Source organism: Pseudophryne corroboree, chromosome 6 (genome assembly GCF_028390025.1).
Source record: "Pseudophryne corroboree isolate aPseCor3 chromosome 6, aPseCor3.hap2, whole genome shotgun sequence".
NCBI classification, from domain to species: domain Eukaryota; kingdom Metazoa; phylum Chordata; class Amphibia; order Anura; family Myobatrachidae; genus Pseudophryne; species Pseudophryne corroboree.
The window spans coordinates 178,833,418-178,905,506 of record NC_086449.1 but is presented as its reverse complement, the minus strand read 5'-3'; positions in this window follow the sequence as shown (position 1 = coordinate 178,905,506).

The following is a 72,089-nucleotide window of genomic DNA, read 5'->3' as shown; positions in this document are numbered from 1 at the left end:
AGCGTGCTTTTAAGGTTTAACAACTGCACCCCTGAATTTTTATAGCATACAGGGCCAGTGTAATGTCATTTGAACAGCAACCCTCCTATACTTTACAGCATACAGCAGTGTGCTTTTAAGGTTTAACAACTGCACCCCTGAATTTTTACAATGTACATGGCCATCAGCACCCCTATATTTTACAGCATACAGGAGCAGGCTGCGTTTAATTAACAACTGCACCTCTGAATATTTATAGCATACAGGGCCAATGTAATGATATTTGAACAGCAACACCCCAATATTTTACAGCATACAGGAGCAGTATGCTTTAAATTTTTTGACAATGGCACCTCTGAATTTTTACATCATACAGGGCAAGCAGCACCCCTATATTTTAAAGCATACAGGAGCAGTGTGCTTTTAATTTTTAACAACTGCACCCCATAATTTGTACAACATACAGGGCCAGCAGCACCCCTATATTTTCCAGCATACAGGAGGACAGTGCCCCTGCACCCTGTACAACACAGTGACAGCCAGGACAGCAACACACATGTACAGCTGCAGCACCCAGCCGTAACAGCACATGAAACACCAGTGATAGCCAGGACAGCCAGGACAGCACCCCTAACACAGCACAGGTACACCACAGTGACTACAAGCAGCACCCCTACAGAGCACACATTAACCCCACCCGACACCACCACCCACAGAGAGAGACAAAGGTCTGTCTCCCTCACTCTCCAAGTCCAGGGTGAAAATGGCGGCAATGCACGGCTGTTTATATGGGATCCAAAACCCGCGAGAATCCGACAATGGGACGTTTTGCCTCGTTCTGGTTTCCGGTTCTGGCGGGAAGTCCAGAGCTGGCCTTGGAAACCAGTTTGAGCGTGAAGTTCGAGGGGGGTTCGGTTCTCAGGGAACCGAACTCGCTCATCTCTAATCTGTATATTTCCTACTTTGCTTACATTGTTTACAATGTTCTTAGGGGTATATTTAAGAAATTTATTTTGCATGAAAATTAAAAGTTTCAGCGGATACCACAAAATCTGATCATGCCTAGGATCATTGGTGTTTCTATAGTGGGTGCAATGTGTGCAATGCACATGGGACCCTGGGCCCAGGGGTGCCCACACTGCACCCATTTTTAAATACTTACCATTCCGGAGTCCCGCTTTGGGCCCTGCAGCCACGTAAAAGTTGCACCCAAAATGGCCGCTGCACATGCGCAGTAGCAAAATTAGTCTCCAGAACAAGGTGGGCACCATGTTTCTGGAGACCTGCACATGTGCAATAGACTCCAGCATACTGCTGAGAGGAGGGGGCCCACCCGAGTCTTCACACGGGTCTGCTGCAATTCCCTCAATTTTGATTACAATAGCAGCCCTCATAGGTTTCTATGTGGACTGCTACTGTATATTGTGTGATTTACCAAGCTGCAGAATGCAAATATTCTGAAGCATGGCCCTGGCATGTTGTTAGCCATTGCAGCCTAAAGGCTACAGATCACACATTTTACCAGGATATAGATATGTAGGACCCTTCCGCTGTAATTGCAGCTTGCACATTCACAGTCCAATGACTATGTATGTGCAGTATCATTCTGGGGGTCACATGATCATTTAACGTTACCCTGTCCCTGGATGTGTTTCTTAATACAGTATGTCTAGGTGGACCATAATTTCACAATGTCATGAATAGCATGTAATATACAGTAATTGTCATGTTTAATACTAGGGATGTGTGCTGACCCCCGTGTTCGGTTTTGGTGTTGGATCTGTATCTCCCTTGTGTTTTGGATCTGTGTTTGGTTTTGCCAAAACTGGCCTTGTGTGTTTTAGTTTTGGATCTGTATTTTTGTTAAAACCCCCCCCATAAAAACAGCTACAATTACAGGATTTGGGCCTGTTTTTGTTCCTACAGTATTATAAACCTCAGTAACATTAATTTCCAGTCATTTACAGTCAATTTCAACCACTTCACAGCTCACAATATTGTTTTCATCCATTTTAGGCAAAAGGCTACTGCAAGCCAGCTGGTTACTAACTGACACAGCAGCAGCACAAACACACTGCAGTTTATAACACATCTATGAAACATTGCCACACAGCAGTGCAGAAATGTAAAATGGTGCAAGATAGAATGGCCCTCCCTCCCAACCTTATGTTGGCTATTAAACATGACATGCACAGTTTAACAAACCAAGCACTTCAGTGACAGGGACTGACTATTTTGTGGCTGAAGTGCTTGCTTTGTTTGGGCCCCCACTAACCAATTTTTGGGATTTAATCACTAATGATGAGGTTGATGAGGGTGTTAATTACATTATAATCTTGTACAATAAATTTCATGAACTTGTCGCATATGACATAACATGGAGTTACCTAGTTGGCTAACGTCCCTACCTCTACTAACTTTGGCCTCACAAATGGAGCTGATGACTTAACAAACATTGTCATGATTTGGGTAGAAATAATTCCACACCCAAGAGGTGGCTTTTTTGATCACAATGGCTTTCTTTTTATCACGGGTAAGAACTGAAGCCACCGGTGGCTGATTTACACAAACAACAACATCATCAACATTCTCAGTGTCAGATAGCAGTACAAACATACCCCCCTCATCCTGTTCCACTTCAACACACATGAATCCTCAATTTCTGTTATGCCCTCATTATCATGATCTTTACTTGAACTGCTCCCCACATGTGCAGTTTGTACAGAAGTAGTGGAAGGAGGTGAAAGAGGCTTCTATATGAGGACAGTGTGAGAAATGTCAAGCTCACACATAGCTGACGTGGACATCCCTAAACATTCCTCATCAATGTGTGGCAGTTCTGAACACACAGTTTGTTCTAGTGCCTTAGTAGTTTTTATATATTTTTTTTTTTCATCATTAAGTTTTTATTATTTTTTTTCAACAACAAAGAAGAGGGTAGGGTACAAAAAGAAAGAGGGGGGGGGAGTAATAAACATTTATAAACAATTAGGAGGGAGGGAAACATCTATGATAACAGATTCATTTTGTATCAAATTAGAACATGGCATCTGCATATAAATACACAAGCATATACAAGCACAGAGAGATCGGAGTGTTTATGGACTAAGGCCAGGGGAATCATTCGGTTCGTTTAAAGGGAACGAGCTGGAGTTAGAACTGGAGATAGTCGGTAAGGGTTGTGGCCGGTCTCTTCTTGATTCATATTCCCGCCATAATGACCAATCTGGTAGTTTCGCAGGGGGATGGTGTGACATTGCCACAAACTGTGTTTCCATCTCACAATGGAAATCAATTTTTTGAATAACCTTTGAAATATGAGGCAATGTAGCCTGTTTCCAGTTTTGCGCCAGAGCTGCTCTTGCCGCTATAAGGATATGACCCAATACATATTTGTGACGGGGGGACAGGGTATTCGGCATCAGATGAAGCAACGCCATACCTGGGGAGGGGTTTAGGGACGTATGAAGAACATTATTAATTAAGTCAAATACAGCCGCCCAGAAGGGGACCAGTAAGGGACAAGTCCAAAAAATGTGGAAAATATCACCTACCTCCCCACATTGCCGCCAACAGAATTTTGAACATGAGGGCCAAAACACATGGAGTCTATCTGGGGTGAAATAAAGTCTGTTCAACAACTTTGTGTGCATCTCAGTGTGGTTAAGGCACTTAGACATAGTGTGTGTAGATGAATAGATGGTGCTCCATTGGAGGTCGGACAATCCGAAGCCCAAATCCCTCTCCCACTTAATCTGCGCTTTGACTTTAGGGTTGTGCAATAGTGCCACAAGAACGTTGTACCAAAAGGATATGTCTCCCTTAGAATCTGTCACATTTAGTCTAGCGTAAACTCGTTGAGTATATGGATGAACATCTCTGGCGGCCACCGGGAGCGAGCTCCACCAATGACTAATTTGGTAATAGTTCAGTCGTGAGGAATCAGGTAGGGAAAATTTAGATTGCAAGACAGGGAAAGGAAGCATTACTGAACCGTCTAATAAATCACTCAGTGTAGAGATGCCACATAAATACCATCAAGAGATATTCAAATTTGGGACTAGTTTCATCAGGGCACGGAGAGAAATAGATGTAAAGGTAGGTGGTGTAGCAGTCAGTTTCGCCACTAATTTGTCCCATGTTTGCAGTGAGGTACGAGTGGAGGGAAGTGTTGGTAAAGGAGATGGGCGAAGACTCTTAGGGGTATGTAGAATGTCCCCCAACGGGTAAGCCGTACAGGCTTCTCTCTCCAGGCTAGCCCATCCCAAGTCTAATCCAGCTGTTCCAAACATCCTTATATGTGCTAATGTGCACGCCTCATGATAAAGTGTAAGATCTGGCATCGCCAGTCCTCCCAAAGTCTTGGGTAGGACCATCCGTGTGCGAGCTATTTTAGGGGCCCGGGCTGCCCATATATACTTTACCATAATGGCCGTAAATTTATCAATGTATCGGCTAGGAAAAGAGTAAGGTATCGTACGGAAAAGGTACATCAACTTGGGAAGGAGGGACATTTTGAACGCAGCTAAGCGTCCAAGCCAAGAGATATCATATAGCGCCCAGGATCTGGTTAAAAGTGTGAGTGAGGCTAGGAGGGGTTTGAGATTTTCCTCCAATACTGTCTCTATTTTAGGGGATATGGCGACACCTAAGTAGGTGAGGGACGAAGTTTGCCAGTTATAGGGATATTTTGATTGAAGGGTAGCAAGAGAATCTGAGAGGTTAATTGGCAGAGCATCCGTTTTTGCAGTATTGAGCTTATAATAAGAGGCTCTACTATAATCATCTAGCAGAGAATGTAAGTGGGGGAGGGACTCTATGGGGTCAGTTACAAATAACAAAACATCATCAGCGAAGAGGCACAGTTTATGCGACTGGGACCCAAGGAAAACACCTGGGAACATGGGACTGAGGCGGATTTTCGCTGCCAAAGGTTCTATAGCGAGCGCAAATATTAGCGGGGACAGGGGGCAGCCCTGTCTCGTGCCGTTAGTAATGGGGAATGCATCTGATAAAAAGCCATTACTAAACACCCGAGCCGAGGGGCAGTGGTATAATGCAAGCATGCCGGAAAGAATACGACCGCTGAAGCCAAATTTAGATAGGACTGATTTCATATATGGCCAACCCAAACGATCAAATGCCTTCTCCGCATCCAAGGATAACAGGAGAAGACCCCGATCAGATGGCAAAGAATCGAGTACATTAAAGACTCTGCGGGTGTTATCCGACGCCTGCCTTCCCGGTACAAACCCCACTTGGTCCTGATGAATCAAGGTAGGCAAGAAGAGTTTCACTCGGGTGGCAATAAGCTTGGCAAATAGTTTGATGTCTCCATTCAATAATGCTATGGGGCGGTAATTCTGGCATGAAGAGAGGTCTTTCCCTGGTTTAGGCAACGTCACCACCTGTGCCTCTAGCATTTCCCTGGGGGGTGAGCCCGTCTCAGTTATGTCATTAAAAACGTTGGTTAATGTAGGTGTTAGTAGTTCTTGGCATACTTTATAGAAATCGTTTATGAAACCGTCTGGTCCCGGAGCTTTACCTGAGGGTAACGACCTAATTGCCTCAACGACTTCTTCCGAGGTCCAGGGAGCATTCAAGAGCTCTACCTGGTCCTCCGACAAAGAAGGAAGGCGCAGGGAACTTAAAAAGCTATCAATAGACGATGCTGTAGGTTGTTGGGTGTTGGGGTCCGACGAGAGATTATACAGTCGGGCATAGTAATGGGCAAATTGGTTTGAGATATCCAGTGGGTTGGATATTTTTAAACCGGAGGGGGACATCAGGAATTTAATTTTATTCCGAGCTTGTTGGGATCGTAATCTTCGGGCCAGTAACCTGCCCGGTCTATTACCCGCTATATAGAATCTCTTGCGCAATCTATTCAGAGCTTGCTGTGTTCGGGCCATTAAAAGTTTCTGCAATTGGCCCCGTACAACGGCAAGCTCCTTTCGGATGGACAGAGACGGGGTCTGTTTGTTTTGGTCTTCCAAACATTTCAAGTTAGCTTCCAAGTCGCTTTGCAATTGAGCTGATTGCCGCTTTAGTAATGCACCTGCTTGGATAGCCGTTCCCCTAACTACAGCTTTTAAGGCACACCAGTGATTACATGTGGACGTGTCAGAGGGGGCATTAGACAATAGATAACCTGATATACTATCCTCAATCATCTTTTTAGATACCTGATTGGAGAGCAGGTGAGGGGATAGTCGCCAAGGGTGGGGGGGCAGGTACTGTCTATCAAGATCCCACCGGCAAAGTATCGGGGCATGATCTGACCATGTTATGGGAAGGATGTCCACTGAGCGAATGTGCTGTAGAGTCCATTTGTCACAGAAAGTGATATCAATGCGTGAGTATGTGTTATGTACCGGTGAATAAAAGGTGTAATCCCTTGCTGAAGGATTCTGGACTCTCCAAATGTCGTACAGATCAAATTCGTTCACCAATGTCCTAAACCCGGTGGAAGCTGGAGAAGGGGGGGGCGAGCGCAACGGAACACCTCTCGGGGATCTATCTAACGTTGGGTCCAATACCAGGTTAAAATCTCCCAGAACCATCAAGGAACCTTTACGAAGTGCTTGAATTTTAGCAAATAATTTACGCAAAAAGGGGAGCTGGTTGGCATTAGGAGCATACACCGATACTATAGTCACCAGTTTGTCAGCTAAGAGGCCTTGCACAATCAGGTATCTGCCATTCTTATCAGACGCTTGTGCTTGTAACACAAAGGGTGTCTTCGCACCAATTAGAATCGCCACCCCATTACGCTTAAACGGACCATTTGCAAAATAACGCTGGGGATATCTCTGGTCTCCAAAGACCGGAGGTTTCAAGGATGAGAAGTGGGTTTCTTGTACCGCAGCAATATCCACCTTCTGTTTAAAGAAGTATGTAAGGGCCAATCTCCTCTTATTAGGGGAGTTTAACCCCTTAACATTTAGCGACAGAATCCGGACCATGTCTTATGTAAATGAAATGCATGTCAGCAGAGTCCACCAGCCGCACAGTGAACCACCAGCTTAACGCAGTACCAAATATTAGATGTTTCCCAGAAAAAAATAACTGACAAAACAGAAAAAGGGGGAGAAAGTTACATGGGTATAAATTAAATTTGGGCATAGAAAAAAGGGGGATAAACCAAGAAGGCCCTGTACATCGGGCCTGCATAGCTACTGCAAGGGGGAGAACAGGTGCAGTAGAGTAACAGGAGGAAGGGGGTGATGTGGCCTAACGCCACCACTCATGCTGCTCATCTATAAACTATCCGACCAGTTCCGATTTAGCACACTCGGGACAATTAATCAACCTAGGCACCTAAGATTAATAAGTAACATAACCCAAACAGCAATGTAACAAAACATTTAGGCAGAGAGAGAACATAAAAACTCAACACATAAATCACAGTGGCATTCAAAAAAATTACTGTGTGCACGTTTGGGTCTTCATATAACTCACAGAGTCCCAGGAGATAGTCCCAATCAGAAGGTAGAGACCTAAACTGGAAACAACTAATAACCCAGTGTAATCAAGATATTGTAGCCATCAGAAGGGACCTAGAGATTCAATGAGCAGACCACTCGGCTCGTATTCCAGGTCGACTGCCAAGGCCCTGGGGCTGTTTAACGGAGATGTCCCAGTCCGACAGCAGCTTGATCCCGGCTTCCAGAGAGGTAACGACATATGAGGATCCATCGCAAGTGATGATCAGCTTCACCGGAAAACCCCATCTGTAGGGTATGTCGTTAGCACGGAGGGCCGTTGTTATCGGAGCTAGGTTCCTTCTTTTTGCCATTGTCACAGCTGAGAAGTCTTGGAAGATTTGGAGCCCTCCCAGGACATCGGGATCTCCTACATTCCTTGCCGCTTTGAGAATCTTTTCCTTAGTAGAGAAAAAATGGACGCGTAGAAGAGTGTCCCTGGGAAGGTCATTAGAGACCGTACGCGGGCGGGGCAAACGGTGTATACGGTCAATAAGTAAATCACGGGTGTCAGCGTCTGGCAACAGCTTGCGAAAGACGGTCATGGTGTAGCCTTCCAATTCCGAGTTAGCCACCGAGTCCGGAATTCCTCTTATCTTAACGTTATTCATTCGTGAACGGTCCTCCATATCCGCCATTTTATCTCGTAGCGTGTCCAGATCGGCCCTCTGCTGATCATGTGCAGTGATGAGATCGTTGTGGGACGACACAAGTTCCTCCATCTTCTGCTCCAAATGATCCGTACGGTTTCCAACCTCAGTCAGGTCTGTCTTGACTTCTCTAATAGCTGCTGTGAGGTCGGCAGCTAAATCAGATTTAAACGCCACCAGGATCTGACATAGGGATTTCACCGTCAAGGGCGCCTCAGAGTCCACATCTATGCCAGCAATCGACATGGTGCCCAGTGAGTTGCTTGATTTCAGAGGGGTCGAGGCAGTAGCCGGGCGTTCCCCCCGAGGGGATGATGAGGTCAGAGGTGATTTCTGTTTAGGAAAAGACACTTTAGGTGGCAGTGCTCCTTTTACCTTTTTAGGGGCCATGATAAAGGAGCTCGGAGGTAGTTGTAAAGGACCAGGACAGGCGTAGCGGTAGGTAAATTTATTCACAGAGATGCGGAACACGGAGGACCGTCAGGTGTCGGACACATTAAACATGAGTGGTGGAGGGAGGTGAGAAAGGGTCACATCAGAGGTTCACTGCAGCATCCCACTAAGCTGCCTGTAACAGAACCAGGGTGTATCAATTGGTGATAAAATATGCACTCACCCTGCACCTGAACCCAGGGATGTTGGAGATGCAGGAGATATCAGCTCCAGAAGAAGCACAGATTTTCCAAGATGGCCGCCGAGGCCTCTAAGTGCCAGATCTGCTGCTGATGTTGGAGCTCCTTGTGTGGGTCACTCAGGGCAGACTTCCACCCCCAGCTCCGTGCCCTGGGGTCCGGAGGTGTTTGCAGGCACTGCAGGAGGCTGGGGAGGCGTTCGCGGCCGCTTACTTCCGGTGCGCGACTCGCGCGTCCTCTGGAGCTCAATTCCCGGGTGCGGCGCATACTCGAGCCCCCGGCTTCCGGACCCGACTAGGCCGCAACCTGCAGGGACTTGCAGGAACGTCCCCCGGCTCCGCGGCTCCTCGAATCAGGTACAGGGGGGCCCCAGGGGGGATAGTAGGGAACTGTGAAGTTTGTATAAGGGGCTAGGGCAGGTATAAATGTGGCAATTAGCCCTCTGAAGTGGGAGCCCAGTGTAAGGACGTCTGGTCACCACGTAGGCCACGCCCCCTCCCCCAGTAGTTTTTATATTTTGACAACTCTTCTAGACTCAGGGTGAAAAGTTTTTACATTGTCATGAGATGCAGAACATGATGCCTCAGTGACATATGCAGAACTGCCACTTAAAGGCCAAGGCCTGAGTCTTTCTTTCCCACTTTCTCTGCAGTTAACTTTCCTTTTGATGTTTTTTTTTCTTTACCACTGTAAAATAAAATTTCTTCTTTGATTTTACATGCCTTGACTTAAGCCCTCTATGCCCCTGGGCATCAGGCTTAGTAGATGATGTTGACAGACTTGTATCATGATGACTGGTGGCAGCACCTGCAGCACTAGTATGTGCTTTCTGCTCTCCTCTCAATTCTTTGTCCTCCATATCTACAGTATAAACAAACACAAACCAAGTGAAGTACAGCACACACCACGATTTTCCAAAAATTTTCTACCTACAGTGTCACACAATATGTGAAAGAGTCAGAATATATATTACACCATGGATTAATTTTAGCTATGGTATTACACAATACATGTATGAGTCAGAAATAATAACACTGTGTTTATCTTTCACCTACAGTGTCACACAATACGTGTATGAGTCAGAAATAGTAATCTAACACTGCTGTTTAATTTTACCTACAGTGTCACATAATACATCTATGAGTCAGAAATAATAATGCTGCAGTTCACTTTCACCTGCAGTGTCACACAATACGTGTATGAGACAGAAATAGTAATCGAACATGGTTTAATTTCACCTACAGTGCCACAGTATGTCTATGATTATACACTGCAGTGTGAACATAGTATAGTACACTGAGGTTTAGCAACCCCCGAAAAAGAAAATTATATATATACATGTGTATATATATATATATATATATATATATATATTAGAGATGTGCACCGGAAATTTTTCGGGTTTTGTGTTTTGGTTTTGGATTCGGTTCCGCGGCCGTGTTTTGGATTCGGACACGTTTTGGCAAAACCTCCCTGAAATTTTTTTGTCGGATTCGGGTGTGTTTTGGATTCGGGTGTTTTTTTTCAAAAACCCCTCAAAAACAGCTTAAATCATAGAATTTGGGGTGTAATTTTGATCCTATAGTATTATTAACCTCAATAACCACAATTTCCACTCATTTCCAGTCTATTCTGAACACCTCACAATACTATTTTTAGTCCTAAAATTTGCACCGAGGTCGCTGGATGACTAAGCAAAGCGACCCAAGAGGGCGGAACAAACACCTGGCCCATCTAGGAGTGGCACTGCAGTGTCTGACAGGATGGCACTTCAAAAAATTGGCCCCAAACAGCACATGATGTAAAGAAAAGAGAAAAAGAGGTGCACTGTGGTCACTGGACGGCTAAGCTAAGCGACACAAATACCTCAATATCACAGGAATTATTCATTCTAATCAATGGTATTATTGGTCCAAATCACTGGAAGAAAATGACAAAATCACAGGACTTATTCGTTCTAATCAATGGTATTATTGGTCCAAATCACTGGAAGAAAATGACAAAATCACTGGAATTAAATGGCAGTAATGTCGGGAAGTATATCAAATGGCAGTACCACTGGACATATACGGAAGTGTCAGACAGGATGGCACTTAAAAAAATTGGCCCCAAACAGCACATGATGCAAAGAAAAGAGAAAAAGAGGTGCACTGTGGTCGCTGGACGGCTAAGCTAAGCAACACAAACCGCTCAATATCACTGGAATTATTTGTTCTAATCAATGGTATTATTGGTCCAAATCACTGGAAGAAAATGACAAAATCACTGGAATTATTCGGTCTAATCAATGGTATTTTTGGTCCAAATCACTGGAAGAAAATGACAAAATCACTGGAATTATTCGTAAACATTTGTAGAAAGTCGCTACTTTCTGATTACAGAAATGCTCAGATATTCCTGCGAATCCACAATCCCTTCCCAGAGGAAAAAGAAATTGAGAAACTGTTGTTTGAGAATGTTTGTTCTCTTTCTCTTACAAAGGAACAAACCACTTTCCAAGAAGACTGACGTTTTTGGGATTATGGAGACATAGGGGTATATGCAATTGCGGTCGAATTCCCGAAAATGTCGAAAAACTGGACTTTTTCGCCCCCCAAAAAAATTCGACAATGCAATACAGTACTTTTCGTAAAAAAACGGACTTTTCAAATTCGACTTTTTGAAATTCGACATTTGACAAATTCGACATTTCTGCAATTGTACAAATGCGGCTTTTCGACAAAAGTATATTCAATTGAAGAATGTAAATTCGACAACAGTGCTTTTTGACAGCAAATTCGTCATTTTCAATCCGCCTCACTTTGCTGGCAGAATGTAATAAAAAAATTTAAAAACATGTTTTTTTTTGTGTTTTTTTTATTGCTAATAGCATATCTATTTATATTAGAAGGGATTAGGTACTTGGTTTGTCTATTTAGGAGGCACAAGTATTATTTATATTTTTTTAAAATATATATATATTTTTTTATGGAATGGGTAAAAAAAAAAAATTGCGCGGGGTCCCCCCTCCTAAGCATAACCAACCTCGGGCTCTTTGAGCCAGTCCTGGTTGCAAAAATACGGGGGGGAAAAATCGGGTATGCGTTTTTGTTTTTTTTGCCAAGTACGTGGATTACAAATATTACAGGACACTGGATTTAGGTGAGTATATCATTTTATTTTCAGGTACCCCGGATTCTTCGACATTGGAAACGTGGCAGTCGGCGTGTCAACATAGGTAAGTATGTATGTGTCGGCATGTGTGAAACAAAGTTGTATTTTCACGGTGTGCGTGTCCTGTTTTTATTTGGGTATTTTTTTTGCAGAAGAACTACAGGTACCAGCGGGCCCATTTCCCCCCGCATGCTGGTACTTGTGGTTCTCCAAGTACCAGCTTGCGGAGGAGGCTTGCTGGGACTTGTAGTTCTTCTGCAAAAAAACAATATTCTTTCATTTTAAACAAGGCTATCAGCCCCCATCCGCAGCCCTTGGATGGGGGGGACAGCCTCGGGCTTCACCCCTGGCCCTTGGGTGGCTGGGGGGGACCCCTTGATTTAAGGGGTTCCCACTCCTACAGGGTACCCCGGCCAGGGGTGACTAGTTGGGTATTTAATGCCACGGCCGCAGGGAGCGGTATAAAAGTGTCCCCCGGCTGTGGCATTATCTGTCCAGCTAGTGGAGTCCGGTGCTGGTACAAAAAATACGGGGGACCCCTACTCTTTTTGTCCCCCGTATTTTTTGCACCAGGACCAGGCGCAGAGCCCGGTGCTGGTTGCTAAAATACGGGGGATACCCTGTAATTTTTTTTCCCGTATTTTTGCTACCAGGACCGGCTCAAAGAGCCCGAGGCTGGTTATGCTTAGGAGGGGGGACCCCACGCAATTTTTTTCCGTGTTTTTTACCGTTTTTTGTACCATCTGAAAAGTCATTTAAAAATCCGTCAATTGGTCAGTTTTTCGACAGCGGGACTGTCAAATCCGTTTTTTATTGAATATGTCGAATTCCGGCACCCGCCGGCCGGAATTCGAAGGTCGAATTGTGTCGAATTTAAAAACGGGCAAAAATTGCCGCAATTCGCCCGGAATTGCATATACCCCATAATGTTTTTGAATATAAATCCTAAAGCAGGTGGTGTATTAGAGTAAAAAAGATGCAAGAGACCAGCCATGCAGTTTCTTAAATATTATGACAAAATGTTACTGTATTTCATAAGCACTCATTCCTAACTCTGCTAAGTACTGTTTGGTATACTATATCTGGCTTCCATGAGGTAGTTGTCCATTATTTCAGCTTCCATTGACCTTTTTGAAAGCGGTAGAAGTTATCGATTCTTTTTTTATTTTTATTTTCCCCTATTTTTTAATTTTCTCCTGCATAGCCCAGTAAAATGTTGCAATGTTAAGTACTGACTTGTGCCTTCTGGGGGTCCACTTCTTCACCAAACCCAGCCAAATCTCATCCTAACCCTCTGTTCCATGTTCTCTATGTACCCCATCTGTGTCACCCATGTCTGTCTACCCCTCCCCTTTAGATTGTAAGCTCTCACGAGCAGGGCCCTCTTCCCTCATGTGCTTATCCTTTGTCTTACTTTAATAGTCTTCAACTGTACCACATCCAGCAGTCTTCTGCCACCTGATACTTATTCCAGTGTCATCTGCTGATGTATCTATGTGTATTTACCCTGTACTTGTCCTATACTGTCATCAACTGTAAGTTGCTGTTTTCCTGTTTGATTATTTAAGTACTCTGTAACTGTGCGCTGCAGAACCCTTGTGGCGCCATATAAAAAAAGGAAAATAATAATAATAATAATAATATAGGGTGTATAATCCCCAGGTGTATCTCACACATCGCTCAGTTCAGATTACAGGATGTATAATCACCAGGTGTATAACACACATCGCACAGTACAGTATACATACTGGTCACAACAATGCAGCAGATATTGAGCACTGATCAGGATACTAGAAGTGACACAGAGCTGCAAGATACAGCAATGGCCTACTGTACTGTACTACATATGTATACTGCTGGTCACCAAAATGCTGCACTGTCCTACTATATACTGCTCACAAAAATGCAGCACAGATATTGAATGGATACTTGCAGTGACACAGAGCTGCAAGATACAGCAAAAGCCTACTGTACACAACTATATACTGTTGGGTCACAAAAATGCTGCACTGTAATACTATATATACTGCTCACAAAAATGCAGCACAGATATGGAATGGATACTTGCAGTGACACAGAGCTGTAAGATACAGCAATGGCCTACTGTACACAACTATATACTGTTGGGTCACCAAAATGCTGCACTGTAATACTATATATACTGCTCACAAAAATGCAGCACAGATATGGAATGGATACTTGCAGTGACACAGAGCTGTCAAGATACAGCAATGGCCTACTGTACACAACTATATACTATTGGGTCACCAAAATGCTGCACTGTAATACTATATATACTGCTCACAAAAATGCTGCACAAATATGGAATGGATACTTGCAGTGACACAGAGCTGCAAGATACAGCAATGGCCTACTGTACTGTACTGTACTACTTAGTGATGAGCGCCTGAAATTTTTCGGGTTTTGTGTTTTGGTTTTGGGTTCGGTTCCGCGGCCGTGTTTTGGGTTCGACCGCGTTTTGGCAAAACCTCACCGAATTTTTTTTGTCGGATTCGGGTGTGTTTTGGATTCGGGTGTTTTTTTCAAAAAACCCTAAAAAACAGCTTAAATCATAGAATTTGGGGGTCATTTTGATCCCAAAGTATTATTAACCTCAAAAACCATAATTTCCACTCATTTTCAGTCTATTCTGAATACCTCACACCTCACAATATTATTTTTAGTCCTAAAATTTGCACCGAGGTCGCTGTGTGAGTAAGATAAGCGACCCTAGTGGCCGACACAAACACCGGGCCCATCTAGGAGTGGCACTGCAGTGTCACGCAGGATGTCCCTTCCAAAAAACCCTCCCCAAACAGCACATGACGCAAAGAAAAAAAGAGGCGCAATGAGGTAGCTGTGTGAGTAAGATTAGCGACCCTAGTGGCCGACACAAACACCGGGCCCATCTAGGAGTGGCACTGCAGTGTCACGCAGGATGTCCCTTCCAAAAAACCCTCCCCAAACAGCACATGACGCAAAGAAAAAAAGAGGCGCAATGAGGTAGCTGACTGTGTGAGTAAGATAAGCGACCCTAGTGGCCGACACAAACACCGGGCCCATCTAGGAGTGGCACTGCAGTGTCACGCAGGATGTCCCTTCCAAAAAACCCTCCCCAAACAGCACATGACGCAAAGAAAAAAAGAGGCGCAATGAGGTAGCTGTGTGAGTAAGATTAGCGACCCTAGTGGCCGACACAAACACCGGGCCCATCTAGGAGTGGCACTGCAGTGTCACGCAGGATGTCCCTTCCAAAAAACCCTCCGCAAACAGCACATGACGCAAAGAAAAAAAGAGGCGCAATGAGGTAGCTGACTGTGTGAGTAAGATAAGCGACCCTAGTGGCCGACACAAACACCGGGCCCATCTAGGAGTGGCACTGCAGTGTCACGCAGGATGGCCCTTCCAAAAAACCCTCCCCAAACAGCACATGACGCAAAGAAAAAAAGAGGCGCAATGAGGTAGCTGACTGTGTGAGTAAGATAAGCGACCCTAGTGGCCGACACAAACACCGGGCCCATCTAGGAGTGGCACTGCAGTGTCACGTAGGATGGCCCTTCCAAAAAACCCTCCCCAAACAGCACATGACGCAAAGAAAAAGAAAAGAAAAAAGAGGTGCAAGATGGAATTGTCCTTGGGCCCTCCCACCCACCCTTATGTTGTATAAACAAAACAGGACATGCACACTTTAACCAACCCATCATTTCAGTGACAGGGTCTGCCACACGACTGTGACTGATATGACGGGTTGGTTTGGACCCCCCCAAAAAAAGAAGCAATTAATCTCTCCTTGCACAAACTGGCTCTACAGAGGCAAGATGTCCACCTCATCATCATCCTCCGATATATCACCGTGTACATCCCCCTCCTCACAGATTATCAATTCGTCCCCACTGGAATCCACCATCTCAGCTCCCTGTGTACTTTGTGGAGGCAATTGCTGCTGGTCAATGTCTCCGCGGAGGAATTGATTATAATTCATTTTAATGAACATCATCTTCTCCACATTTTCTGGATGTAACCTCGTACGCCGATTGCTGACAAGGTGAGCGGCGGCACTAAACACTCTTTCGGAGTACACACTTGTGGGAGGGCAACTTAGGTAGAATAAAGCCAGTTTGTGCAAGGGCCTCCAAATTGCCTCTTTTTCCTGCCAGTATAAGTACGGACTGTGTGACGTGCCTACTTGGATGCGGTCACTCATATAATCCTCCACCATTCTTTCAATGGGGAGAGAATCATATGCAGTGACAGTAGACGACATGTCCGTAATCGTTGTCAGGTCCTTCAGTCCGGACCAGATGTCAGCATCAGCAGTCGCTCCAGATTGCCCTGCATCACCGCCAGCGGGTGGGCTCGGAATTCTGAGCCTTTTCCTCGCACCCCCAGTTGCGGGAGAATGTGAAGGAGGAGATGTTGACAGGTCGCGTTCCGCTTGACTTGACAATTTTCTCACCAGCAGGTCTTTCAACCCCAGCAGACTTGTGTCTGCCGGAAAGAGAGATCCAAGGTAGGCTTTAAATCTAGGATCGAGCATGGTGGCCAAAATGTAGTGCTCTGATTTCAACAGATTGACCACCCGTGAATCCTTGTTAAGCGAATTAAGGGCTCCATCCACAAGTCCCACATGCCTAGCGGAATCGCTCCGTGTTAGCTCCTCCTTCAATGTCTCCAGCTTCTTCTGCAAAAGCCTGATGAGGGGAATGACCTGACTCAGGCTGGCAGTGTCTGAACTGACTTCACGTGTGGCAAGTTCAAAGGGCATCAGAACCTTGCACAACGTTGAAATCATTCTCCACTGCGCTTGAGACAGGTGCATTCCACCTCCTATATCGTGCTCAATTGTATAGGCTTGAATGGCCTTTTGCTGCTCCTCCAACCTCTGAAGCATATAGAGGGTTGAATTCCACCTCGTTACCACTTCTTGCTTCAGATGATGGCAGGGCAGGTTCAGTAGTTTTTGGTGGTGCTCCAGTCTTCTGTACGTGGTGCCTGTACGCCGAAAGTGTCCCGCAATTCTTCTGGCCACCGACAGCATCTCTTGCACGCCCCTGTCGTTTTTTAAATAATTCTGCACCACCAAATTCAAGGTATGTGCAAAACATGGGACGTGCTGGAATTTGCCCATATTTAATGCACACACAATATTGCTGGCGTTGTCCGATGCCACAAATCCACAGGAGAGTCCAATTGGGGTAAGCCATTCCGCGATGATCTTCCTCAGTTGCCGTAAGAGGTTTTCAGCTGTGTGCGTATTCTGGAAACCGGTGATACAAAGCGTAGCCTGCCTAGGAAAGAGTTGGCGTTTGCGAGATGCTGCTACTGGTGCCGCCGCTGCTGTTCTTGCGGCGGGAGTCCATACATCTACCCAGTGGGCTGTCACAGTCATATAGTCCTGACCCTGCCCTGCTCCACTTGTCCACATGTCCGTGGTTAAGTGGACATTGGGTACAGCTGCATTTTTTAGGACACTGGTGACTCTTTTTCTGAGGTCTGTGTACATTTTCGGTATCGCCTGCCTAGAGAAATGGAACCTAGATGGTATTTGGTACCGGGGACACAGTACCTCCAACAAGTCTCTAGTTGGCTCTGCAGTAATGATGGATACCGGAACCACGTTTCTCACCACCCAGGATGCCAAGGCCTCAGTTATCCGCTTTGCAGTAGGATGACTGCTGTGATATTTCATCTTCCTCGCAAAGGACTGTTGGCCAGTCAATTGCTTGGTGGAAGTAGTAAAAGTGGTCTTACGACTTCCCCTCTGGGATGACCATCGACTCCCAGCAGCAACAACAGCAGCGCCAGCAGCAGTAGGCGTTACACGCATGGATGCATCGGAGGAATCCCAGGCAGGAGAGGAATCGTCAGAATTGCCAGTGACATGGCCTGCAGGACTATTGGCATTCCTGGGGAAGGAGGAAATTGACACTGAGGGAGTTGGTGGGGTGGTTTGCGTGAGCTTGGTTACAAGAGGAAGGGATTTACTGGTCAGTGGACTGCTTCCGCTGTCACCCAAAGTTTTTGAACTTGTCACTGACTTATTATGAATGCGCTGCAGGTGACGTATAAGGGAGGATGTTCCGAGGTGGTTAACGTCCTTACCCCTACTTATTATAGCTTGACAAAGGGAACACACGGCTTGACACCTGTTGTCCGCATTTCTGTTGAAATAGTTCCACACCGAAGAGCTGATTTTTTTGGTATTTTCACCAGGCATGTCAACGGCCATATTCCTCCCACGGACAACAGGTGTCTCCCCGGGTGCCTGACTTAAACAAACCACCTCACCATCAGAATCCTCCTGGTCAATTTCCTCCCCAGCGCCAGCAACACCCATATCCTCCTCATCCTGGTGTACTTCAACACTGACATCTTCAATCTGACTATCAGGAACTGGACTGCCTGCGGGTGCTCCTTCCAGCACTTGCAGGGGGCGTGCAAATGGTGGAAGGCGCATGCTCTTCACGTCCAGTGTTGGGAAGGTCAGGCATCGCAACCGACACAATTGGACTCTCCTTGTGGATTTGGGATTTCGAAGAACGCACAGTTCTTTGCGGTGCTACTGCTTTTGCCAGCTTGAGTCTTTTCATTTTTCTAGCGAGAGGCTGAGTGCCTCCATCCTCATGTGAAGCTGAACCACTAGCCATGAACATAGGCCAGGGCCTCATCCGTTCCTTGCCACTCCGTGTGGTAAATGGCATATTGGCAAGTTTACGCTTCTCCTCCGACAATTTTATTTTAGGTTTTGGAGTCCTTTTTTTACTGATATTTGGTGTTTTGGATGTGACATGCTCTGTACTATGACATTGGGCATCGGCCTTGGCAGACGACGTTGCTGGCATTTCATCGTCTCGGCCATGACTAGTGGCAGCAGCTTCAGCACGAGGTGGAAGTGGATCTTGATCTTTCCCTAATTTTGGAACCTCAACATTTTTGTTCTCCATATTTTAATAGGCACAAATAAAAGGCACCTCAGGTAAACAATGGAGATGGATGGATACTAGTATACAATTATGGACGGACTGCCGAGTGCCGACACAGAGGTAGCTACAGCCGTGGACTACCGTACTGTGTCTGCTGCTAATATAGACTGGTTGATAAAGAGATGTAGTATGTATGTAGAAAGAAAAAAAAACCACGGGTAGGTGGTATACAATTATGGACGGACTGCCGAGTGCCGACACAGAGGTAGCTACAGCCGTGGACTACCGTACTGTACTGTGTCTGCTGCTAATATAGACTGGATGATAATGAGATGTAGTATGTATAAAGAAGAAAGAAAAAAAAACCACGGGTAGGTGGTATACAATTATGGATGGACTGCCGAGTGCCGACACAGAGGTAGCTACAGCCGTGGACTACCGTACTGTACTGTGTCTGCTGCTAATATAGACTGGTTGATAATGAGATGTAGTATGTATGTATAAAGAAGAAAGAAAAAAAAACCACGGGTAGGTGGTATACAATTATGGACGGACTGCCGAGTGCCGACACAGAGGTAGCTACAGCCGTGGACTACCGTACTGTACTGTGTCTGCTGCTAATATAGACTGGATGATAATGAGATGTAGTATGTATAAAGAAGAAAGAAAAAAAAAACCACGGGTAGGTGGTATACAATTATGGATGGACTGCCGAGTGCCGACACAGAGGTAGCTACAGCCGTGGACTACCGTACTGTGTCTGCTGCTAATATAAACTGGTTGATAAAGAGATGTAGTATGTATGTATAAAGAAGAAAGAAAAAAAAACCACGGGTAGGTGGTATACAATTATGGATGGACTGCCGAGTGCCGACACAGAGGTAGCTACAGACGTGGACTACTGTACTGTGTCTGCTGCTAATATAGACTGGTTGATAAAGAGATGTAGTATGTATGTATAAAGAAGAAAGAAAAAAAAAACCACGGATAGGTGGTATACAATTATGGATGGACTGCCGAGTGCCGACACAGAGGTAGCTACAGCCGTGGACTACCGTACTGTACTGTGTCTGCTGCTAATATAGACTGGTTGATAAAGAGATGTAGTATGTATGTATAAAGAAGAAAGAAAAAAAAACCACGGGTAGGTGGTATACAATTATGGATGGACTGCCGAGTGCCGACACAGAGGTAGCTACAGCCGTGGACTACCGTACTGTACTGTGTCTGCTGCTAATATAGACTGGATGATAATGAGATGTAGTATGTATAAAGAAGAAAGAAAAAAAAAACACGGGTAGGTGGTATACAATTATGGATGGACTGCCGAGTGCCGACACAGAGGTAGCTACAGCCGTGGACTACCGTACTGTACTGTGTCTGCTGCTAATATAGACTGGTTGATAATGAGATGTAGTATGTATGTATAAAGAAGAAAGAAAAAAAACCACGGGTAGGTGGTATACAATTATGGACGGACTGCCGAGTGCCGACACAGAGGTAGCTACAGCCGTGGACTACCGTACTGTACTGTGTCTGCTGCTAATATAGACTGGTTGATAATGAGATGTAGTATGTATGTATAAAGAAGAAAGAAAAAAAAACCACGGGTAGGTGGTATACAATTATGGACGGACTGCCGAGTGCCGACACAGAGGTAGCTACAGCCGTGGACTACCGTACTGTACTGTGTCTGCTGCTAATATAGACTGGATGATAATGAGATGTAGTATGTATAAAGAAGAAAGAAAAAAAAACCACGGGTAGGTGGTATACAATTATGGATGGACTGCCGAGTGCCGACACAGAGGTAGCTACAGCCGTGAACTACCGTACTGTGTCTGCTGCGACTGGATGATAAATAATGATATAAAAAATATATATATATCACTACTGCAGCCGGACAGGTATATATTATATAATGACGGACCTGCTGGACACTGTCTGTCAGCAGAATGAGTTTTTTATAGAATAAAAAAAAAAACACCACACAAGTCACACGACGAGTGTTTACCTTTTTCAGGCAATCACAATATAGTATACTACTAACTATACTGGTGGTCAGTGTGGTCAGGTCACTGGTCAGTCACACTGGCAGTGGCACTCCTGCAGCAAAAGTGTGCACTGTTTAATTTTAATAATATGTACTCCTGGCTCCTGCTATAACCTATAACTGGCACTGCTCCCCAGTCTCCCCCACAATTATAAGCTGTGTGAGCACAGTCAGATATATACATAGATGATGCAGCACACTGGGCTGAGCAGTGCACACAGATATGGTATGTGACTGAGTCACTGTGTATCGTTTTTTTCAGGCAGAGAACGGATTATATTAAATAAAACTGCACTGTCTGGTGGTCACTGTGGTCAGTCACTAGTAAACTCTGCACTCTCTACAGTACTCCTAAGCTCCAGTAAATCAAGTGTCTCTGTCTCAAATCAATCTCACTCTCTCTCTTCTAATCTAAATGGAGAGGACGCCAGCCACGTCCTCTCCCTATCAATCTCAATGCACGTGTGAAAATGGCGGCGATGCGCGGCTCCTTATATAGAATCCGAGTCTCGCGATAGAATCCGAGCCTCGCGAGAATCCGACAGCGTCATGATGACGTTCGGGCGCGCTCGGGTTAACCGAGCAAGGCGGGAAGATCCGAGTCGCTCGGACCCGTGAGAAAAAACATGAAGTTCGGGCGGGTTCGGATTCAGAGGAACCGAACCCGCTCATCTCTAGTACTACTATAAGTATAATTATATACTGGTGGTCCCCAGTCCCCACAATAAAGCACACTGAGCACAGATATTTGCAGCACACTGAACACAGATATGGAGCGTTTTCAAGCAGAGAACGTAGATATTTTCAGCACACTGAGCATAGATATTTGCAGCACACTTTGCACAGATATTTGCAGCACACTGAGCACAGATTACTGAGCTTTTCAGGGAGAGAACTCAGCCACATCCTCTCCGTTCAGTCTCCAATGCACGAGTGAAAATGGCGGCGAGGCAGGGCTCTTTATATAGAATACGAATCTCGCGAGAATCCGACAGCGGGATGATAACGTTCGGGCGCGTTCGGGTTAACCAAGCAAGGCGGAAGGATCCGAGGCTGCCTCGGAACCGTGTAAAATGGGTGAAGTTCAGGGGGGTTCGGATCTCAACGAACCGAACCCGCTCATCTCTAATATATATATATATATATATATATATATGTATATATATGAAAGGAAGGGGGGATGAGGGATATATAGCGACTATAGTGTTATTACAATATACAGTTGCCACTTCTAAAAAATATATATTTATTAGTGTAAACGTAAAAGAATCATATATAAAAAAGGCATACATAAAAAGGCATATATAAAAATGGGACAACAACACATACACAGCTGGACTAAAAACACTAAAAATGAAACTTTAAAATCGTAATAAGATCAAGTAAAATGGAAATTTCCTTATCTTAGGTGAGGTAAGTGCAGGATTTCTCCAACGCGTTTCGTCTCAAAAGACTTCTTCAAAGGGTAGGGACATAATAATCTGCAAGTCTATTTATAGCACAATTACTAAATGGGAGGGTTGTGACATCACATGGTACAATTACATGATACATGTTATTTAACTATTTTCTACTGTGATACATTATATACATTTATATATATATAAAAAATAAACAGCAGCACTCTGAGATCTTTATGAGTTGAAAAATGTATTAAATAATCATCAAATGTGACACCGTTTCAGCGCCGCAGTGCCCCTTTGTCAAGGTTTCTTCACCTTGACAAAGAGGCGCTGCGGCCTGAAACGTTGGTGTCACATTTGATGCTTATTTAATACATTTTTCAACTCATTAAGATCTCCGAGTGCCACTGTTTATTTTCTATATGTAGCCATTCAGTCCAGAAGGCACCGGAGCAATGTATTTAGTATGAGGAAGTGCCGGTCCTACAACTCTCGTGTATATATATATATATATATATATATATATGTATATATATATATATATTTTTTTATCATATATTTAGCTTTTAGAACTGCCACAGAGCACCCCTAGTTTGGTATAGGATGGACCCCTTTATGTACAACAGAGCATGGACCATCTACAGTGTCACTCACAATGGATGGAAAGAATACCCCTAGAGGACAAGATAGCCCCAGCCCCTTGATTGAACACAGAACCCCTGGAGAACACAGGAACCCCTTTAGCAGCCCTAACACCTTGATGGACAAAACTGGACAACAGGGCACCCCTGGAGCACCCTGGGATGAAAAACGCACAGACACATCCATTCAATACAAGCTCCACAGCTGTAGTAAAATGGCGCGATCACCGGAGGCCTTATATAGAAACCAAAACCTGTGGGAATCCGACAGTGGGAGGATGATGTTTTGCCTCGATTTGGATCCGAGTGAGGCGTAAATACCCCAGCCATGCTCAGATCCCGCCTCGGACCAAAATGTTCAGGTGGGTCCAGTTCTCTGAGAACCAGACCTGCTCATCTCTATCTAAGACCCAATAACTAATACATTTGCCCCTTAGTGCTAAGGTGTTCCTGGATTTTGGTTTCAACTATAAGCAGGAAATTACAGCAACAGTATGTCCACATTTCCATATATACAGTATGATAAGCTAAGGTATTTGTGCGTGCAGCAGGAAACTATCTCTAATTAATCAAGACAAATGTGTTGATCCTGAAATCAGACTGTCACACCAAAATTGGGACAGGTTGGGAGATACTGGCTTTATGTAAATGTGAGTCCTTGTGCTAAATGAATCTACTTTTCCTTTACTGCTGACACCAGTGACACCTAATCACAGCTGAAGGTTTGTAATGTTTTATAAACCAACAGAAAATTGAAACACAGAATAAAAAGGGCAGCTTGTCATGACATACCTGTCCATTCTTCTGTAACATTGCCTTTGGTCTATGCATTCTGTATCTTACATTAGGTACCATAGAAATGGAACTTTATTGCAGAACAGTTGCCTCTGGTGAGAAGGAGACGTGGAGAAAAATATTCAAACTTCTTAATTTCATGTCAATGTTAAGCCCTTTGGGGATTGTCAATAGAAGCAGTTAGAGTGAGTTAAATAACTTGCATATTATAATTGGATATATCATATTCTGGTGTTGTGCATTATTTTCCTCCAGCATTAAAACCCCAGCAGGTCTGAAGTGGCTTAAACCTGCCTGTGTAATAATCTGTATCCTGTGAAATGAATTTGATTAATAAGTTTGTTGTCATTTATGCAGCTGTAGGCAGATTATGTTTATTGCCTAAGCAAACCTCTTTGTCTTTATATAAAGTGCCTGGTGGTTTAATTGCTGTGATACCTGTCACTGGTAGAGCAGAGAAGCATTCAGACAAGAAACATAGTTTTAAAGTTATATATAGAAGAGTACTGTTTTACAGTACTGTAAATAACAAATAGGGATAAACCTTACTTCCCAGACTTATGAAATGAGGGACAGATGTATCAAACCTTTGATAGGGATAAATTGGAGAAAGCTAAAGTAGCATCCTATCCGTCATTTTTCAAACACAGCCTGTAAATTAACAGGTTGAAGCTGATTGGCTGGTACTTTATCTCTCGTCATTTTATCTCTCTCCACAAGAAGATTGACAGCAGGAAGGCGTTCCGGGGCGTCAACTGACCGCTTGAAGCCGTTTTGGGGGAGTGGTAAGAAAAACACAGGCGTGTCCAGGCGAACGGAGGGCAGATGTCTGACGTCAAAGCCGTGACCATCATCGCTGGATCCGTCACTCAGGGTAAGTAGGTCTGACCCTGGTCTTGTTTTGTGTGAAACTTTTTTAGCATAGCAGGGCTGCACAAGCGTTCGCAGCCCTGCTATGCTAAAATACACTCCCCCATAGGCAGAGATTAGTTGATCACACCAACAGCAAAAAGTTGCTTGGTGCGATCAACTCGGAATGAGGGCCATTATTGCTTACACCCAACTCTGCATAAACTTCATTTGCAATAACACATCCTCACTAAACTTTGCTTGAGAACAACCTGTCACAGCCCAGTTCCAGCTTCTTGTTTGTAAGATTGATCAATGGGGGTAATTCCAAGTTGATCGCAGCAGGAATTTAGTTAGCTATTGGGCAAAACCATGTGCACTGCAGGGGAGGCAGATATAACATGTGCAGAGAGAGTTAGATTTGGGTGTGGTGTGTTCAATCTGCAATCTAATTTGCAGTGTAAAAGTAAAGCAGCCACTATTTACCCTGCACAGAAACAAAATAACCCACCCAAATCTAACTCTCTCTGCACATGTTAAATCTGCCTCCCCTGCAGTGCACATGGTTTTGCCCAATTGCTAACTAAATTCCTGCTGCAATCAACTTGGAATTACCCCCAATATGCGTATGACTGTTTCACAAACACTGCACCAACTCCTATTTGAGGGGAATACAACTTTTTAATCCCAGTAAGGGCCTAATTCAGATCAAAACCATGTGCATTGCAAGGGGGGCAGATATAACATGTGCAGAGAGAGTTAGATTTGGGTGTGGTGTGTTTAAACTGAAATCTAAATTGCAGTGTAAAAATAAAGCAGCCAGTATTTACCCTGCACAGAAACAAAATAACCGACCCAAACCTAACTCTCTCTGCACATGTTGTAACTGCCTCCCCTGCAGTGCACATGGGGGGTAATTCAGACCTGATCGTAGCAGCAAATTTTTTAGCAGTTGGGCAAAACCATGGGGGTCATTCTGAGTTGATCGCTAGCTGCCGTTGTTCGCAGCGCAGCGATCAGGCTAAAAATCAGCATTTCTGCGCATGAGTATGCACCGCAATGCGCAGGCACGTCGTACGGGTACAATGAGCATCGTGGGTTTGTACAGAGTGTAACGAACATTCCAGTCGCACGGCCGAACGCAGGAAGATTGACATGAAGTGGGCGTTTCTGGGTGTCAACTGACCGTTTTCAGGGAGTGCTTAGAAAAACGCAGGTGTGGCAGATAAAACGCAGGTATGGCTGGGCGTTCGCTGGGCGGGTGTGTGACGTCAAAAGCTGTCCCTCCGTCGTTAGAATCAACGCACACGAAGAGTAACTACAGGGCTGGTCTTGTTTTGCACAAAAAGATTTTGCAGGCGCTCGGCTGCACAAGCGTTCGCACTTCTGCAAAGTGAAAATACACTCCCCAGTGGGCGGCGACAATGCGTTTGCACGGCTGCTAAAAACTGCTAGCGAGCGATCAACTCGGAGTGACCCCCCATGTGCAGTGCAGGGGGAGCAGATATAACATGTGCAGAGAGAGTTAGATTTGGGTGGGGTGTGTTCAAACTGAAATCTAAATTGCAGTGTAAAAATAAAGCATCCAGTATTTACCCTGCACAGAAACAATATAACCCACCCAAATCTAACGCTCTCTGCACATGTTACATCTGTCCCCGCCTGCAGTGCACATGGTTTTGCCTATTAGCTAACATTTTTGCTGCTGCGATCAGATCTGAGTTAGGCCTTAAGTTAGAAACATATCACTAGATATACTTAGAAGACTTAGGATAGCTTCGTTTGAGTTAAATTAAACTTTATACAGTAGTGATGCACTGAGATTTCATTTGCAACTACTACAGAGTGGTGTCACTGTCAATGGGAGAAGTGAAAACCCCACAGCATTTTTTCCTGCAGTCAGAATAGATAAGTGTAGTATATTTCCATGTAGTCGGAGTATGCTTTAATCACACTACGATTGAGGTTCTATTGATCCAAGCAATGGACATCTATCTGGGTCAGTAATTGGAGACAAATGTCATACAGGTCAATCCACTCTTCAAGGTTTGAATGCAGAGAGTAATTTAACATCAAAACACTATTCTCTCCTCAACCAGCTTCCCAGGACAAAAAGAAGAAAAGTGCATGCCTGCAGATAGCGGTCTGAGACAGACACTTGGAACAATTGCATGGTAATTGGTAAAACTCCCTTTGAAAGAGACCAGTCCATTCCCTGCCTGGTAGAATTCAAAGTCAGATGGAAGGGAGTGTGCGACACAGCCGGGACACAATGTATGTATTCAAAGGAGACGCTGCAATATGTTTTGTGTAGCCAAATAAAAAGGACAGTGGTTGTCCTGGCAACATGCTGCTGTGAATTAGTAACTACATAGAAATTGTGAATTTTCATCCATCGTCTCAGATGCCAAGCATTACAATTAATTAGAGCTCTGCATTTTCAGCATAAATATTTTGCAGGTTAAATAATTAGATACTCAAATAGTTTTGTTTGGGTAAGGCATACCAATATAAATGTATCCAATTATTATACATCAAATGTATTTACTGTTTTAACAATAACCGCTTCCAGTGATAAGCCAATAACCATTGGGTTTCCATTGGCTTTAGCTCTCCCATTCATTTAAATTATGAATATTCTAAATGATATACATGGTCGAATCACATTATTAAGACCACCAGCTAATAGCCAGAGTAACCGCCGTGTGCAGTGCGAACAGCAGCTAGATGGGCTGAACTGTCATTTAGACACACGTCTGGTAGCCCCCAGGTTCATTTTGATGGTGAGCTGCACTACTGTAGCATGATGGTCAGCCCTCGCACACCTTTGTAGCTGAAGGTCACCTCTCACATCAATGGCACATGGTTTCCACATTGGTTATTTGCAATGCTGCCATTTGTCCAGTCGCAATACACCTTCACCACAGCAACACACGAACATTTAAAAAACTGCGCTATTTCAGAAATACTGCCACCCTTGGCCCGAAAGCTGTAATCATCCCTTTGTGCAATTAGGATAAATCGCCCCCATGACAGCAACGAGTGATATGGGGGCGGATGGCCTATCGCACACCTTACTGTATATACCCACCATGCCAGCGCACGACACATGATGTACTTCATGAGTTTTGCGCTGCCAACGTCAAATGTAGGAGGTGGTCATAATAATGTGACTTGACTGTGTATATTAGTTATAATTAAAGATGTGTGGTTCGGTTCTCCAGAAATCCGAATTCACACAAATTTGGGGGATCCAAACTGCACCCAAGAGATCTTATTTGAGTCCCTGTTTTGATCTTCCCGCAGTTCAGATTTTAGGTTTTAAATCCAAATTTTGGGTTTTGAATTGCTAAAATTTACATTTTAGCTGTTTTTTTTATCTATTTTATATCAATATTCATATTTTTTTTTTTACTTTTCACTTTTAATTTGAAATTGAACCGAAATCCAAATCTAAACACTTAAGTATGGTTTTGCATAACCAAAACACGAGGATGAACTTGGAAGCAAAACCAAAACATGTTATAATAGGTAAACCTTTCCTCACATGCAGGTAAAGGTAGGCTTTTAAAACTTGCCGTTCTGGACTAGAAAACTGTACAAACTGCTTTACATACAGTAGGTGCATTAACCCATACGTATGTTCATCACCCATAACACCGGAGTTTAGAATAAATGTTTGTGCTTGATTGACACGTGAACGTGCCCTTAGTCATAGCTACTGTATATGCTTTTTTCTTCTCTATTTCTTCTCTTGTCTCTGCATTTCTAGCCATCAATATATCATTCTTACAGTTCCCGTGATTCCATCCTCATTGCTGCTTTTTTATTTGCAATCTTTTGATTGTGATAAATGTTATTGTCTTTGCATAATCCGGTCTAATAAAGCAGGGAAAATATATATATGACAGCAGTTTACATAGTGCCCTTTGCTATGTCTCACCAGGGATTTGCATTTCCATGAATTTTAAGCAGCTGTTTTTATTTTTTGTTTGGAGAGCCAGGCATGGATGACTTCTGATGTGCTACATTCTCTTGGTTCTCAAGTGCAAAACTCAGGTAGGTGAAGAGTTAATTTTAGGATTGCTATAATAGGGCAGTCATGCTTCTGCCGCAAATAATCTGCTAAATATTGAAAACGTCATATTTCTGAATGAACGTTAGAAGACAGAGCTATACTGTACTTATCTTTGGTCGTGTTTTTCCCAATACAGTGTGATCCAGAATGCTTGAACAGTCTAGCCTTCAGTGGACCTAATGGGCTCCAGTTTAGGGATCTATTGGGTTTACTTGATGCTTGTGTGAAAATTCCCTATATTTGTGTGTGAAAGTTTCCCCTTAATCTGCCTAAAGGATATCTAATGGTTCAGATTTTAAGTAGAGATGTGTGCGGTTCGGTTCTCCAGAAATTCAAATCCACCTAAATTTTGTGGTATCAAATCGAATTGAAGCAAAAACCGGACTGGATCTCCTGAGGACTTAGCCCCAGTCTGGTTCTTCCCACAGTGTGGAATTTGGAATTTAAATCTGAATTTCAGGATTTGGTTTACAAAAATTACATGATTTTATCTGTTTTTAGTAATATTAATCAATAATTATTGATTTTTGTATTGAATTCAAACCGAACCAAAAACTGAATCCGAACAAAAAAATTGAGGGTTATATTGCCAATACAGAAACAAAAACATGATGATGAATTAGAACCAAAACCAAAATACAGGGTTCCACCAAAATCTCAAGTTTTAAGGCTAGCCATGGTTGAGCACAGATTGTTAAATCATATTGAATGAGGTACTAATTAAATTCTCTGTGCTCAAGCATGGTTATTATTAAAATTTGGATTATTAAGATGCCTTAAAGATCGTGATTGGGAATCTTGGCCTAAAATTTCATTTAGTTTAAAGCAAATGGTGGTTTCTGATGCCTTGCCTGAGAAAATGGTATCTTGCAATGCATTTTTCAGATGGATTTCAGATCTGAAGCAATGTGGAAAATGTCTGACCTGTCTTGCATTCCAATATTGTATCTTTAAATACTATTATTTTACTAGTCTTTTAAGCTTTTTATTAAAACATTTCTCAATCAACACTCACATATACAGTATGCAAACATCTGTTGAGACAGTCCACAAGGGACTGTTTAAGTGTGTAGTCAGGGAAGGCTGCTGCCCTGTATATGTAGACCAGGTGGGGTTGTGAGAGTTCAGTCAGGCTGCCTGTGGAGACAGTCCAAGTGGGACTGTGGCAGCCAAAGAGCCCAGTGAGGCAGTAGACCAGTCTCCAAATCTGGAGGAAGTAGAGAGGCCTATAAAAACTCTGTGACTGTACATGTGAAATAGCAGAAACTAGATGCCAAGCCATGCAGGCTAGGAAGCTGTACCTGTGAGAGACAGGACTGTAAAGACTTTGAAACATTGCATGCAGATTAACTGCCCATTTTAAAGAAGGGCCGAGAAGTGAGGTAATGCCCTCATTGGGGCCTACGTTATTTTTGCTTTTTCATTTATGTATTCTGCTGACATCAATAAAGCTCCATTTTATTTAATCAACCTGGAAAAACTGCATTGTTGACCCTGATTCAAGCACTTAAACAATGCACCAATAGACACTCTACTGAACTAAATATTCCAGATTGTTAAACATGGTAGAGAATTGGCTTGCAAAAGATCTACACAGAAAAATGTGGATTATAACAGCAATTTAATGGAAAAAAGTGGTTGCTTTCTGCAAAGCATAATGGAGACAACAAAATGACTCCTCTGCAGAAAATCAAGGAAGCGGTGAATGGCAAAAAGCCTTTGTACAGTACGTTGTTTGATCAGAAAGTGGTCTGCATAAGTGAAAATGCAAGAAGGTTATGGTAAATTTACTAAAGCACAAGTGTGTGGGATTATTGCTGTTGAGTGTACACCTTGTCTTGGAGAGGAAGAAAAATAAGTGTTTATGCAGTTATTCCAGCATTTCTGGAAACAAATGCAAGTATTTGTGAAATTAATGCAGCAGGGGAAGGGTTAATAGAAGAATGCCCAGGTGTATTGCTAAAAACCAATGCTTGCCTTATCAATATTGGGTGTGACCTATTATTCCTTTTGCAAAGAAATTAAATGGGCAGTTGCTGTGATGAAACTGGTAATTGCAGTGCCACATCAAGTAAAATGTTTTGCTGTGTTGAGAATACTTTTGAAAGCTAAGTGTGATACAGTGAAAAACAAAAAGCTGTTCCTGTGTTTGTGCTATGTGCCAAAAAAGATTCTAAGTAAAATACCTTAAAATGTTTAAACCGGAGAGTTGCAAATCCAGAACTGGAGTCTACAGTCTGGAAGTAAAGCAAATGTGTTGCAAATAAGTGATTTAATGTTGTCTGAACTCCTCTGTGGTAACTCTTTTCAAAATATTGGGGGTCATTCTGAGCTGTTAGCTCGTTGCCGATTTTCGCTATACTGCGATTAGTCGTGTACTGCGCATGCGCAAGGTTCGCAGAGCGCATGCGCTTAGTTATTTTACACAAAAGTTAGGTATTTTACTCACAGCATAATGAAGCTTTTTCATCGTTCTGGTGATCGTAGTGTGATTGATAGGAAGTGGGTGTTTCTGGGCGGAAACTGTCCGTTTTCTGGGAGTGTGCGGAAAAAACACTGGCGTTTCTGGGGAAAAACGCGGGAGTGTCTGAAGAAACGGGGGAGTGTCTGGGCGAACGCTGGGTGTGTTTGTGACGTCAAACCAGGAACGAAACTGACTGAACTGATCGCAATGGCAGAGTAATTCTGGAGCTACTCAGAAACTGCTAAGTAATTTATATTCGCAATTCTGCGAATCTTTCGTTCGCAATTCTGCTAAGCTACGATACACTCCCAGAGGGCGGCGGCTTAGCGTGTGCAATGCTGCTAAAAGCCGCTAGCGAGCGAACACCTCGGAATGAGGGCCATTGTGTTTTAAAGTCTTCTTCCAGAAATAGAAACAACTAAAATGGCAAAGTAGAGTAAATGGTCAGTGTATGGTGCAGGATCTGCCAGGGGAAGAATAATTGTGTTGCACTTTACAATTGGAAACAAAAATGATAAAACAAAACTGGATAATAACAGACAGACCTAGAGGTAGGAAGGCCCTACTCGCAAGCTTACAATCTATAGGGAAATAGGCATTGTTACACAAGGATAGGATCTACTGCATAATTGTCCACTAGATTGCAAAGGTTCTTGGTGGGCTGCATGATATCACATCACAGCAATGATGAACCAGGGTCAGGTGGAAGGGAAAGTGAAGAAAGAGAAAATATGTGAGGACATGTGTGGACTGTACAGCGGGGATGTAATAGGATAGAAAAGCTTATAAAGGCTATGTGAACAGTTCAACTTGTATTTTGTAAATACAGAGCACAACAGAACTTGTACCAGAAAAAAGCTGTGACTGCTACATTGTAGCACTTTGTATACAAATTCAGAGTCTCAGTAGCATACAAATGTAAAAGTGTTGCATATCAAAGTAATCAGCATACTCTGCTGGTGCATCCTAGCTGTACTGCATGGCAATTAAGAGGCATTTCCGCTAAAAAGACACTCATCACTAGCAGAGCCTCACAGGACCTGGTGCACCAAGCGCAACTGCAGCAATGATATATGAGGACACATCTGTATATCAGCATTAAATAATTTGACCATATGAACAAAGTTATGCATTAAAGACTTTCATACTGTATTATTATGTGCAAATAAGTCACTTAAAGAAAAAGCCTGTTGAAAAGAAATTGTTGCATGAGTATAAATAAAAAAATATCCTCTTTAAAAATATCCTTTAAACAAGAAGAAGTAAAAAGAGTTGGATATTAAGCAACTTAAAAAGATAGACCATAACTGGTAGATATGTCTGAATGCCTTGAGGGAGCTGAAGTGTTGAAGGAATCTATGCTGGAAAAAGAGAGAGAAAGAAATTGTTGAGTTAAAACAATGTGTAAAGTGATATTAAAATGACACGGCATGCTGATAATGAAAAGTGGCCAATCTGACTCTGCTTTTGAAACAAATAGACTGTCTAATTGTGTCCAGACAAGTAAAAGTTTCAGAGTGTGAATTAGAGATATATGCCATGGTTGAGAAGCTCTGTGAATACTCTGGAGAAAGGGAAAAATATATCCAGATGCTGCAGACTCACACTCAGTGGGAGAAGGACATAGATGCAAAAGGCAATGAGCAGAGACATTTTAACAGAGGAGGAAGCCCCTGTGCAGACTCCGGGTGGACCTCCTCCTCTGCACAGTGAAGCATGCTCAAGCATTGTGCCAGAATCTATTGCGCATGCATAGGTCTCTGGAAACATGACACCCACCATATTCCGGAGACCAATTTCACTACTGTGCATGTGCGGCAGACCATTTTGAAAGATGTTTGCCACTGCTGCAGCACCTGACATAGTACTCTGGAAAGGTAAGTATTAAAATATGGGTGCATTGTGTGCGGTGTGGGCCCCGCTGGACCCATGGGCCCATGTGCACACATTGCACCCATTATAGAAACGCCAATGGCATGGAGGTTGTCCCTCTTCAAGCAAGCTTGAAGATGCAAATCCAGACACTACAATCAAACTTGGCTACAGCCAGAGTAAACACAAAGTATCTGGCTGAGAGAAATGTGTTTCTGCCTTAAATTCTGTATGAAACAGCAGAACAAAGTGAAGTTTTGGAAAAATGACTTAACTATGTACGTGCTGTGGTTGAAAAGTTGCAAGGAGAAAATGTGAATTTTGAGAAGTGTCTATGAAGTGCAATTTGCAGATGAAAGGGAGTGACAGAGAACAAGTGTAAAGTAAAAGTGTCTGTCTGAAAGAGCCAAACAAAAGTTGAGACTTGTTATATTTGAAGATGTGCAGAACAATCATCTGCAGTCTCAGAACAAGTTGGAAAGCACAATGGGAAAAATTATCCAGCTAGAAGAATGGTGGTCATTCCGAGTTGTTCGCTCGTTGCCGTTTTTCGCAATGCAGCAATTAGGTGGAAAATGCGCATGCGCATGGTATGCAACGTACATGCGCTAAGTAATTCAACACAAAACTTTGGAGATTTACACAAGCTTGAGTGACGTTTTTTCAACGCTCGAGTGATCGTAGTGTGAATGACAGGAAGTGGGTGTTTCTGGGCGGCAACTTGGCACTTTCAGGGAGTGCGCAAAAAAACGCAGGCGTGCCAGGCAAAAACGCAGGAGTGGCTGGAGAAACGGGGGAGTGGCTGGCCGAAAGCAGGGCGTGTTTGTGACGTCAAGCCAGGAACTAAACGGACTGAGGTGATCGAAATCTGGTAGTAGGCCTGGAGCTACTCAGAAACTGCAAGGAATTATTTAGTTGCAGTTCTGCTAATCTTTCGTTCGCTATTCTGCTAAGCTAAGATACACTCCCAGAGGGTGGCGGCCTAGCGTGTGCAATGCTGCTAAAAGCAGCTAGCGAGCGAACAACTCGGAATGAGGGCCAATAGCTCTCTGTAATTCAGGAAAAATGCCACATGGAAGTGGGAAAAGCAGAAAAAGAAAATCAGTTGCACTACACTCTGGAATTTGATTCTGGGGACAAGTCACTGGTGTCTGATCTCTTCGATGAACCTAGTATAACAGAAATATAGAAACTTAAGCAGTAGTCTCTACAGGTTGATCGCAAAAAGGCTGGCATAATGAAGTATATGCTAGAAATGCAAAGGTACTTGAATAATGGATAACAGGCAGTGACTTGTTTCAGAAAATTAAAATGTTCCAAAATGACTATAGCTTCAGAGTAATTGGACAATAGGCAAGAGAGGACTGATGTGTCAAAACTGGAAAACTCCCCAAAAGAAACTTGTCGCAGAAGAAGAAGTGCATTGCAGTGACTTTCAGCTCCCTTCTTATAGTTGAAGGTGTGCAGTCCTCCAAAAGGGTTACAGTTCTCTTAATAAAGCTGTATCTAAAGTTGATGATATATAACTGACGAATACAAATGGTGATTGCTTGTAATGCTAGGTGAAGGTACAGAACATAGTGAAGTCTACAGCTCCAATGCAACTGAATTTGTTTGTGAAGGAGTGAATTTAAATTAGTATCATACTGTACTACAAGGTTTGAAGCAAGTAAACCAGCTAAATAGAATCTGAAATTAAAGACCTCTGTTGAGGGTGAGTCTCAGTCTGTGCTGATGAACATTTCGAAGTGGTTCACAATATTTTCATTCCCCAAGAAGAGCCAACAGATATAAACATTATTGAAGTTGCCAATAGCAACCAAAACCATGAAATTAAGTTTATGGGTCAATGGAATAAACGTTTGGGTATGTTACATGGACAAGAGAGTCCAGAATCTGAGAGTGGCAGTGCCAGTATGTCCTCTGATAACATATAATTAAGGTCTGAAGATTAGAAGAATAAAATGTAAGAATGATAGTGGATCATTGAAAGAGGATGGGTTACCAGTGAAGCATGCCAGTAGCCAAAACAGTGTTTTAAAGCTGAAGGTTAGAGAGGTTCAAAGCAAAAGTCAATGTGTGTGCCTCTAAGAGGTTTACAAAAGAGAAATCTTTATTATTTTAAGAAGGAACAAGAATATTTTGGAGAGAAGAACTTGCATAGTTTTGATGTACTGTAGATGACAAGAGTGAAGCTGAAGAATGCTCCTTTGGTGAAAGTTACTTTGAATTAATGCTTTACATGGTATCCAAGAACAAATCTCAAGTACTAAATATAGACTGCAAGGAGTTCAAGGGGTATCATGAACTTAGAAAAGTAAACACCAGAACTTGGAGGATGAGATCACCAAATAAGAAGAGCCTGGATAATTGTCTTGGATGGGTTTGATGGCCATCAGGAGAAGAGTTAAGAGGACTTCATCATGGAAAAGCCTTATCCCAAGTAGCTAACCATATTGGTTGTGAGTTGAGAAGGTGTATATGTAGCAATTTCAAGCTATATGACAATAGTGAGCCATGGATTCTGTGTGGGGCTGTAGGAATCCACCCACACAGGGAAGAAAATTGAATTTGTACCCACCGAGTGGTGCTGAGTGGAGACCATCCAGGGGGGATTATGGCAGACAAGTGAGGCTGTTGTCGATTGGAGACAGTCCACAAGGAACTGCTGAAGTTAATGGAGAATGCTGTCCTGTATATACAGCCCAGGTGGGGTTATGGGAGTGCAGTCAGGCTGCCCATGGCAGTCAAAAGAGCACAGTGAGGACATTGTCAAAATCTGCAAGTGGCAGGGAGGACCATAACAATTCTGTGACTGTGAAACAGAAGCCAGATGCCAAGCCATTCCAGCTTAGGAAGCTATACCTGTGAGAGACAGGACTATAAAGACTTTGAGACTTTGCATGCAGACTAGCTACCCATCGTAGAGAGGTGCCAAGATGTGAGGAAGTGCCCTGCATGGGGACTACGTTGTTTTTGATTTTCTGTATTCAGCTGACATAAGTAAAGCTCCACTTTATTTATTGAACTGGAAAAGCTGACATTCTACCAAGCTAAATACCATAGATTATCACTAAAGATATATACTGTATGTCTATCTATCTATCTATCTATCTATCTATCTATCTATCTATAAGTAACTCACCTAATTACATGCCAAACTATTTCATTTAAATTCAGGGAATGTTAGTTTCAAAATATTACAATACTTTGCCAAGCTGGCAAATCAGATCATGGTCTCCACTTTCTGGCCAGTCCCTATACTGAATCTGTATCTGTATGTGCTTTTTTTTCTGGGGTGAAGGGTGCCAGGTCATTGGCTTAAAGAGACAGAACCTCACCTAAGCATACTAATTAATAAGCACCTAGTAAAATAGCTGATTAGAATTGACTTACAGTACAGGTATATATGGAAAAATGGGGTGCAAAAGAAATGTGTGACAATATTTTATATAAACTATAGGCTTTAATCACAACAGTCAACCATCTGCAATGACTGAGGTATGTGACCACACAATTTAAATAAATGAGTCCTACATACTCTGCACTCAAATAATTACATTCCAACTCATTAATAACGGGCAGTACGGATGGTGTAATGGTTAGCATTACTGCCTCACAGCACTGAGGTCATGGGGGCAATTCCCACCATGGCTCTACCAGTGCGGAGTTTGTATATTCTCCCCGAACTTGCGTGGGTTTCCTCCGGGTACTCCAGTTTCCTCCCACAATCCAAAAATATACTGGTAGGTTAATTGGATCCCAACAAAAATTAACCCTAGCATGAATGTGTGCACGTGTCCATGTGGTAGGGAATATAGATTGTAAGCTCCATTGGGGAAGGAACTGATTTGAATGGCCAAACATTCTCTGTAGAGAATATGTGTGCACTATATAAATAACTGGTAATAAATAAATCATTAATAAGTATGCTTGGGTGACATTCTCTCTCTTTAAGCCAATGAGTTGGCAGCCTTAAACTCAGAAAAAAGCATAAATACTGTTATAACATCTGTGGCAAATGCTAATGAGCCAGTGTAGGGACTGGACAGAAAGGGGACACCATGACGTGCAATATTTTGGAACTAATGTTGCCTGAATTACTGTAAATGAAATCAGAGGCGTAACAAGGGTAGGGCGAGTGGGGCACTTGCCCTGGGCACCTTGGCAGGCCCAGGAGAGGGGGGCACCATCGGCGGCCAGGGCATCATGCCCCACTCGCCCCTGTCACGCCGAAATGTGAGGGGAGGAGAGTGCAGTGTCTCTCCCTCCCCTCACCGACGCTGCCAGCACTAGCAGCGCTGCCAGCAGCGCTGCTGTGTCCAGTCTCCGGCGGCGTTAGCCAATCAGAGCTTGCGGACCGGCTCCTGATTGGCTGCCGGTCCGCGAGCTCTGATTGGCTAGCGAACCGGCACCAGACAGCCGCCGGAGACCTGGAGCGGTGAGGGGAAGGAGAGGCACTGCGCTCTCCTCCCCTCACATAGATATCAACAAGCGGTGAGTGACCAGGGGGGGCGGCACAGTGGGGTATGTATCTGGCACTGAGTGGGGCATGTAACTGGCACTGAGTGGGGCATGTATCTGGCACAGTGGGGCATGTAACTGGCACAGTGGGGCATGTATCTGGCACTGTGGGGCAATGTAACTGGCACTGTGGGGCATGTAACTGGCACTGTGGGGCATGTAAATGGCACTGTGGGGCAATGTAACTGGCACTGTGGGGCAATGTAACTGGCACTGTGGGGCATGTATCTGGCACTGTGGGGCAATGTAACTGGCACTGTGGGGCATGTAACTGGCACTGTGGGGCATGTAACTGGCACTGTGTGGCAATGTAACTGGCACTGTGGGGCGATGCAACTGGCACTGTGGGGCATGTATCTGGCACTATGGGGCATGTAACTGGCACTGTGGGGCAATGTAACTGGCACTGTGGGGCATGTAATTGACACTGTGGGGCATGTAACTGGCACTGTGGGGCAATGTATCTGGCACTGTGGGGCATGTATCTGACACTGTGGGGCATGTAACTGGCACTGTGGGGCATGTAACGGGCACTGTGGGGCATGTAACTGGCACTGTGGGGCAATGTATCTGGCACTGTGGGGCATGTAACTGGCACTGTGGGGCAATGTATCTGGCACTGTGGGGCATGTATCTGGCACTGTGGGGCATGTAACTGGCACTGTGGGGCATGTATCTGGCACTGTGGGGCAATGTATCTGGCACTGTGGGGCACTGTGGGGCATGTATCCGGCACTGTGGGGCATTGTATCTGGCACTGTGGGGCAATGTAACTGGCACTGTGGGCCATTTTCAGTGGCCACACCCCTTCTGGTGCGTGGCCACACCCCTTCTAGTGTGTGACCACGCCCATTTTTCACAGCACGCGCCTTTGGCGCGCGCACATGCTTCTTTTGCTGTTTTTTTTTTTTTTTTTGGGGGGGGGCGCCATTTTACATCTTGCCCTGGGCTCCGAAAACCCTAGCTACGCCTCTGAATGAAATACAGCCTGGAGTGTAATTAGGTGAGTGCAGAATATTTGTGACTTTGGTAAAAAGCTTTTTTGGTCATAGTTATCTTTACCTCCTATTTTATGTCTTTCTATGGTGGTCATTCCGAGTTGATCGCTAGCTGCTTTCGTTCGCTGTGCAGCGATGAGGGGAAAAAAGGCACTTCTGCGTATGTGGCGCAATGCGCACGCGCAACGTATTATTACAATGACCGATGTAGTTTCACACAAAGTCTAGCAAAGCTTTTCAGTCGCACTGCTGGCCGCAGAGTGATTGAAATGAAGTGGGCGTTTCTGGGTGTCAACTGACCATTTTCAGGCAGTGTTCGGAAAAACGCAGGCGTGACAGAAAAAACGCAGGCTGGGCGAACGCAGAGCGTGTTTGTGACGTTAAAACAGGAACTGAACAGTCTGAAGTGATTGCAAGTGCTGAGTAGGTTTTGAGCTACCCTAAAACTGCACAAAAAAACTTTGTAGCCGCTCTGTGATCATTTCGTTCGCACTTCTGCTAAGCTAAAATACACTCCCAGTGGGAGGCGGCATAGCGTTTGCAAGGCTGCCAAAAATGGCTAGTGAGCGATCAACTCGGAATGACCACCTATGTCTTTTGTTTGTGCCAAGATGAGCCTCTTAATGTACAGCTCTTTACAATATGTCAGTGTTTTTTAATCACATATGATAAATAATATATATGTAGAAGGAGAGGATCCCTGCCTTGCAAGAGCTTCTGACCTGAAAGGAAAAACCTATTGTGCTTTGCTACAGTGAACCAGAATCTATTGGAAAAAGAGTTACCCAAATATAGGAGTTTACTTGATGGACAAACAACAATTTCTTAAGATAATTTTTCCTTGTCTGATAAGGGTTGACAGGTGTGAAATTGTTCTGTGAGTCAGAAAAGCTGATCTGGCACCCTGCTACTAACAGTTAAACATGTGTCTAACAGGGTTCTGCTCAATTACTCCGATCCCTTCCCACTTCTAATAGTTGGCAAAGCCAACGGCTCTTGATTGCTGTGTTTTACCTTAAATGTCCCATATCTGATCTTCCTAGGAGGTGACTTTTGAGAACCACGATGTTGTGTAGTTAGGACCAAGACCTATAATTAAACAGTTTGCAAATGTGGCAGGTCGGATGTTACAGCAGCGCAAGATTTTGCAATTAACTGAAAATTACAACGACAGTAATTACACTAATTAAGAGTTAGTACTGGCTTTTATTCTCCGGCTAGTTTCCAGCAAAGTTGGTCTCTGTTTGCCACGGCTGTTAATGTTTTTCATGAAATGGAAAATGTCAGTGGTTAAGAATAGCCAAAAACAACAAGTCTTTTTTTTTTTTTTTTAAATGGAGTTTAACCCTACGTGTTCCCAGTTCACTGAGAGATACGGTAAACCAAAGAAAAAAATAATAGCTGTGTCTGATATTAACAGTGCAATCAATAATGAGACCGTGGACTTCTGTGCTTGGTTACAATATTGCATTATTGCTATTCCAAAAAAACAAGACAAATTACTATTTGACATTAATATACAATATATAAAAAATTGTGTATTACATAGGTAAATAATATTAATGAAACATGTTAAGTAATTGACATAACTATGTACATTGTGTCCTCTTTTGCATCTTTGTCTTAGGTTGTCATATACAGCAAGTTGTGTTTTCTATCATATGTCATTCTGAGCCATATGTGAGAACCATACTTGCGAAAGTGCACTGTGTAAATTGGCAGCTTTCTTCACTCATAGGATGGGGCCAATAATTGAACCCCTTAGGGGCATATGCTGATAATATACTGCTAGATAGTGTAACAAGAGTTGACATTAAATGTGGTCATCAATTCACTGATAACTCTATAACTATAACTTGTATAACTTAAATGTTTTAAAGGAAAAAAAAAAAGGAGGGAGGTTATGTCTTGAAGACAAGGATGAAGTTAGGAGAACATATTTCGGAATGCCTAATTTAAAACCACTCCCTCTTCTTGCTATCTCATTGCTATCAATTGCTATCTCATTGGTTAATATAATCTAGTATTGCCCACTGTGGAACTCCTACATAACCACAAATGCTTCAGGACAGTGGCGTATCTATAGTGTGTGTGGTGCACACGGGCCCCTGGGTCCAGAGGGGGCCCACACCGCACACACTGCACCCATTTCTTGTATACTTACCTTTCTGGTGTCCGCGTGTGGGTCCCCTTATCTCCCATAGCCGACAGTGCTGCAGTTAGCGCTATGAGCACTAGAGACTCTGGCAGAGTCTACAGTGCATGCACAGGTATCTGAAAATATGGCAGCCGCGCCATTTTTCTGGAGACCTGCGCATGCGCCATAGACTCTGGCACTGTGCCAGAGTCTCAAGTGCTCAGAGCGCTAACAGCGGTGCTGACGGCTACAGGAGAGGAGGGGGCCCATACAAAGAGGCTACATATGGATCCTGTCCTCTCCAGATACGCCCCTGCTTCAGGCAGTGACGTGCGGTGGGGTGAGACAGGTGAGGCAGAGCCTTTCCTGTCATACTAACATTTGTGCCAGAGTTATGAATGAATAAAGTATATAAAAAATACAAATAATTTGTTTAAAATATCTTCTTTGCACTATTCTAATGATTTTTATAGCCAAAACTCTGCAGTAAAAAGTCTATGACAGATGAGGCCGTGCCTCACCTTCCTATCTCTTCCGCAGATCTCTGATCAAAACTCACCAAATTTCCAGGCGTTTATACTGTTGCAAGAAAAAAAAAAACATTTTGTTTCCCCCAGCACCCTGAATGATAGCAGTAACCAGATTTAAATCCCATACAATATCTTAGAATTCAGAGATCTTGGTTACATATATCTGCACAAATGTATGTGTAAGCCCCGAAGCCGCATCAATGCCTCTCTGTATATATATTGGGGGTCCCTAGCGCTATATCCAGGTGCAGGGCGTGGCACCCAAAAAAATCAGCATAAGCCAGACAGCCCAGGGCAACATATCAGTGAAAAAAACTATAATATTAATAGATTAGTGTTTAAGAAGCTGAAGCTATAGAGAAAGTGATACAAAAATCAGTTGTAATTAAAATAAGAAATAGTGCTAAAGAAATTAGTATGTGATTAGTGTTAATGTAAGGGTATACCACACTAAAGCCATTCAGCTCTGCCAATCCAGGGGCACCACATCCCACACCTCCACAACCCCAATCTGGGTCTATGTTCAACCAGCAAGGAGCCACATGATACTGCTATCATTCAGGCTGCTGGGGGAAACAAAATGTGTTTTTTTTCTTGCTCAGAAATACCCCTCCCTTTCAAGCACCTGAATGATATCACTAAGCTAATTGAGCATCCACCACTATATTTGCTTGTTGTGAGAGGCAACGAGGAACTTGCATTAGGTGGAGATGCAGGTCCTGACATGCCAGATGGATCATTATGGGGTTGCTCCAAGGTGGGTAGCTCTTAGCTTAGATATATTGTAACAGGGAGCCATTATCATGTGGCTCCTTGCTGGTTAAACATAGACCCAAATTGGGGTTGTGGAGGTGTGGGATGTGGTGCCCCTGAATTGGCGGAGCTGGATGGCTTTGGAGTGGCATACCCTTACATTAACACTTATCACATACTAATTTCTTTAGCACTATTTCTTATTTTAATTACATCTGATTTTTGTATCACTTTCTCTAGAGCTTCGGCTTCTTAAACACTAATCTATTAATATTATAGTTTTTTTCACTGGTATGCTGCCCTGGGCTGTCTGGCTTATGCTGATTTTTTTGGGGTGTCACGCCCTGCACCTGGATATAGTGCTAGGGACCCCCAATATATATACAGAGAGGCCTTGACGAGGCTTGGGGGCTTACACATACATTTGCGCAGATATATGTAACCGAGATCTCTGAATTCTAAGATATTGTACGGGATTTAAATCTGGTTACTGCTATCATTCAGGGTGCTGGGGGAAACACAATGTGTTTTTTTTTCTTGCTCAGAAATACCCCTCCCTTTCAAGCACCTGAATGATATCACTAAGTTAATTGAGCATCCAACACTATATTTGCTTGTTGTGAGAGGCAGAGAGGAGCTTGCATTACGAGATGCAGGTCCTGACATGCCAGATGGAGCATTATGGGGTTGCTCCAAGGTGGGTAGCTCTTAGCTTAGATATATTGTAACAGGAAGCCATTATCATGTGGCTGCTTGCTGGTTAAACATAGACCCAGATTGGGGTTGTGGAGGTGTGGGATGTGGTGCCCCTGAATTGGCGGAGCTGGATGGCTTTAGTGTGGCATACCCTTACATTAACACTTATCACATACTAATTTCTTTGCATTATTTCTTATTTTAATTACATCTGATTTTTGTTTCACTTTCTCTATATATTCGGCTTCTTAAACACTAATCTATTAATATTATAGTTTTTTTCACTGGTATGCTGCCCTGGGCTGTCTGGTTTATGCTGATTTTTTTGGGGTGTCACGCCCTGCACCTGGATATAGTGCTAGGGACCCCCAATATATATACAGAGAGGCCTTGACGAGGCTTGGGGGCTTACACATACATTTGCGCAGATATATGTAACCGAGATCTCTGAATTCTAAGATATTGTACAGGATTTAAATCTGGTTACTGCTATCATTCAGGGTGCTGGGGGAAACAAAATGTGTTTTTTTTTCTTGCTCAGAAATACCCCTCCCTTTCAAGCACCTGAATGATATCACTAAGTTAATTGAGCATCCAACACTATATTTGCTTGTTGTGAGAGGCAGAGAGGAGCTTGCATTACGAGATGCAGGTCCTGACATGCCAGATGGAGCATTATGGGGTTGCTCCAAGGTGGGTAGCTCTTAGCTTAGATATATTGTAACAGGAAGCCATTATCATGTGGCTGCTTGCTGGTTAAACATAGACCCAGATTGGGGTTGTGGAGGTGTGGGATGTGGTGCCCCTGAATTGGCGGAGCTGGATGGCTTTAGTGTGGCATACCCTTACATTAACACTTATCACATACTAATTTCTTTGCATTATTTCTTATTTTAATTACATCTGATTTTTGTTTCACTTTCTCTATATATTCGGCTTCTTAAACACTAATCTATTAATATTATAGTTTTTTTCACTGGTATGCTGCCCTGGGCTGTCTGGTTTATGCTGATTTTTTTGGGGTGCCACGCCTTGCACCTGGATATAGTGCTAGGGACCCCCAATATATATATACAGAGAGGCCTTGAAGCGGTTTGAGGGCTTACACATACATTTGCGCAGATATATGTAACCGAGATCTCTGAATTCTAAGATATTGTATGGGATTTAAATCTGGTTACTGCTATCATTCAGGGTGCAGGGGGAAACAAATGTGTTTTTTTTCTTGTTCAGAAATACGGGTGTAGCATGGTATGCCAGAGGCCGGGCTCTCGGCGACCAGCATACCGGCACCGGTAGCCCGACCGCCGGCATACTGACAGCGTGGTGAGTGCAAAGGAGCCCCTTGCGGGCTCGCTGTGCTCGCCACACTGCGGGCACGGTGGCGCGCTATGCGCCCCACACTATTTTATTCTCCCTCCAGGGGGGTCGTGGACTCCCACGAGGGAGAATACCTGTCGGTATGCCGGGTGTCGGGATTCCGACGCCGGTATACTGTGCGCCAGGATCCCCACATTCGGCATACTGAAGACCACCCCAGAAATTCCCCTCCCTTTCAAGCACCTGAATGATATCACTAAGCTAATTGAGCATCCACCACTATATTTGTTTATACTGTTGCACCAGTTTATAAAGTGCAGCTATACCCTTTGGCTCATATATTGCATGTAAATCTGTCTCTGGGTCTAGTCATTGCCTCCTGAGCCATTTAGCTCACCGCACGTCCCTGGCTTCAGGGTATACCCCCGTCATCTCAAATGTCCTTCTGTCAGCCATCACAGCAACCTAAATGACAAATATTTCAGCTCACATTATTACATTTACGGAAACATAGTAAAAGTGGTGTCAGCTGTCTGTAAAGGGGTTGGAAGGTGACACTTAGGTTGGAAAATGGAAAGGTCCACATCATATATATATATTTTTTAATCAATTTAGGATTGTCACCAGCTTGTCGATAACAAATGATCATCATGAAAAAGAATGAATAGTTTTGTACTTTGATAAGCCACTCAGGCGCAGAAGACTCACAGAATGCCGCAGAACAAGCTGACTGGGTCAAACAGAAAGCACTACAAAAGGAATAGAGACCTCAGGACTGGCTGAGAGCTTCATGAGCAGCAAGGCCAGATTAACAATGGGGCAGGTGGAGCTGCAGCTCCAGGCCTCCACATAACAATAGGCCCGTCATCATGACAGCATGAATATGACCAGTCACCAGCTGACCACACGGTTGGCCATATATCATGAGTATTAAAACTGCATTTCTATTTTCCACACAAAATGATGCAATTTTTGTACTTATACATATTTAGGGAGACATTGGTATTCTTACTGTACATGGCATTGGCCTCATCTCTTCCCTTTTTATAATAGGCCCTTTAACATTTTCAGCCCCAGGCCCATAATGCCCTTTATTTGGTCCTGATGAGCAGGATGTCACCTCATCTGTAATATAAGTCACAATAAAAATCCCAGTTGTCTTATTGAATAGAGAGTGGGATCTAACCTGTCTCTCTGTATATATTCAGATGTGTCCACATACACCTTACTGAAAATTCTGCCATGGCCTGCCATTCATGGCACGAGATGATCTCTGCCATGTCCAGCCATGTGTGAAGAGACTGAAATACAGTGCAGTACTGCATTTCAGACAGTAGGTGGCATTTTCAGAACATAGGGGGTCATTCCGAGTTGTTCGCTCGTTATTTTTTTCTCGCAACGGAGCGATTAGTCGCTAATGCGCATGCGCAATGTCCGCAGTGCGACTGCACCAAGTAAATTTGCTATGCGGTTAGGTATTTTACTCATGGCATTACGAGGTTTTTTCTTCGTTCTGGTGATCGTAATGTGATTGACAGGAAGTGGGTGTTTCTGGGCGGAAACTGGCCGTTTTATGGGTGTGTGCGAAAAAACACTACCGTTTCTGGGAAAAACGCGGGAGTGGCTGGAGAAACGGAGTAGTGTCTGGGCGAACGCTGGGTGTGTTTGTGACGTCAAACCAGGAACGAAATTGACTGAACTGATCGCAGATGCCGAGTAAGTCTGGAGCTACTCAGAAACTGCTAAGAAGTGTCTATTCGCAATTCTGCTAATCTTTCGTTCGCAATTTTGATAAGCTAAGATTCACTCCCAGTAGGCGGCAGCTTAGCGTGTGCAAAGCTGCTAAAAGCAGCTTGCGAGCGAACAACTCGGAATGACCCCCATATTGCAGCTGTGTAAAATGGTCAGTTTCAGTTCATTTTTACTATGTACAGTATTGTGGTGTATTGGTAAAGTCACTGCATATCATAGTACAGTACTTGCTTGGGGTTCAAATCCAAGTATACCTGTGTAATTTTTTTAAAGTTAATTCTAGAATAGATTTCTATAATTTAATAATATGATAATTTTCTTGTAAACCATTTATTTCATACAAATATACCAATACTCAATTTGCTTCTGCTGTCATCTCCTTTTCCAATTTGACCCATTGCTTGACTCAACACACAGGGGTAAGGAGTAATTCATTTGTAGATATTTAACTTTTTCCACATTGACACAACTAATTATGTTTTCATTAGCCCTCCCCCCGACTCTGTCTCTCAGTGTCTCTCTCCCTCTGATTTTTTTCTCTCTCCCCCTGACCCTAATGGGTGAAATACTTGGGGTGGGAGTGGGGTGTTAGTGAAATCCCACATAGTTTGTTAACTACCAGAGGGAAATCAGACATCTAATATAGAGGAAAACTGCCTGTGTTGATTTCATACACATTTTGATGTAAAATGGCTACCTAGATACAGGGGTGTAAGTTTAAACCAGATGCCCGAATAAGACAATGGTCCCCCCCCCCCTGCTCACACACAGCCACATATTTGCACACACAGGCAGCCACATACAAACATAGCCACCACATATGCCAAAAGCCACATATACACACAGTCACATATATACACACATAGCCACTTATGCACAGACAGCTACATAAAAACACACATACACAACACACATAGCCACATATATACACACATGATCACATAGCCACTTAAAAACACAGACAGCAACATATACACAGAGTACCTCCTCATCTATAGCGGATATGAATAAAAGGCATCTTCTGAGAGAACCGTCCTAAGCAGCATGAGCCGCTGCGAGGGGGTGGCTGTGGGAGATGGGCAGCAGGGCTTTTGGGAGATGGGCACACAGATCTAGAACAAAATGACATTGGGGCACCATGGTAGGGGGAGAGGGGTGGGGGAGCTCTTTTATGTGCGCTCCTGGAAAGGTGGATGTGGCCTTGTAACAAGGGTATTACATACAATAACCATGGACAAGACAAATTATGTCCTACCTGTCTGCTGGTGTTCTAAGCGCCATTTACATACTACCAGTAGCGGATCTTGCCACGGGCAAGCAGGACTTTTGCCCGGGGCGCCGCCTTCCGGAGGGCGCCGGCGCCATCCAGAGGGCGCCGCACCATGGCAAGATCCACTGCTGCTGTGCCCCCCGCTGCCTCTGGCCGCTGCCCGCTGGCCGCTGTGAAGGGAAACTAGACGCTACGCATCTAGTTTCCCTTCGTGGAGAGGACCTTTGCTGTGCGGTGCGCGATGACGTCATCGCGCACCGCACATCCTACTACAGTACAGGGGGCGTAACTGACCACGCCCCCTGTATGAAGCCACGCCCCCAATGCCGCCTGGGCCGCAAGAAGCCCTGGAGCCGGCCCTGAATACTACTGCCTTTACTGCCCACTGAACAGCACCACATACTGCCCTGCTAACAGCACATAATGTCCTCCTTGCAGAACATACTGTACTTCCTCCCTCACTGCCCACCTCGCCACACATCTCTCACTCCTCTAATACTATTACTAGCCTCCTCCTCTCCCCTGTCAGCCTCCCTTTGACACTCACCTTATGCCATCCTTAGCCTACTCATCTGCTCTCCTTTACCACCAGTATGCAGCATCCTCATCTCCCCTCATGCCAGGTACCTCACCCACTCCCCTTATTTATGCCAGGGCTCTGTCAGAACTTGGCCTAATCATTTTAGTTATTATTTGTTAATTACAATCCCTATGAACATGTTTAGTAGCAGTTTGAGAAAATGGTATTTCCGAAAAACAGATTTGTACAGTATGCAGACATAAATATAGACAAATTTATAACAAAATGAAATAGAAATATTCAGTAATGCAAAAAGTTAGCAACCCTGAGCTCATGGTTCAGTCTGAATCCAAGTAGGCTAAAGTACCTTGCACAAATCTAACACTACGCCCCCCCCAGCCTATCCCAAGATTCCCCACTAACCCTCAGCTCCCGTCTCGCAGCCTCATTCTGCACTCCCCCCCTCCCACAGCCTAACCATAACCCCGACCCTACAGTCTATCTCTAATCTCCACTCCCGCAAGCAAACCCTAACACCCCCCCTTCCCTTCAGCCTAACCCTAACATCCCCCAAACCTTCCGTGCAGCCTAACCCTAAGACAAATGCAGCTTCATATGCTTTCTAGACAAAGTAGTGACTGGTACAAGTGCAGCAACTTTTGCCCAACTAGCTACAATCAGCATCACTTGTGACACATGAGCACTGTGTTCTGGGCTTCCTAAATCATTAGAAACAAGTTCCCCATGTCAACACCAGCTTTGTGTAGGCTGACTGAATGCTGGACGGACATGTGATTATGCTGACATACTGCTGTGATCAGCATTACATTAAGGGGGTCATTCCGAGTTGATCGCTAGCTGCCGTTGTTTGCAGCGCAGCGATCAGGCAAAAAAATCGGCATTTATGTGCATGCGTATGGGCCGCAATTCGCACGCGTGTCGTAGAGGTACAAAGCCTGTTGTGGTTGTGCACAGGTTGTAGCGAAGTTTTCAGTCGCACTGACGGCCGCAAGAAGATTGACAGGAAGGGGGCGTTTCTGGGTGTCAACTGACCATTTTCAGGGAGTGTTTGCAAAAACGCAGGCATGTCTGAAAAAACGCAGGCGTGGCTGGGCGTTCACTGGGTGGGTGTATGACGTCAAATCCGGACATGAATAGGCTGAAGTGATCGCAAGCGCTGAGTAGGTTCAGAGCTACTCTGAAACTGCAAAAAAAAAATTTGCAGAGCTCGGCTGCACATGCGTTCGCACTTCTGCTAAGCTAAAATACACTCCCCAGTGGGCAGCGGTATAGCGTTTGCACGGCTGCTAAAACTAGCTAGCGAGCGATCAACTCGGAATGACCCCCTAAGTACTCTCTTCACCCCACATAAGCAGCCATGAAAGGATCCTGGAGCTCTTACCTGCTGTAGGGAGTTATGGAGTTAGCAGGATGCAGATCAGCAACGGTGCAGCCCGGGTCTCTGTTCCCCCTCCTCTCAGGATGTCCTCCTCAGCACAGTGCTGCTGCTGCCAGGTGGCAAAGTGTGCCTAACCTCGGAATGGCACCGCCATACTCAGCAAGTCATGGTCAGGCCCGCCCTGCAGCATTCCTTGCTGCCCGGGGATGGGCTAACAGACAGCCATAAGGCTTATGCTGGTGGCGGAGGAAGCGATGGGGGAAGGGGGGGTCTGCAGTTTAAATTATAAAATTCACCTAAACAACAGCGGGTATCCTGCCCCCCAAATCCGCCATTGCCTGACACTGCCGGAAACTCCGCCTACTAACCCCCCCCACACTGAAATTCTCGAGTGATGCTGCTAAGCACTGGAGTGCTGTTCTCGTGTGGCAGTACACAGTGAGTGGCTGACGCGCAGAGGCTGAAGCTCACCAGAGGCAGTGGAGAAGGTCTGGCCAGGTGCCCTCTTCAGAACTGGAGCCCGGCGGCGACTGACCCCACTGCCTCCGGGACTTCCGCCACTGCCTAGATAACATTCCAGACCTTTTTTAGCCTTCTCCCTCAGCCCATTACTCATTATAAAGGCACAGCAGCAAAAAAGACTTTAGTGGTTTAGTGGCTTAGTGGTAAGGTCACTGCCTATGTAGCTAGAGGTTTGCGGTTCTAGTCTTTAATTTCACTGTAAATATTTTTTTCTCCCCAAAAAATGAATTTCAATAATAATAATAATAATAATAATAGCAATAAAATTTTTATAATCATTTTTGTCTAAAACTATTACATGTGTTAAGGCCGATGTCAAATGCTGATGGTTCTACCTCATCGATGGCACAACATATCTGTTTTTTGTCTGCAAGCAAGCCACAAAGCCCCGCCCTCAACTTCTGATCATTCAAAGAACAAGGATGACCATCAGTCGGGAAACACATCGATGTCATCCATTGCATATTTGACTGCCATCGATGGCTGCTTGCTATGACATTGATGGTAACAATCGATTGTAACTGAACCAATGGCCATCCCTAGTGTGTGTGTGGGAATCAGAGTGTGAGTGGAGAATGTGAGGATGTAATGTATGTTAGCAGGCCTGGTGACGGGGTGAACTAAGGGGCAGGCGTACCACTGCAGGGGCAGCACAGGATGCATGTGACTGTCCCAGAAGCACTCGCTACCAGAAACCACTGCTGGGAAGGAGAGGCCTAGGGGTGAAGGAGAGAAAGAAGAGAGGAGCTGTCAATGCAGTGGCCAGTGGTGAGGAGTGCTCAGCGGCATGCACCCACAAGTAAGAAAGGCAAAACAACAAAGCAGGAGTTGCCCATGTGTCCCACTACACAGCCCACCCTGTACTGCCCATATGTCCTTCCACACAGCTACTCTGTACTACCCATGTGTCCCTCCACACAGCCCTGCCCACCCTGTACTGCCCGTGTGACCATCTACACAGTCCACCCTGTACTGCCCATATGTTCCTCCACACAGCCCTGCAATGCCTGTACTGCCCATGTGTCCCTCCACACAGCCCTGTCTACCCTGTACTGCCCATGTGTCCCTCCACACAGCCGTTTGTACCCTGTACTGCCCATGTGTCCCTCCACACAGCCCTGTCTACCCTGTACTGCCCATGTGTCCCTCCACACAGTCCTGTCTACCCTGTGCTGCCCATGTGTCCCCCCCACACAGCCCTGCCCACCTTGTACATCAGGGCAGTGCTGACCATGGTGGAACAAAGAGGTAATGGAAGACAAGCTCTGTGACAATATATAATGTGTTTGGGGGGCACTATGAGCCACATAATCTGTTTGAGTGTGTCAGGAGTGATACCAAAATAAAAGTTTCACTATTATCAGTCTCATGCTTTCATGTGTTTTTTAGCACCAAATACAAAGATTAGAATGAGTAAACATACTGAAGATAGTACTAGTTACCCATTACATGTTGGGTTGCATACAGACTATATACAATTCATGTTTTTAACATCATTTGATTATTATATATTATGTAGTTGGTGTTTGTTATGAATATAATATGGTGTTTTTAATAGGACACGAAGGGGGGAATATATTTAATACCAGGGAAATATATATATATATATATATATATATATATTACAAACTGATATTTCCTTTGTGTGTCAGTATTCCTGAAGGGGTATATTTTACAAGCAAGGGCAATATCCAATGTCTGGTTATATGATACCAAAACAAGACAAGTGTTTGGAGTTGGACATATAGTATGTCAACATTGGAATGTTTGCGTCTTCATATTGAGACAATAGGTTTCACCTTGTGTGTTAATCTATAAAATCCATGTTTCACATTGTATTTTTATGTTTTTTCTAACACTCAAAATTAAGGCAACAGTGCCCCCTACTGTTTCTTAGCATTTATGTATATTTCGTAATTTGAACTTTGTACATATGAAATAAGCTTACTCAGGAGTTCTCCAGCCTAAATAAGATAGAAATTGTCAATGTCAAAGCAGCCTAGACAGCCTGGATGAACATTGGGGGTAATTCCAAGTTGATCGCAGCAGGAATTTTGTTAGCAGTTGGGCAAAACCATGTGCACTGCAGGGGAGGCAGATATAACATGTGCAGAGAGAGTTAGATTTGGGTGTGGTGTGTTCAATCTGCAATCTAATTTGCAGTGTAAAAATAAAGCAGCCAGTATTTACCCTGCACAGAAATAAAATAACCCACCCAAATCTAACTCTTTCTGCACATGTTATATCTGCCTCCCTTGCAGTGCACATGGTTTTGACCAACTGCTAACAAAATTCCTGCTGCGATCAATTTGGAATTACCCCCATTGACTGCAGAAGTGCCAGGATAATCTGAATATAACTCAGCCTCTAGATGCAGAGGGCAAGGCTTCTGAGTATGCTAATGTGATTGCTGTATTAAACATCTGCTGAACTGATCAATAACCTTAGCTAAGTATACAATTAATTCATATTTATATATTTAAGTTATTTGTTGAAGTACTTTTCTGAGAATCCACCCATCTGGGTCTCCTCGAACTTAACTCACTTGTAACATTTGACGAGCCAGCCAGAAAGTACATTTGGACCCCCAGAAAGTACTGTATATATATATAAATATATATATATATATATATATATAAAGGCCCTCGCTTTTCCAGCTCATTGGAAAAAGCAAAACAAGCCAGCACTCACTGTTTAGATGAGAAAACGAAGATTTATTCCATATCAAGGCGACAAGTGCACATACAGGCACAGCCCAACAGCTGTTTCAACCGATACAGGTCTTCCTCAGGGGCTGAGGAAGACCTGTATCGGTTGAAACAGCTGTTGGGCTGTGCCTGTATGTACACTTGTCGCCTTGATATGGAATAAATCTTCTTCGTTTTCTCATCTAAACCGTGAGTGCTGGCTTGTTTTGCTTTTTCCAATGAGCTGGAAAAGCGAGTGCCTTTATGTTATTTTACTGCCTTGCACCATCTATTCATTCTGTACTATGGTTTGGAGTGCTGTAATTTTTGCTCTTTTATATATATATATATATATATATATATAGAGAGAGAGAGAGAGAGAGAGAAAAGAAGAAAACACTGCGGCACTCAGAGACTTAAACATGACAAAATGTATTCACAATTCCAACATGTGAACTCCAACATTTCGGGGCTCACCTGCCCCTTTGTCAAGGTGCTTACTGCAATATATATGGGAGTGCCGGTCTGACAAAAATCTCTCTCTCTCTCTCTCTCTCTCTCTCTATATATATATATATATATATATATATATATATAGAAAAACAATAGTGCAAATAGCGCTGCTATCTGGGTAACAAGACTAATAAATACAATTTTAAGGGGTTCACTATGATATGCCGGCGGTCGGGCTCCCGGCGACCAGCATACCGGCGCCGGGAGGTCGACCGCCGGCTTACCGACAGTGTGGCGAGCGCAAATGAGCCCCTTGTGGGCTCGCTGCGCTCGCCACGCTATTTTATTCTCCCTCCAGGGGGGTCGTGGACCCCCACGAGGGAGAATAAGTATCGGTATGCCAGCTGTCGGGATCCCGACGCCGGTATACTGTGCGCCGGGATCCCGTCAATCGGCATACTGAAGACCACCCATTTTAAGTTACAGTTAAAGTTCAGAAACACTTCCCCTGGTCAGGGGGGCTGCTAGAAAGGTCCTCTTGGGTGGACTCTATTTCAAAAGTCCAAGTAGATAAAATGTACAAAATGGTAGAACCCAGCGCCTTCTGTGTTAAACGAATTCCAAGTGAGAATTAAATAATAATATGCGTACCGCATCGCATGTATATATCAGGCATGTAGTGGAAACCGTGTTTCTCCTGATGCCGGTCTTCTAGCTTTCCCACTGACTCTGTAGATGGACCATAAGAAAATTAGAAAAGTAACAAAAAATAGTGTAGTATTGCCAACATATGTAAAGGTGTGCATATATAAAATTTTCCAATGTGATTAATGGTTATGCCTTTAATTAAATGGTGCACCCAGTGTCACAATTGAAGACCATGTGAAGTGCCCACCGCCTAAGGTAGTATAAAAATAAGTACCCTCAGGACTTGCAATGCTTGCATGTAGAAGTATCTTTAGAGAGTTCTCCTGAGGTTCATACTGGGGACCCTTAGAAATGAAATAGAGTCTCCCAGAAACGGGAAGAAGAGCCCATAGTGTAGTAATTTTAAAGATTTGAATACAGACATAAACGTATAAAACACATAAAAAACATAAGTATTGGACCCGTATAATAAAAAAGATTATAAAAGCTTATCTGTGATCCTTTCAGAGGAGTGGATCGTCTGCCCAACGCGTTTCGTCCTTTTAATAATTTGTTAGGACTTCATCAAGGGGAAAACACTGCGGCACTTAAACATGACAAAATGTATTCAAAATGCCAACATGTGAAATCCAACGTTTCGGGGCTTACCCGCCCCTTTGTCAAGGTGCTGACTGCAATATATATGGGAGTGCAGGTCTGACAAAAATGGCTATATATATATATATATATATATATATATATATATACAGTTTTGCTCATAAGTTTACATACTCTAGCAGAATTTGTGATTTTCTGGCCATTTGTCAGAGAATATGAATGATAACTCACAAACTTTTCTTTCACTCATGGTTAGTGGTTGGGTGAAGTCATTTATTGTCAAACAACTGTGTTTTCTCTTTTTAAATCATAATGACATCAGAAACTACCCAAATGACCCTGATCAAAAGTTTACATACCCCAGTTCTTACATACTCCAGTTCTCAATACCGTGTATTGCCCCCTTTAACATCAATGACAGCTTGAATTCTTTTGTGGTAGTTGTGGATGAGGCTCTTTATTTGCTCAGATGGTAAAGCTGCCCATTCTTCTTGGCAAAAAGCCTCCAGTTCCTGTAAATTCTTGGGCTGCCTTGCATGAACTGCACGTTTGAGATCTCCCCAGAGTGGCTCAATGATATTGAGGTCAGGAGACTGAGATGGCCACTCCAGAACCTTCACTTTATTCTGCTGTAGCCAATGACAGGTCGACTTGGCCTTGTGTTTTGGATCATTGTCATGTTGGAACGTCCAAGAACGCCCCATGCGCAGCTTCCGGGCTGATGAGTGCAAATTTTCCTCCATGATTTTCTGATAACATGCTGCATTCATCTTGCCATCAATTTTGACCAAGTTTCCAGTGCCTTTGTAGCTCACACATCCCCAAAACATCAGCGATCCACCTCCATGTTGCACAGTAGGAATGGTGTACCTTTCATCATAGGCCTTGTTGACTCCTCTCCAAATGTAACATTTATGGTTGTGGCCAAAAAGTTCAATTTTGGTCTCATCACTCCAAATGACTTTGCTCCAGAAGTTTTGAGGCTTGTCTCTGTGCTGTTTGGAGTATTCAAACAATTTGGAAGCTGCTCAATCATACCTGGAGATAATTATATATCAGGTGCTGGAAGGGGGAGGGGTCACAGACAAACAAACAAAGAGGAAGGGGGGTGCAAATCCCCACCCCCAAATTCCCTTCCACACACTGAAAATTACCTGTAACCATCCCTGAATCTATCTGGTAATAAAATTCAGAGAATTCGTCACAAATGTTTGCAAACACATGTTTAGCTGCTGGCCACTTCACGGCTTCTCTGATACAGCAGTCCTAACTACTTGATAGCAGTGCCCACATTGGGCCATGTAATTTGTCACAGTACGCCTCATAATAAAGGCCATTACTAAAACAGTTCCAGACTGAGAGCTAACTTACCAGGGAGCCACCCCCAGGATCTCCCATTTGCACTACAAGGAACAGCATGCCTTCCAAATGCTGCTCCCATTCAATGCCTCAGAACACAAGAAGAAAACAATTTGGAAGCTGCTCAATCATACCTGGAGATAATTATATATCAGGTGCTGGAAGGGGGAGGGGTCACAGACAAACAAACAAAGAGGAAGGGGGGTGCAAATCCCCACCCCCAAATTCCCTTCCGCACACTGAAAATTACCTGTAACCATCCCTGAATCTATCTGATAATAAAATTCAGAGAATTCGTCACAAATGTTTGCAAACACATGTTTAGCTGCTGGCCACTTCACTGCTTCTGATACAGCAGTCCTAACTACTTGATAGCAGTGCCCACATTGGGCCATGTAATTTGTCACAGTACGCCTCATAATAAAGGCCATTACTAAAACAGTTCCAGACTGAGAGATAACTTACCAGGGAGCCACCCCCAGGATCTCCCATTGGCACTACAAGGAACAGCATGCCTTCCAAATGCTGCTCCCATTCAATGCCTCATGCACACTGTTTGGAGTATTGTAAGTGGGATGCTTTGTGGCATTTGCATAGTAATGGCTTTCTTCTGGCAACTCGACCATGCAGCCCATTTTTCTTCAAATGCCTCCTTATTGTGCATCTTGAAACAACCATACCAGTTTTTTTCAAAGAGTCCTGTATTTCAGCTAAAGTTATTTGTGGATTTTTCTTTGCATCCCGAACAATTTTCCTGGCAGTTGTGGCTGAAATTTTTGTTGGTCTACCTGACCGTGATTTGGTTTCTACAGAATCCCTCATTTTCCACTTCTTAATTAGAGTTTGAACACTGTTGATTGGCATTCTCAATTGCTTGGATATCTTTTTATATCCCTTTCCTGTTTTATACAGTTCAATTACCTTTTCCCGCAGATCCTTTGACAATTATTTTGCTTTCCCCATGACTCAGAATCCCGACACATCAGTGCAGCACTGGATGAAAGATGCAAGGGTCTTTCAGGAGTCCAGAAACTCACTGACCTTTTATACACACACTCATTACAAGCAAACAGATCACAGGTGAGGATGGTTACCTTTAGTAGCCATTCAACCCCATTTGTGTCAACTTGTGTGCATGTTATCAGGCCAAAATCTTCACCCAACCACTAACCATGAGTGAAAGAAAAGTTTGTGAGTTATCATTCATATTCTCTGACTAATGGCCAGAAAATAACAAATTCTGCTAGGGTATGTAAACTTATGAGCACAACTGTATATATTCTATAAAATGTTTAAAAGGTTATTCAGTAAGAAAAAGGGGGCAAGTTTTCTGTCATGGCTGTCTGGACCCGGGCCCTGGGCTGATATGATGGAAACTGCCTGTAAATATATGCAACCAATCAGAACTGTAACTCCTATAGAAGATTTACAGAATGTTAATTTATGTATTTATTCGAAAAATGAGTGTCTCGCTGCGGCTGTTGCAGCATAGGCTTTCTGTGAGCTGGACTCACAGGTTAAGGAAATGCAGATTAAGCGAGATGCACTAAGGGAGCAACATGCTGTCCTGCGAACCTGTGTATGGTTCCAGAAACAGTGAACAAGTGAATTGAAGATACAGTTCGAAAATTATGTCATTATAAGAGTATACCATAAGAAACAGCTGGGTAAAAAGCCCAAACATGATTCTCTGCAGATACGCACATTGATTACCTCACAAAACTGGGAACAGTTAGACAGTGATTTTGAGGTAGATTATGAGGAAGATGTAGCAGGGCAGCTGCACCCTGTCAGACACACTACTTGCACTTCCACACAAGAGAATAGACAAATTGATGATGGGATGCCTAATCAGTTTGTTTGCACTTTATGTATGTTTTGTAATTTGAACTTTGTACATATGAAATAAGCTTACTCAGGAGTTCTCCAGCCTATATAAGATAGAAATTGTTAATGTTAAAGCAGCCTAGACAGCCAGGATGAACATTGACTGTGGAAGTGCCAGGATGATCTGAATATAACTGCTGTATTGAACATCTGCTGAATTGATCAATAATCTTAGCTAAGATTACAATAAATTCATATTTTTATATTCAAGTTATTTGTTGAAGTACTTTTCTGGGAATCCACCCATCTGGATCTCCTCGAAGTTAACCTACTTGTAACAGCGGGGCACTATGGGGTCGATTCAATTGTTCTGCCGATTGAATTAGCCCCTATCAAAGCTATTCATTTGTTGCTCTGATAGACGCCCATTAGCTGCTACATTTTTTTGTGCAAGAAAAAATGTGTTTAAAAGTCTGTCATTTGGGTGCTACATGAACTTTGAACACAAATTCAGGCTTATTAGGCTAACAGGTTCCTAAACTAGCAATGGGCATCTAATAGGCGCAATAATTGAATAGCTCCAATAAACGGCCATTGCTAAAGATGCCAAGCAGGGGGTGCAAAAACAATTGAATTGGCCCTATTGACTTAATGAATCAGCCAGGTATTGTTCAGCAGTACTGTCTGTCTCTGTGAGCATTATATCATGAATTTTGGCTCATACTTTGTGTCATACTGTGAATTTCGGCTCATACTTTTTGGCATAATGTGAATTTTGGTTCATGCTGTGTCGCATAATGTGATTTTGGGTTCATACTGTGTGGCATAACGTAAAATTCGTCTCATACCATGAGGTGTAATGTGAATGTCACCTCATTCCTTGTGGCATAATGTGAATTTTGGCTCATACAATGTGGCGTAATGTGGCATTTCGGCTCATACCATGTGCCGTAATGTTAATTTTGGCTCATACCATGTGTCATAATGGGAATTTCAGCTCATACCATGTGGCATAATGTGAATTTCAGCTCATTTCGTGTGGCATAATGTGAATTTCATCTCATAACGTGTGGCATACTGTGAATTTTGGCTCAAACTGTGTGGCATAATGTAAATTCCGGATCATGCTGTGTCGCATAACATGAATTTCGGCTCATACTTTGTGGCATAACATGAATTTTGGCTCATACCATGAGGCATAATGTGAATTTCGGCTCACACTGTGTGGTGTAATGTGGGTGTGTGTGTGTGTGGGGATATTACATATGCACCTAGGCCCACCACTCGCTAGTTCCGCCACTGGGTCAGAGATAGGTTGGGGAAGTTTAAGCAGTGATTAAGTGCAGCGGCAGCTAGGACTCAGGGTTATGTCATATTGTACAGTCAGTGCCGACTGGTGGTCACACTTTTATATCTCATTTTATTTCTCTGCGGTATATTATATTTACTTGTATTTTTAGGAACTTAAGAGAAATTAGATTAATCAATGTGATTTTATTGAGAGAATGAAAAACAATTCTAAACACACCCAAAAGGCGGTGCTAGACACACCCTTCTGGCAGTGCACCCCCTAATAAAATAAGCTGTGCACACCTATGATTTTCAATGAACTTGCCACAAAAATTTGAAAAAGCTTGCTGTACTAAAATACTGTTTAGTGGGACCAGTGAAATAAGTCCAGAATGCTTATAGGGATCATAATAAAATATACTGCACATATTAAAATAAAAAGTCAACCTAGATGGGCCAGGTGTTTGTGTCGGCCACTTGGGTCACTTAGCTTAGTCATCCAGCGACCTCGGTGCAAATTTTAGGACTAAAAATAATTTTGTGAGGTGTTCAGAATAGACTGGAAATGAGTGGAAATTATGGTTATTGAGGTTAATAATACTATGGGATCAAAATTACCCCAAAATTCTATGATTTAAGCTGTTTTTGAGGTTTTTTTGTAAAAAAACACCCGAATCCAAAACACTCCCGAATCCGATAAAAAAATTTCAGGGAGGTTTTGCCAAAACGCGTCCGAATCCAAAACACGACGCGGAACAGAATCCAAAACCAAAACACAAAACCCCGAAAAATGTACGGTGAACATCACTAGTTACCACCTCTTGCTTCAGATGATAGCAGGGCAGGTTCAGGACTGTTTGCTGGTGCTCCAGTCTTCGGCACACGGTGGCTGAATGCCGAAAGTGGCCCGCAATTCATTGCTGGCGTTGTCCGATGTCACAAATCCCCAGGAGAGTCCAATTGGGGTAAGCAATTCTGTGATGATGTTCCTCAGTTTCCGTAAGAGGTTGTCAGCTGTGTGCCTCTTATGGAAAGCGGTAATACAAAGCGTAGCCTGCCTAGGAACGAGTTGGCGTTTGCGAGATGCTGCTACTGGTGCCGCCGCTGCTGTTCTTGCTGCGGGAGGCAATACATCTACCCAGTGGGCTGTCACAGTCATATAGTCCTGAGTCTGCCCTGCTCCACTTGTCCACATGTCTGTGGTTAAGTGGACATTGGGTACAACTGCATTTTTTAGGACACTGGTGAGTCTTTTTCTGAGGTCTGTGTACATTTTCGGTATCGCCTGCCTAGAGAAATGGAACCTAGATGGTATTTGGTACCGGGGACACAGTACCTTAATCAAGTCTCTAGTTGCCTGTGAATTAACGGTGGATACCGGACACACATTTCTCACCGCCCAGGCTGCCAAGGCCTGAGTTATCCGCTTTGCAGCAGGATGACTGCTGTGATATTTCATCTTCCCCGCAAAGGACTGTTGGACAGTCAATTGCTTACTGGAAGTAGTACAAGTGGTCTTCCGACTTCCCCTCTGTGATGCCGATCGACTCCCAGCAGCAACAACAGCAGCGCCAGCAGCAGTAGGCGTTACACTCAAGGATGCATCGGAGGAATCCCAGGCAGGAGAGGACTCGTCAGACTTGACAGTGACATGGCCTGCAGGACTATTGGCTTTCCTGTGTAAGGAGGAAATTGACACTGAGGGAGTTGGTGGTGTGGTTTGCAGGAGCTTGGTTACAAGAGGAAGGGATTTAGTGGTCAGTGGACTGCTTCCGCTGTCATCCAAAGTTTTTGAACTTGTCACTGACTTATGATGAATGCGCTGCAGGTGACGTATAAGGGAGGATGTTCCGAGGTGGTTAACGTCCTTACCCCTACTTATTACAGCTTGACAAAGGCAACACACGGCTTGACACCTGTTGTCCGCATTTGTGTTAAAATAATTCCACACAGAAGAGGTGATTTTTTTTGTAATTTGACCAGGCGTGTCAATGGCCATATTCATCCCATGGACAACAGGTGTTTCCCCGGGTGCCTGACTTAAACAAACCACCTCACCATCAGAATCCTCCTTGTCAATTTCCTCCTCAGCGCCAGCAACACCCATATCCTCATCCTGGTGTACTTCAACAGTGACATTTTCAATTTGATTATCAGGAACTGGACTGCGGGTGCTCCTTCCAGCACTTACAGGGTGCGTGCAAATGGTGGAAGGTGCCTCCTCTTCCCGTCCAGTGTTGGGAAGGTCAGGCATCGCAGCCGACACAATTGGACTCTCCTTGGGGATTTGTGATTTAGAAGAACGCACAGTTCTTTGCTGTGCTTTTGCCAGCTTAAGTCTATTCATTTTTCTAGCGAGAGGATGAGTGCTTCCATCCTCATGTGAAGCTGAACCACTAGCCAGGAACATAGGCCAGGGCCTCAGCCGTTCCTTGCCACTCCGTGTCGTAAATGGCATATTGGCAAGTTTACGCTTCTCCTCAGATGCTTTTAATTTAGATTTTTGGGTCATTTTACTGAACTTTTGTGTTTTGGATTTTACATGCTCTCTACTATGACGTTGGGCATCGGCCTTGGCAGACGACGTTGATGGCATTTCATCATCTCGGCCATGACTAGTGGCAGCAGCTTCAGCACGAGGTGGAAGTGGATCTTGATCTTTCCCTATTTTACCCTCCACACTTTTGTTCTCCATTTTTTAATGTGTGGAATTATATGCCAGTATCAATAGCAATGGCCTACTACTATATATACTGTGCACCACTGAAATGCACCACAGGTAAGGATGGATAGTATACTTGACAACACAGAGGTAGGTAGAGCAGTGGCCTACTGTACCGCACTGCTATATATTATATACTGGTGGTCAGAAAACTGTGCAAAACTGAAATGCACCACAGGTATGGATGGATAGTATACTTGACGACACAGAGGTAGGTAGAGCAGTGGCCTACTGTACCGTACTGCTATATATTATATTACTGGTGGTCAGAAAACTGTGCAAAACTGAAATGCACCACAGGTATGGATGGATAGTATACTTGACGACACAGAGGTAGGTAGAGCAGTGGCCTTCTGTACCGTACTCCTATATATTATATACTGGTGGTCAGCAAAATTATGCACTGTACTCCTACTATATACTACAATGCAGCACAGATATGGAGCGTTTTTCAGGCAGAGAACGTATAATACTGGTGGTCACTGGTCAGCAAAACTCTGCACTGTACTCCTCCTATATAATACTGCTGGTCCCCAGTCCCCACAATAAAGCAGTGTGAGCACAGATATATGCAGCACACTGAGCACAGATATGGAGCGTTTTTCAGGCAGAGAACGTATAATACTGGTGGTCACTGGTCAGCAAAACTCTGCAGTGTACTCCTCCTATAATACTGGTGGTCCCCAGTCCCCACAATAAAGCAGTGTGAGCACAGATATATGCAGCACACTGAGCACAGATATAGAGCGTTTTTCGGGCAGAGAACGTATAATACTGGTGGTCACTGGTCAGCAAAACTCTGCAGTGTACTCCTCCTATATAATACTGCTGGTCCCCAGTCCCCACAATAAAGCAGTGTGAGCACAGATATATGCAGCACACTGAGCACAGATATGGAGCGTTTTTCAGGCAGAGAACGTATAATACTGGTGGTCCCTGGTCAGCAAAACTCTGCACTGTACTCCTCCTATATAATACTGCTGGTCCCCAGTCCCCACAATAAAGCAGTGTGAGCACAGATATATGCAGCACACTGAGCACAGATATGGAGCGTTTTTCAGGCAGAGAACGTATAATACTGGTGGTCACTGGTCAGCAAAACTCCGCACTGTACTCCTCCTATAATACTGCTGGTCCCCAGAATAAAGATATTTGCAGCCCCCTGAAAGTTCTGAAACAAAGTGAGAGGATGCCAGCCACGTCCTCTCACTATCATTTCCAATGCACGAGTGAAAAATGGCGTCGTCGCGCGGCTCCTTATATAGAATCCAAATCTCGCGAGAATCCGACAGCGGGATGATGACGTTCGGGCGCGCTCGGGTTAACCGAGCAATACTGGAGTATCCGAGTATGCCTCGGACCCGTGTTAAATGAGTGAAGTTCAGCGGGGTTCGGATTCCGAGGAACCGAACCCGCTCATCACTAGTGGTAACGAGGTGGAATTCAACCATCTATATTCTTCAGAGGATGGAGGAGCAGCAAAAGGCCATTCAAGCCTATACATCTGCCTATGATATAGGCAAAGGAGGGGGAATGCACCTGACTCAAGCGCAGTGGAGAATGATTTCAACGTTGTGCAAGGTTCTGCAACCCTTTGAACTTGCCACACGTGAAGTCAGTTCAGACACTGCCAGCCTGAGTCAGGTCATTCCCCTCATCAGGCTTTTGCAGAAGAAGCTGGAGACATTGAAGGAGGAGCTAAAACAGAGCGATTCCGCTAGGCATGTGGGACTTGTGGATGGAGCCCTTCATTCGCTTAACCAGGATTCACGGGTGGTCAATCTGTTGAAATCAGAGCACTACATTTTGGCCACCGTGCTCGATCCTAGATTTAAAACCTACGTTGTATCTCTTTTTCCGGCAGACACAAGTCTGCAGAGGTTCAAAGACCTGCTGGTGAGAAAATTGTCAAGTCAAGCGGAACGTGACCCGTCAACAGCTCCTCCTTCACATTCTCCCGCAACTGCGGGTGCGTTGAAAAGGCTAAGAATTCCGAGCCCACCCGCTGGCGGTGATGCAGGGCAGTCTGGAGCGAGTGCTGACATCTGGTCCGGACTGAAGGACATGCCAACGATTACTGACATGTCGTCTACTGTGACTGCATATGATTCTGTCACCATTGAAAGAATGGTGGAGGATTATATGAGTGACCGCATCCAAGTAGGCACGTCAGACAGTCCGTACGTATACTGGCAGGAAAAAGAGGCAATTTGGAGGCCCTTGCAGAAACTGGCTTTATTCTACCTAAGTTGCCCACCCTCCTGTGTGTACTCCGAAAGAGTGTTTAGTGTAGCCGCTCACCTTGTCAGCAATTGGCGTGCAAGGTTACTTCCAGAAAATGTGGAGAAAATGATGTTCATCAAAATGAATTATAATCAATTCCTCCGTGGAGACATTCACCAGCAATTGCCTCCAGAAAGTACACAGGGACCTGAGATGATGGATTCCAGTGGGGACGAATTAATAATCTGTGAGGAGGGGGATGTACACAGTGAAAGGAGTGAGGAATCAGACGATGAGGAGGAGGTGGACATCTTGCCTCTGTAGAGCCAGTTTGTGCAAGGAGAGATTGATTGCTTCTTTTTTGGTGGGGCCCAAACCAACCAGTCATTTCAGTCACAGTCGTGTGGCAGACCCTGTGGCTGAAATGATGGGTTTGTTAAAGTGTGCATGTCCTGTTTATACAACATAAGGGTGGGTGGGAGGGCCCAAGGACAATTCCATCTTGCACCTCTTTTTTCTTTCATTTTTCTTTGCATCATGTGCTGTTTGGGGACTATTTATTGAAGTGCCATCCTGTCTGACACTGAAGGCCACTCCTAGATGGGCCAGGTGTTTGTGTCGGCCACTTGGGTCGCTTAGCTTAGTCACACAGCTACCTCATTGCGCCTCTTTTTTTCTTTGCATCATGTGCTGTTTGGGGACAATTTTTTTAATCTGCCATCCTGTCTGACACTGCAGTACCACTCCTAGATGGGCCAGGTGTTTGTGTTGGCCACTTGGGTCGCTTAGCTTAGTCATCCAGCGACCTCGGTGCAAATTTTAGGACTAAAAATAATTTTGTGAGGTGTTCAGAATAGACTGGAAATGAGTGAAAATTATGGTTATTGAGGTTAATAATACTATGGGATCAAAATTACCCCAAAATTCTATGATTTAAGCTGTTTTTGAAGGGTTTTTGTAAAAAAAACACCCGAATCCAAAACACACCCGAATCCGACAAAAAATTTTCAGGGAGGTTTGGCCAAAACGCGTCCGAATCCAAAACACGCCCGCAGAACTGAATCCAAAACCAAAACACAAAACCCGAAAAATGTCCGGTGCACATCACTAATGTTAATACATCTTGTCGCTACTACTGCCTGCTTTGCCTTGGTAAAGAGAAGAAGCAGGAAGAGCTATAGCGGCACGATGCATGCCGCTATAATATACCTCCACCAGTTTACCTTTTCAACTAAACAAAACCATTTTTTTTGGGGGGGTCACTCTTTCATTTAATTACTTTTTTATACAATTCCCTAAATAATTGAGTTATAACTAATAACTCGTAAACTGCAGCCACATGACAACTAGGAGCTGATTGGCTGGAGCACAATATATCGTATGCTACAAGTTTTATCACTCTTTGGGGCCGTTTCAGACCTGATTGCTGCAGTGCATTTTCACACAGAGGGGGATCAGGTCTGAACTGCGCATGCGTATGCACCGCAATGCACAGGCGCGACAGTCCACAGCGACGGGGAGCGACGGGCAGTGACGGGATGGTGCAAAAAATCCCATCGCACCGGCGAGCGCAAGGAGATTGACAGGAAGAGTGCATTTGTGGGTGGCAACTGACCATTTTTGAGGAGTGTCCGGAAGAACGGAGGAGGGACCAGGCGCTTGGAGGGAGGATTCCTGATGTCAACTCCGGCCCCGATCAGCGCAGCGGCTGAGTTAGTCCTGGACTCTGCAGAGACTGCACAAAGGTAGTCATTCCGAGTTGTTCGCTCGCTAGCAGTTTTTAGCAGCCGTGCAAACGCTATGCCGCCTCCCACTGGGAGTGTATTTTAGCTTAGCAAAAGTGCGAACGAAAGGATCGCAGAGCGGCTACAAAATAATTTTGTGCAGTTTCAGAGTAGCTTCAGACCTACTCAGCGCTTGCGATCACTTCAGACTATTCAGTTCCTGTTTTGATGTCACGAACACGCGCTGTGTTCGTCCAGCCACGCCTGCATTTTTCCAGGCACGCCTGTGTTTTTTCGAAAACTCCCTGAAAACGGTCAGTTTACACCCAGAAACGCCCTCTTCCTGTCAATCACTCTGCGGCCGGCAGTGCGACTGAAAAGCTTCGCTAGACCTTATGTGAAACTACAACGTTCATTGTAATAGTACGACGCGTGTGCGCATTGCGCCACATACGCATGTGCAGAAGTGCCGTTTTTTTGCCTGATCACTGCACAGCGAACGAAAGCAGCTAGCGATCAACTCGGAATGACCCCCTAACTTCTGTTTGTGCAGCTCTCCTGCAATATGATCGCACCCCTGCACAGCGATTTTCCTCCTCCGCCTGTAGGCGGCGACTACCTGATCGCAGGGATGCAAAAAACGCACCCTAGCGATCAGGTCTGAATAAGCCCATTTGATAAATGAGCCTTTGAGACTGTATGAGACTGTAAGCTCAAATGGATCAGGAAATTATGTTAATGATAGCTTAGAGTCAATAGCAAATGAGCACATCAAAGATTATTGCCTCATCTTCTGCAGTGACTAAGGGCGATATGTATCAAGCCTTGGAGAAACATGAAGAGGAGATGTGGCCCTTTGCAACCAATCAGATTATGACATTTATGTAACACAGTCTTTGAAATGACAGTTAGAAACTAATTGGTTGATCTGGGCAGCTAATTCACTTTATCTCTCTTTAAAAGGCTTGATACATTACACCCATAATGTGCTGAGTCCTACTGGCAGAAATCAACTATATAAATACAGATGATGATTATTATTATTATTATTTATAATGTGTATTTGTCATTAATGGCATCCATTCCAATTGCCACAAGCCATCTTTTCTCTGGAAGTAAAATCTTTCCTATATTGTGTAACTCTACTTGTGTTACAGCAAAGTCCTCTGAACTGCAGACAGAAATGTTTAGTTTCTAAGTTAACTTCAAAGCAATCATCTTCGTGTTGACAAATATAATTTTGTTATGAAGAAAGACGTAGGCAGGAAGCAGAGCAGCATTTGCCTGTCAAGAGCATAATGGAAGCCTCCCGCGCTTGCTATGAGTCCGATACAGTAATCACAGCTTTTCTCTCTTTCTCTAAAGCAATTAAACAGGTGACTTTGGTTTTCATTTCCCCAGAAGCGCAGATGAGTTTTGATGTTGATGACAGGGCCTCAGCGAGGTAAATATGTGTGATAGAGGAGAGTGTTTTCCTCTTAGGCAGTGACATGGGTGCAATTAGAGGAACACAAGTCTTATAATCTAGCAGAGAAGGTGGAACGTGAGCAGTGGATGTGTGACATTCCTCTGTAAACTGTGATACCGCTGCTGTGATTCTGCTTATTTTTTCATTATTGAGCCAACTGCAGTCATGAAAACTTTTGTAATAAAAACAACATGCATCTGTATGTATAGCACATATATATGCATGCAGTACAGAAGACATCACTATCTCTCGTGTACATCATGTACTGTGTATATATATATATATATATATATAACAAGTACTTAATATATATATATATATATATATATATATATATATATATACAGGAATAAACGAGGCGGCACTCAGAGACTTGCAAAAGACATAAAACGTGTATTAAGTGCTGTCAACGTTTCGGGGTGGTCCCCGAAACGTTGACAGCACTTAATACACGTTTTATGTCTTTTGCAAGTCTCTGAGTGCCGCCTCGTTTATTCCTGATTGTATACTGGGGTGACCCCCCCGGGGGAAGGCACCTTAGCAAGTTGGTCCGGAGGGACGTCTGGAGTGCCGGAGTTAAGTGTTGGTTATATATATATATATATATATATATATATATATATACATATATTAGAGATGAGCAGGTTCGGTTCCTGAGAACCAAACTTCGCGTGTCAAACACGGGTCCGAGCCAGGCTCGGTTGTTCCCGCCTGACTCGGAAAACCCGAACGAGGCAAAACGTCATCATCCCGCTGTCGGATTCTCACAAGATTCGGATTCCATATAAAGAGCCGCGCGTCGCCGCCATTTTCACTCGTGTATTGTAGAGGGTACAGAGAGGACGTGGCTACGTTCTCTCAGTGTCAAATCTCAGTATCAGTGCTCAGTATCAGTGCTTATTGCTGCTCAGTAATACTAGTACAGTGTCTCTCTTGTGCTGCATCTTGCTGCTGTAGGGTGCTCTGGTAGTAGTGTCGTGTGACTGCATCGGTCATCATCATTCCAGTCACAGTGGTATCTGGGGGAGTGACAATTCCAGAGGGCTTTTGTGCTGCTCACTAATACTAGTACAGTGTCTTGTGCTGCATCGTGCTGCTCAGTGTCAGTTCTCCGTAGTATCATCAGTGCTCAGTATCATAAATGCTCAGTATCACTGCTCATTGTCTTGTGGTGCTCAGTAATACTACATTACTAATACTAGTACAGTGTCTTGTGCTAATCGTGCTGCTCAATGTCAGTTCTCCGTAGTATCATCAGTGCTCAGTATCATCAGTGCTCAGTATCATCAGTGCTCAGTCGGGACCCAAACCAACAACAGTCGTGTGTCAGACCCTGTCACTGAAATGATGGGTTTGTTAAAGTGTGCATGTCCTGTTTATACAACATAAGGGTGGGTGGGAGGGCCCAAGGACAATTCCATCTTGCACCTCTTTTTTTACTTATCTTTGCATCATGTGCTGTTTGGGGACTATTTATTGAAGTGCCATCCTGTCTGACACTGCAGTGCCACACCTAGATGGGCCAGGTGTTTGTGCCGCCCACTTGGGTCGCTTAGCTTACCCATCCAGCGACCTCGGTGCAAATTTTAGGACTAAAAATAATATTGTGAGGTGTGAAGTGTTCAGAATAGACTGGAAATTATGGTTATTGAGGTTAATAATACTATAGGAGCAAAATTACCCCCAAGTTCTATGATTTTAGCTGCTTTGGGGTTTTTTTTTTAAAAAAACACCCAAATCCAAAACGCATCCGTATCCGACAAAAATCCGAAAGGGTGGTTTTGCCAAAATGCGTCCAAATCCAAAACACGACCACAGACCCAAATCCAAAACCAAAGCACAAAACACGAAATATATATATATATATATATATATATATATATATATATATATATATATATATTAGTGATGTGCACCGGAAATTTTTCGGGTTTTGTGTTTTGGTTTTGGATTCGGTTCCGCGGCCGTGTTTTGGATTCAGACGCGTTTTGGCAAAACCTCACCGAAATGTTTTTGTCGGATTCGGGTGTGTTTTGGATTCGGGTGTTTTTTTCAAAAACCCCTAAAAAACAGCTTAAATCATAGAATTCGGGGGTCATTTTGATCCCATAGTATTATTAACCTCAATTACCATAATTTCCACTCATTTCCAGTCTATTCTGAACACCTCACACCTCACAATATTATTTTTAGTCCTACAATTTGCACCAAGGTCGCTGGATGACTACAAACACCTGGCCCATCTAGGAGTGGCACTGTAGTGTCAATCAAGACAGGATGGCACTTCCGAAAAATTGTCCCCAAACAGCACATGATGCAAAGAAAAAAAGAGGCGCACCAAGGTAGCTGTGTGACTAAGCTAAGCGACACAAGTGGCCGACACAAACACCTGGCCCATCTAGGAGTGGCACTGCAGTGTCAGGCAGGATGGCACTTCCAAAAAATTGTCCCCAAACAGCACATGATGCAAAGAAAAAAAGAGGCGCACCAAGGTGGCTGTTTGACTAAGCTAAGCGACACAAGTGGCCGACACAAACACCTGGCCCATCTAGGAGTGGCACTGCAGTGTCAATCAAGACAGGATGGCACTTCCAAAAAATTGTCCCCAAACAGCACATGATGCAAAGAAAAAAAGAGGCGCACCAAGGTGGCTGTGTGACTAAGCTAAGCGACACAAGTGGCCGACACAAACACCTAGCCCATCTAGGAGTGGCACTGCAGTGTCAATCAAGACAGGATGGCACTTCCAAAAAATTGTCCCCAAACAGCACATGATGCAAAGAAAAATGAAAGAAAAAAGAGGTGCAAGATGGAATTGTCCTTGGGCCCTCCCACCCACCCTTATGTTGTATAAACAGGACATGCACACTTTAACGAACCCATCATTTCAGCGACAGGGTCTGCCACACGACTGTGACTGAAATTACTGGTTGGTTTGTGCCCCTATCAAAAAATAAGTAATCAATCTCTCCTTGCACAAACTGGCTCTACAGAGGCAAGATGTCCACCTCATCATCATCCTCCGATTCCTCACCCCTTTCACTGTGTACATCCCCCTCCTCACAGATTATTAATTCGTCCCCACTGGAATCCACCATCTCAGGTCCCCGTGTACTTTCTGGAGGCAATTGCAGCTGGTGAATGTCTCCACGGAGGAATTGATTATAATTCATTTTGATGAACATCATCTTCTCCACATTTTCTGGAAGTAACCTTGCACGCCAATTGCTGACAAGGTGAGCGGCTGCACTAAACACTCTTTCGGAGTACACACAGGAGGGTGGGCAACTTAGGTAGAATAAAGCCAGTTTGTGCAAGGGCCTCCAAATTGCCTCTTTTTCCTGCCAGTATACGTACGGACTGTCTGACGTGCCTACTTGGATGCGGTCACTCATATAATCCTCCACCATTCTTTCCATGGTGAGAGAATCATATGCAGTGACAGTAGACGACATGTCAGTAATCATTGGCAGGTCCTTCAGTCCGGACCAGATGTCAGCACTCGCTCCAGACTGCCCTGCATCACCGCCAGCGGGTGGGCTCGGAATTCTTAGCCTTTTCCTCGCACCCCCAGTTGCGGGAGAATGTGAAGGAGGAGATGTTGACGGGTCACGTTCCGCTTGACTTGACAATTTTCTCACCAGCAGGTCTTTGAACCTCTGCAGACTTGTGTCTGCCGGAAAGAGAGATACATTGTAGGTTTTAAATCTAGGATCGAGCACGGTGGCCAAAATGTAGTGCTCTGATTTCAACAGATTGACCACCCGTGAATCCTGGTTAAGCGAATGAAGGGCTCCATCCACAAGTCCCACATGCCTAGCGGAATCGCTCTGTTTTAGCTCCTCCTTCAATGTCTCCAGCTTCTTCTGCAAAAGCCTGATGAGGGGAATGACCTGACTCAGGCTGGCAGTGTCTGAACTGACTTCACGTGTGGCAAGTTCAAAGGGTTGCAGAACCTTGCACAATGTTGAAATCATTCTACACTGCGCTTGAGTTAGGTGCATTCCCCCTCCTTTGCCTATATCGTGGGCAGATGTATAGGCTTGAATGGCCTTTTGCTGCTACTCCATCCTCTGAAGCATATAGAGGGTTGAATTCCACCTCGTTACCACCTCTTGCTTCAGATGATGGCATGGCAGGTTCAGGAATGTTTGGTGGTGCTCCAGTCTTCTGTACGCGGTGCCTGAATGCCGAAAGTGGCCCGCAATTCTTCGGGCCACCGACAGCATCTCTTGCACGCCCCTGTCGTTTTTTAAATAATTCTGCACCACCAAATTCAATGTATGTGCAAAACATGGGACGTGCTGGAATTTTACCCAGATGTAATGCACGCACAATATTGCTGGCGTTGTCCGATGTCACAAATCCCCAGGATAGTCCAATTGGGGTAAGCCATTCTGCGATGATCTTCCTTAGTTGCCGTAAGAGGTTGTCAGCTGTGTGCCTATTCTGGAAAGCGGTGATACAAAGCGTAGCCTGCCTAGGAACGAGTTGGCGTTTGCGAGATGCTGCTACTGGTGCCGCCGCTGCTGTTCTTGCTGCGGGAGGCAATACATCTACCCAGTGTGCTGTCACAGTCCTATAGTCCTGAGTCTGCCCTGCTCCACTTGTCCACATGTCCGTGGTTAAGTGGACATTGGGTACAACTGCATTTTTTAGGACACGGGTGAGTCTTTTTCTGAGGTCTGTGTACATTTTCGGTATCGCCTGCTTAGAAAAATGGAACCTAGATGGCATTTGGTACCGGGGACACAGTACCTCAATCAAGTCTATAGTTGCCTCTGAATTAACGATGGATACCGGAACCAGGTTTCTCACCGCCCAGGCTTCCAAGGCCTGAGTTATCTGCTTTGCAGCAGGATGACTGCTGTGATATTTCATCTTCCTTGCAAAGGACTGTTGGACAGTCAATTGCTTACTGGAAGTAGTACAAGTGGTCTTCCGACTTCCCCTCTGGGATGATGATCGACTCCCAGCAGCAACAACAGCAGCACCAGCAGCAGTAGGCGTTACACTCAAGGATGCATCGGAGGAATCCCAGGCAGGAGAGGACTCGTCAGACTTGACAGTGACATGGCCTGCAGGACTATTGGCTTTCCTGGGTAAGGAGGAAATTGACACTGAGGGAGTTGGTGGTGTGGTTTGCAGGAGCTTGGTTACAAGAGGAAGGGATTTAGTGGTCAGTGCACTGCTTCCGCTGTCACCCAAAGTTTTTGAACTTGTCACTGACTTATGATGAATGCGCTGCAGGTGACGTATAAGGGAGGATGTTCCGAGGTGGTTAACGTCCTTACCCCTACTTATTACAGCTTGACAAAGGCAACACACGGCTTGACACCTGTTGTCCGCATTTGTGTTGAAATAATTCCACACCGAAGAGCTGATTTATTTTGTATTTTGACCAGGCATGTCAATGGCCATATTCCTTCCACGGACAACAGGTGTCTCCCCGGGTGCCTGACTTAAACAAACCACCTCACCATCAGAATCCTCCTTGTCAATTTCCTCCCCAGTGCCAGCAACACCCATATCCTCATCCTGGTGTACTTCAACAGTGACATCTTCAATTTGACTATCAGGAACTGGACTGCGGGTGCTCCTTCCAGCACTTGCAGGGGGCTGCACGCACAAAGTAATTTGCACAATGGTGGAAGGCGCAAGCTCTTCCCGTCCAGTGTTGGGAAGGTCAGGCAT